The 58,693-nt window shown below is 41.8% G+C and overlaps 1 protein-coding gene and 1 non-coding gene across 4 annotated transcripts; one reads left to right on the forward strand and one right to left on the reverse strand.

Annotated features, from left to right (window-relative positions):
• The first annotated feature begins 13,702 nt into the window (after positions 1 to 13,702).
• trnai-aau (transfer RNA isoleucine (anticodon AAU)) lies at positions 13,703 to 13,776 on the forward strand. The gene has a single exon. It is a non-coding gene; the product is annotated as a tRNA-Ile (tRNA).
• A 5,249-nt stretch (positions 13,777 to 19,025) lies between these two features.
• nptx1l (neuronal pentraxin 1 like) lies at positions 19,026 to 24,286 on the reverse strand. 3 transcript variants are annotated; one of them, XM_043714961.2, is made up of 5 exons: positions 23,735 to 24,286; positions 23,096 to 23,306; positions 21,907 to 22,151; positions 20,998 to 21,177; positions 19,026 to 20,326 (listed from the first exon to the last, which is right to left on the reverse strand). In XM_043714961.2, exons 1-5 carry the CDS (start codon positions 24,179 to 24,181, stop codon positions 20,105 to 20,107), a joined length of 1,305 nt encoding a protein of 434 aa, XP_043570896.2. In that variant the 5' UTR covers positions 24,182 to 24,286; the 3' UTR covers positions 19,026 to 20,104. The 3 variants fall into 3 exon arrangements, with proteins under 3 accessions (XP_043570896.2, XP_043570898.2, XP_043570897.2); XM_043714963.2 differs by having other exon boundaries at positions 23,096 to 23,276; positions 23,885 to 24,282; XM_043714962.2 differs by having other exon boundaries at positions 23,885 to 24,273.
• Between the last annotated feature and the right edge of the window lie 34,407 nt (positions 24,287 to 58,693).

A 58,693-nucleotide genomic window follows, 5' to 3' on the forward strand; every position in this document is an offset into this window, starting at 1 on the left:
CTGGCTTCATTCCCCAGGATTAGGTCTAGCATTTCCCCAACTCTAGTACCACTATTACTACTACTAAAAGCTCTCCTGGGTTCACTTTAAAACTTCCACCCCTTCTAATTCTTTCACAGAAAGGTGATCCCAGTCATTGTTAGCAGAGTTGAAATCCTATAACTATAACCCTGTTCCTCTCACTCCTCGCTGTGATTGGCCTATATATCTGCTTCTCTATCTCCCTCTGATTGGGAGGCCTGTAGTATAATCCCAGAAAAGTGATTGGTCTTTATCTATTTCTAAGCTCTGTCCAGATGGTCACTTTCTAACTCATCTTCTCTCATATGGCAGTAGTGGTTTCTGTAATCAGCAAATTTCATGGGCTCACCACTCTTCAGATGAAGAAATTGCTCCTCATCTCAGTCCTAAATGGTTTAACACATATCCTTAGACTGTGATCCCTGGTTCTGGACTCCCCTGCCATCAGGAATATCCTTCCTACATCTATCTTGTTTAAATCTGTTAGAATTTCATAGCTTTCTCTGAGACAATTCTCTTCAGAATATAATCTTAACTGATTCAACCTCTTCTCATATGTTAGTCCTGCCACTCCAGTAGTCAGTCTGATAAACTTTTGCTGCATTCTTCCTTGGCTAAGGAGAACAAAATTGCACACAATATTCCAGCTGTGGACTCACAAAAGCCTTGTATAATTGCAGCAAGACATCCCTGCTCTTGTACTGGATCCTCTTGCTGTGAAGGTCAATATAGAATTTGTTTTCTTTACTGCCTACTAGATCTGCATGCTTACCTTCAGCAACCGGTGTACAAGGGCACCTTAGTCTCATTGCACATTCCCCTCTCTTAATTTATAGCCATTCAGGTAACAGTCTGCCTTGCTAATTTTTCTCCCAAAGTGGGTAAGCTCACAGTTACCCACGTTATACTGTATCTGTCAGGTGTTAACCCACTCCCTCAACCTGCCCAAATTACTCTGAAGAATCCCTGCATTCTCCTCACATCTCCCCCCCCCCCACACCCAGCTTTGTGACATCTGCAAATTTGGAGATCTATGGTTAGTTCTGATTTGGAGATGCCGGTGTTGGACGGGGGTGTACAAAGTTAAAAATCACGCAACACTAGGTTATAGTCCAACAGGTATAATTGGAAGCACTAGCTTTCTGAGCGTTGCTCCTTCATCAGGTGGTTGTGGAGTACACAATTGTAAGACACAGAAATTCTGTGTACTCCACAACCACCTGATGAATGAGCAGCGTTCCGAAAGCTAGTGCTTCCAATTAAACCTGTTGGACTATAACCTGGTATTATGTGATTTTTAACTATGTTTAGTTCCATCATCTGAATCAGCAACATATATTCTGAATTCTGAGAATGTGGCACTGATCTCTATGATATCCTGTTATCCACTGACTGCCATCTGGAAAAAAGACCTAGTTAATCTTACTCTGTTTCTTTTTTGCCAACCAATTTTCTATCCATCTCAGTATACCACCCCTAATCCCAAACACTTTAATTTTATACATTAATCTCTGATGTGGGGCTTTGTCGAAAACCTTATGAAAGTCCAAATAAACCACATCCACTGGCTCCCCCGATCAACTCTACTAGTTAGATCTCCAAAGAATTCCAATACAATTGTCAAGTATGATCCTGCCACAAGTGTTATAATATGGAAAGTGCCACAACATAAACCACTTGGGAACAGATGATCGATCTCACTACAAAGAAATACCAAGACCTATGGATTATGCCATTTGAACATTTGGAACATATTGAATTGTAATACCCAAACCATCACTTATTCCGTTAAAAACTGCTAAAGCACCATTCCAATTTGAATAAATCTTCGATCCTAAGATTAGTACAGCTAATCATTGGGAGTAATTTAATATAAAAACAACATGCTCTGCAGATTTGAAACTATTTGCCTACAGAATGTAAAGTGAATTTTAAAATTGATGGCTTAATGATAGAGGATGACCCGTAAAAGCTCTTGCAGATTCAATATAAAATATAAATAAGAAACCCAGATTTACATGACCGTGGATGCTTTCAAACCAAGTAAACTTATGACACAATCTCTCACCTACAAAGAGACTGTCAACGTAAAGCATTCTAACGCAGAACACATACACAGGGGAATCTTAACTAGATTGCTTAAAATTTAACATCACATCAAGCTCAGCAGAGTATGAGGCAAGCAATGATATCAATGGTGTCACAAGTAATAGTGTGCAAATGTCAAGTCTGCAGATCACACATTACTGGGAGGGTGTTGGAGCTCAATTCTGTTGATAAGTCTAGCAAATGCAAAATAACAAAAAAATCCACCTGGTGGCATCCTGTTCCAGGACCAAAATAATTACAGCTGACATTAAAGTCAGAATTTGAGTGTTTCTGGAGGTCATTCTGGTGAATATTTTCAATGCTGTGCCCATTAGAGTAATGATAGAAATTGAAAGCACTGGGAATGGAGCAGACATTCCAGATACACTAAATATATTGAATACATTTTCTGAGTTATTGTATTAATTTCAGATAAAGGTGGATAAATGGAGAAGTGACCTTGAATAGAATTCCCAACCTTTGCATTCAACAGCAACAAGAAATACATCACTTTATTTCTACAAAGTTCAAAGTTCTTGGCAATATTTTGAAAGGCAATTGAAGAATAATCAAGTTGCCATTTGGGTTGTTAATGCATTGTTATCCAGGTTAGTACCTTCATTAATAAATCATGCTTCCAGGAATTATAATCCATTTTTTTCTTCATCTCAAATCTCAGGCCCAGTATCACTGGATCATTGCCACTATGAATCATTGAAAAGGTAAAAGTCCTGAGCAGTGATTTCTGCAAATATCAATATCCAAATTAAACCTGATAGGATTCAGAATTGAACAAGCTTTTAGCTGTGCCAGCAGCATGCCTTGACCACATAATCTAACTTGACAAACCACTGAAGCTCTGAGCAAACGATGCACTGAAGCTCCATCTGTGTTTTTGGCTGTGTGTTGGTGGGTGGCACGGTGGCACAGTGGTTAGCACTGCTGCCTCGCAGCGCCAGAGACCCGGGTTCAATTCCCGACTCAGGTGACTGACTGTGTGGAGTTTGCACGTTCTCCCCGTGTCTGCGTGGGTTTCCTCCGGGTGCTCTGGTTTCCTCCCACAGTCCAAAGATGTGCAGGTTAGGTGAATTGGCCATACTAAATTGCCCGTAGTGTTAGGTAAGGGATAAATGTAGGGGTATGGGTGGGTTTCGCTTCGGCGGGTCGATGTGGACTTGTTGGGCCGAAGGGCCTGTTTCCACACTGTAATCTAATCTAATCTAAAAATCTAATCTAAGGTTATACACCAAGGCTATGTTTACCCCCTAAGATGGATGTAAAAGATTACACGGCACTTTTTCAAGAGAGAGATGTTCACCCTGAATTCTGGCCAAAACCTATCCCTCAACTAGTATCACTAAAATTATCTGGTCATTATCACCTTGCTGTTTGTGGAGCCTTGATTTGCATGAATTGGCTGCTGTATTAGAATAGTAAATGCACTTCAAGATGTTACTTCATTGGTTGTGGGAAGCTTTAGGATGTTTTACGGTTGTGAAAAGCATTACGCAAAGGCAAATTATTTACTTTTTCTTCATTGGTCTAATGATACTTTTCGAAGCGAGTTTTGCCTTTTTTAAATTAATAGGTATAAATGATGTTTTATTTTCTGTTGCACAGCAGGTTCATGAAAGGGCTATATCAATTTATGGTGTATGTTAATAAGTCTTTTCATAAGCTGAGTTTTAATTTACTGCTACTCCACCCTGTTATGTCGTGTTAATCAGTTGGAGGCACTGGGAATTCAGATGGAGAACCATTCGAGCAGACCTCTGCCCATTTTGGCAGCTGCCTTGATTTCTGACAGCACGCAGGTGGATACATACAAATAAAATAGCATAGATATGCTGAGCTGTCACACCCACTGCTTCCTTCCTTCTCTCATTAAAGAGACACTGAAACAATCTTTACATTTGGAAACATGATTTCCCTGAACCTATGCACAAAGTAATAAGAAGGGCAACATTAAGTGATATTTTAAATAATTTAATTACAAAGGTATTTCAGCACAATTCCTTGCCAACACCTTTAAGGTACCACCATGGATACCACATCAAACATGTATCTTGCATCACCCTTTAAGTAAGAACAGTACTCATTCATAATTGATTGAAAGTCTGCCCTCAGAGCAAAGCACTGGAATATCAGATAGTAACAGTTCAGATTTAGGCATTACGTGCCTGTCAGAGTTCGAGCTAAAATCAAAAATATTTGTTGCGATTCTGAGGAAGAAACAAAAAGCAGAGTTAACTCTGTACGGTTCAGCACTTCAACGAGCTAGGAGTTTGAAAAATCTGAAATGATCACATTTATGAAATACACAAGAGTTAGACCATTGCAGTCTCCAATCAGGAGCGTCAATGAAATGGTGATTCGAATGGGTGTCATGTTAATGCCAATGGGTACCAATCTTCATAAGGTGGCTAGAACTAGACAGAATTCAGCAGTGCTAAACAGTGGCCTTTGTTGGAAAGGAAGTTGAGTGTACAAATGGTTAAGCATGTCTATGATACTTCTGGAGCTGAACATCCTGTTGACACTCTTCAGGGGTTGATTCATGAAACTATCCATGTTGAAGAGTTTTACGAAGATATTTTACTAACTCAGGAACATCTGAGAGTAGAAACATTGCATGAGCACCTGTTAAAGGTCATATACAATCTTCAGTTCAATTGAAGTGACTGGAATGGAGTATTCAGAGGGATCATAGAATCATACAATCCCTACCTTGTGGATGTATAAAAGTGGTCAGTTAATTCAGTTGACAATGTCCAAGTGATGCTAGCAGTGTGAGTTCAAATCCTGTACCAGCTGGGGTCACTGTGAAGGCCCTGTCTTCTCAACCTTGCCCATCATCTGAGGCACGGTGACCCTCAAGTTAAACTCAGTGCTTCTTGTCTCTCTCGAATGGGAAATCAGGTTCCAGAACCATGGTGACTTCCACTTCACTTGTATAACAGCAACCAAACCTTGAATTTGTCCATTCTGTCACCTCAATAGATTTATGTAAATCTAAAAGAACCCACAAAAGCAAAGACAACTTGACTGTTCTTCCTCTATTTGACAGGTTTGCACGTTTCTTCAATGCAGGGAGGTGCTGCAGCTTTGAACTGAACCACATACCCAGCTTACACTGAGCTCTCAATTAAATCCATCATAATGTGGATATGTCAGCTTGCAACAAGAACATGGAAAATAGGAGTATAATTTTAGCAAGTGCTGGATTTATTCTAGTGTCAAGAAAGAGTGCAAATGAGCAATAGATTTCTGGAGGCTCTTTGTGGACAGAACTGAAAGAGAGAAGAATAATAGAATGAAAGAAGAATTAACTATCAAATCTAACTCTCCAGTAGATTGAACAACATCTATACAGAAAGGAAGATAGAGCTAATGTTTTAGGTCATTGGCCTTTTGTTAAGCTACTGGGAAGTGAATTTAACTTTTCCCATCCCATAAAGCCATACAGAACAAAAAAGATCCTGATTCAATCAATACTGACCTTCGCCACTTAACCATGAAGGAGGATAGATTAGACAACTGTGCTCAGTACCACTGGGTCAGGGACGGTGAAATATATCAACCAGGCATCCCACTCATAAATTCTTTTCAGTGATCCTGGGATCCGATTTACATGATTAGATGTCAAGTGAAGGATCTCCCATAGTTTGAATAACGTACTAAAGTTCACTTTCAGGACTCACCTTGTATCTGGGTAGGTAGTTGCATGATGTGTTAGAGGATTGCAACAATCCATTAAGCTATGGATGTGTAATTGGCTGAGTGACAGGATACAGAATAGTGGTTAATGGATGCTTTCATATTGGAAGGAAGGTGTACAGTGGGGTTCTCGAGTGGAGCCATTGTTTTCCTGATATATATCAACAGCAGAGACATTGGTGTTTGGGTCACATTTGCAAAGTTTGCAGGAGATACTAAATTCAGAAGCATTGTAAGTTCTGAAGAGGATGGAATAAAGCTCCAGAAAGACATAGACAAGTTGGTGGATGGATGGACAGATGGTCCAAACTGGAGAAAAGTGAAGTTATTCACTCCAGTAGAAAGTTATTTACTCCAGTAGAAAGAACATGGAGAAACAATATAAAAATGAAAGATACAATTCTAGATGGGCTGCAGGGGGAGAGGACCCTGGGTATGCATCTATATTAGTCATTAGAAGTGGCAGGAGAGATTGACAGACACTGGTCTTCAGCCAATTTGATTCACTCAATGTGATATCAATAAATAAATGGAGGCACAGGATAGTGCAAATTGGCCCTGACAATAGTACTGAAGACTTGCTTGAGCGACTGTCTGTGTGGAGTTTGCACACATTCTCTCTGTGTCTGCATGGGTTTCCTCCAGGTGCTCTGGTTTTTCTCCCACAGTCCAAAGAGGTGCTGGTTAGGTAAATTGCCCATAGTGTTCAAGGATGTGTAGGTTAGGTGCATTAGTCAGGGGTAAATATGGAGTAATAGACTAGGAGAATGGGTGTGGGCGGGTCCCTCTTTGGAAGGTAGGTGTGGATGTGTTGGGCCAAATGGCCTATTCCCACACTGTAGGGATTCTATGATTCTACGATTGTTGGCACATTGGAAGATGGTGTGGTTGCTGGAGGTCAGTCATCTCAGCTCCAGGACATGTCCGCAGGAGTCCCTCAGGGTTGTGTCCTAGGTCCATCCATTATCAACTGTTTCATCAATAACCTTCCCTCCATCGTAAGATCAGAAATGGGGATCTTTGCCAATGGTTACACAATATTCAGTGCCATTCGCAACTCCTCAGATACTGAAGCAGTCCATGTTCAAATGCAACACTAGGGTGGCACTATGGATCAGTGGTTAACACTGCTACCTTACAGTGCCAAGAACCCGAGTTTGATTCCAGTCTTGGATGATTGTCTGCGTGGGGTTTGCGTATTCTTCCTGTGTCTATATCGCTTTCCTCTGGGTGTGCCGGTTTCCTTCCACATTCCAAAGATGTGCAGGTTAGGTGGATTGACTTTGCCAAATTGCTGTCAAGATTAGAGTGGTGTTGGAAAAGCACACCAGGTCAAGCAGCATCTGAGGAGCAGGAAAATCGATGTTTCGGGCAGAATGAGCTAAATTGCCACATAGCATCCAGGGATATGCAGGCTAGGTGGATTAGCCATGGGAAATGCAAGATTACAAGGATGAGATGCCTTTAGGACAGTTAATGTGGACCTGATGGGACAAATGGCCTGCTTCCATACTTTAGGAATTCTATAATCTGGACATTATCCAGACTTGGACTGATAAGTGGCATATTTGCGCCATATAAATGGCAGACAATGACCATCTCCAATAAGACATAATCTAACCCCCATATTGAATCCCCCACTTTCAACATTCTTGGGACGATCATTGACCAGAAACTCAATTGGATTTACCACATGAACACAATAACTACAAGAGCAGGTCAGAGATTTGGAATACTGCGGCAAGTAACTAATCTCCGTCTTCCCAAAGCCTGTCCATCATCTACAAGGCACAAGTCAGGAGTGTAACGGAATACCTCCCACTTGCCTTGATGGGTGCAGCTCCAATAACACCATCCAGGACAAAGCAGCCCGCTTGGTTGGCACTACGTCTGTAAGTATCCACTCTGTTCATCACCAATGCTCAGTGGCAGCTGAGTGTACTATCTACAAATGTACAGTAGAAATTCACCAAAGATCCATGGGCAGCACCTTCCAAACCCGCAATCACTTCCATCTAGAAGAACAAGGAAGGCAACTACATAGGAACACCACCACCTGCAAGATCCACGCCAAGTCACTCACCGTCCTGATTTGGAAATACATCGCCAAACCTTGTGCTATGATCCAATTCATGAAGGACTCTGGGAATCTTTTTTGGTGCATTTCTCAGGAATAAGAGAAAAGCCAATTCCTCGTTAGCACCTGCCCACAAGTAAAACCGTGTGGTATCACCACACCTTGCTAATAATATGCAATCCCTAATATGCCATTTTCTCCATACTTAATTCCAGCTGTGTAGTCGCAGAATCACAGAATCATTACAGTGCTGAAAGAGACCATTTAAATCATCATTGCTGCACTAGGTCTCTCTTGGAATTCTCTCCCTCAGGGCATTGTGAGTCTATCTACAGCATGTGGACTGCAGCAGTTCAAGAAGGCAGCTCACCACCACCTATTCCAGGGCAATGAGGGATAGGGAATAAATGCTGGCCCAGCCCATGAAGCCCACATTCCATAAATAAATTTTAAAAAGATCAATTGATGAAGTTAGGGCAATGTTATGGAGAAAAGGCTGAAAGGGGACTTTATAGGCAAATTCAAAACCACAAAGGGCCTCAGCAGAGTAAACACTTGTGAAAGGATTGACAATAAAAGAGCAGAAATCTAAAAAAATGGTCCCAAAAAGCAAAAGCACTATGAGAAAATGTTTCTCCCCCAGTGAGTGGGTAAGATTTGGAATACACTGCAGAAGAATGTGATGCAGAGACAGAAAAACTGCAGATACTGGAATCCGAAGTTGACAGGCAGGAGGCTGGGAGAACACAGCAAGCCAGGCAGTGTCAGGAGCTGGGAGAACACAGCAAGGCAGGCAGCATCAGGGGACTGGGAGAACACAGCAAGGCAGGCAACATCAGAAGGCTGGGGGAACACAGCAAGGCAGGCAGCATCAGGAGGCTGGGGGAACACAGCAAGGCAGGCAGCATCAGGAGGTGCAGGAGTCGATATTTCAGGTGTAACCCTTCTTCAGGACACAAGAATGTGATGCAGGCAGATTCAACAGAAATATCCAAATTTAAATGAGGCTTTCATCTGAAAGGATTAATGTACAGGATGTCAGAGTGAAGGCAGGGGAATGGAACTAAATGAATTGCTCGTTCAGAGACCTAGTGCAGCAATGATGATTTAAATGGTCTCTTTCAGCACTGTAATGATTCTGTGAATCTGCGACTACACAGCTGGAATTAAGTATGGAGAAAATGGCATATTAGGGTTTGCATATTATTAGCAAGGTGTGGTGATATCCACACGGTTTTACTTGTGGGCAGGTGCTAACGAGGAATTGGCTTTTCTCCTATTCCTGAGAAATGCACCAAAAAGGATTCCCAGTTTCCTTCATGAATTGGATCATAGCACAAGAGCACTTCATAAAGGGAAAAAAAAACAGACCTTGCAATCTACTAAAAACCCAGTCTGATAGACTGGCTGATATAATGCTCCATCATAGTTGGATTAGTTCCTGGATATTGTGCTCAGGGAGTGGGTCTTGTTTCTTCTGCCCATGTACATTGTAAAATTGGACAAGGGGTTCCTCCCAATTCCCTAACATAAAGAAGTGTGCCTGCACTAAATCTGCACAATGGAAATTATGTGAACCAGGCTGCAAAAAACTCCTTTTGTTCTAAAAAACTACACACTCATAGAAAACAGGCCTTTCCTAGCTTCCCAGATAGTAGCTCAGTGGTTAGTGCTGCTGCATCACAGCACTAGGGACCTGGGTTCAAATCCAGCCTCAGATGACTGCCTGTGTGGAGTTTGCATATTCTCCCTGGGTCTACGTAGGTTTCCTCCTATGCTCCAAAGATGTGCATGTTAGATGATTAGCCAAGCTCAATTGCCCATAGTGTTTAGGGTAAGTGCAGTGGTCTGGGTGGGATACTCTTTGGAGGGTAAGAGTGGACTTGTTGGGCTGAAGGGCCTGTTTCCACACTGTAGAAATTCTAACTCTGGATGTAGGTTTGTTTTCAGAGATTCCTTCACCATACTACCTCCGGAGGCTCACTGGTGATGTTATCTAGTATGGTGACGAAACATCTGAAAACAAACCTTCCAGCTCAGCGAGCAAATCTACATTCAGAACCTCAACCTGAGCTACAAAATTTGCTAAATTCTAACCGTACTCATTTCAGAACCTGGATTCATTCATTTGGACCGTTTTTGGCATTTTTGATTTTTGATGCAATGCTTGATGTTTCTGATGACTTTTGCGGGTTTTTCCTGTTGCTTGTAACTGAATTCTGGCAGCCTAATCTGCCCCTTTCCACAGAGCTATAAATAAAGCATTATTCCAGCAGTCACCCAATGTAAACCCGAATACTAACCACACAGCTCAGCACAACTCTCTGACCCTGCCAGATGCTATCACTGATTGGGAAAAGAAGTCCAGAGGAGATGAGGCAGTTGATCTGGTACTTCAGGCATCTTCTGTTTTTAATTCAGCATCTATTCATGCTCACATGCACATGTCTAATGATATCGCCTGTCACCATCTTCACTCGGCTGTCTACTCATCTCTCATTTATACAGTCCTTTCAGTTGCTTTGAACATCACCACAGCATCAAGCTTTTATTTAACTGGATCATTCCAAGCTAGTGGTGGTATTTGCAGACTTAGCTGATGTTTTGTGCAGCTGTGCTTCAAGCAGCTTACACAAAATGTTGTTTTCCAGGGCAACCACCATTACTGCATGGAATAAGGCAACAGCATGAAAGGGGCCAGATGGTAAATGTTTGCCTAAAAATCAAATGGCCGCTGTGTAACAATGCAGGCCCTCATTAATTTTATGGCAGTGTCAGTGCTAGGAAAGATTTCCAATCAATTGAATTGTAGTTCAGGGTCTATCCACAGGAATACAATAACACAGATGTATGCACAGTAGCCACAATACTTCAGTTTGAACCTTGCTGACTGTGTGGTCATTAATTTGAGAAACAGGATCCCATGAAAGGGTAAAGACAAATTGGACAGATCGTTGGTTGAGGATCATGGCTGTCGTTCTGAAAACTCTGCATGGAGGTTCCTCACTATAGTCAAAGGCTGTAAGGAATACAGTGAGGCTCTTTTACATTGACCTGAATTCTGATGAAACAACAGTGTGCCTGTTGAGAAAGCATTTGCTATCTGAATACTTGAGGTAGCAAGAACTTTACAGACTTATAGAGTATTGTATGCAGTTCTGGTTAACACCCTGTAGGAAGGATGTGATTACACTGAAGTGGATGCAAAGATGGTTCTCCAAGATGTTGGCTGGTTTGGAGCATTTTATCTGTGAAGAGAGGCCAGATAGGCTTGGGTTGTTTTCTTTAGAGCAGAGAAGGTTGAAGGGGAAACTAATTGAATTGTATCAGACTATGAATCTGAAATGCCCTGCCTGGGAGGGTAATGGAGCTGGGAAACCTCACAATATTTAAAAAGTGAGCACTTGAAACATCATAACATTCAAGGCAATGTGCCAAGTGCTGAAAAGTGGGATTAGTGTAGATAGGTCAGTGCAGAGTCACTTCTGTGCTGTGTGACTATATAACCATGACCTGAGATATCTAGTATACAATTAGACCATTCAAAAGATATTTATTTGGCTGATTCCTGAGATTAAGTTGCTTTGTTTTATCCACTCGTGGGATGTGAACATCGCAGATTGGCCAGCATTTATAGCCCATCCCTAATTGCTCTTGAGAAAGTAGAGGTGAGCTGACTTCCTGAACAGTCACCGTCCATATGCTGTAGGTTGCCCTATAATGCTGTTTGGAACAAATTCCAGGAACTTGACCGAGCAACTCTGAAGGAACAACGATATATTTCCAAGTCAGGATGGTGAGTGGCTTGAAGTGGAACTTACAGATGGTGGTGGTGTTCCCATGTCTCTGCTGCCCTTGTCCTTCTAGATGGAAGTGGTTGTGGGTTTGGAACGTGTTGTCTAAGGATCTTTGGCAAATTTCTGCGGAGCATCTTGTGGATAGTACACACTGCTGCTACTGAGCATCGGTGGCAGAGGAAGTGTGTGTTTGTGGAAATAAAGAATGGCTAAACAGTTTAGGCCTTTACTCATTAGACTTTACAACAATAAGGTCTGATCTTATCGAATGCACAAGATTTGAGGAAACTTGACAGGGTAGATGTTGAGAAGATGATTCCAGTCATGGGAGAATCTTGAACTAGAGGATTCAGTTAAGTTATAAAATAAGGAGACATTCATTTAAAACCAGGATGCAAAGTTTATTCTCCCAGAGGGTAGTGAATGTTGAAAGTCTCTATCCCAGAGGAGTTCTGAAGGCTGGATCACTGAAAGAAGAGGAGGTAGATAGATGTTTGAAATATCCAGGAGATGAGGGCGATGTGGAGCTGGCAGGGAAGAGGAGTCATTGAGCCATGGAGTCATACAGCATAGAGACAGAACCTTCAGCCCACCTTGTCTATGCTGACCAACGAACACCAACTACAGTACACTAATTCCATTTACTTACACTACTGAGCCCTACCATTTTAAGTGCTCACCCAGTTGAAGTCTGGGACAGATCAGCCATCTTCTTAAAAATTGGGGAGCAGGCTTGAGGGGCTGAATGACCTACAATAGACAATAGACAATAGGTGCAGGAGTAGGCCATTCAGCCCTTTGAGCCTGCACCGCCATTTAACATGATCATGGCTGATCATTCCTAATCGGTATCCTCTTCCATAACCCTTGATTCCACTATCTTTGAGAGCCCTATCCAACTCTTTCTTAAATGAATCCAGAGACTGGGCACAATCCTGATGGCAAGGGCTTTTGCCCGAAACGTCGATTTCCTGACCTGCTGTGCTTTTCCAGCACCACTCTAATCTTGATTCTAACCTCCAGCATCTGCAGTACCCACTTCAGCCTGGCCTACAATCATCCCTAACTCTTGTGTTGTTTTAATTGAAGTATCTGTTGAATCCTGTCATTCAGAGAAGGAAACCGAGGAGGCAGTGAGGACTGCAGATGCTAGAGATCAGAGTCGAGAGTGTGGTGCTGGAAAAGCACAGCAGGTCAGGCAGCATCCGAGGAGCAGGAAAATCGACGTTTTGGGCAAGAGCCCTTTATCAGGAATGAGGCTTGTTGCCCTGGGGAGGGATGGAGAAATCAATAGGGATGTGGGGAGTGGGGCTGGGGGGAAGGTAGCTGAGAGTAAGTAGATGAATCTTGTGGTAAAGGAAAGGAGGGTGGGGTAGATAGGTGGGAAGGAAGATGGACGGGGGACAGGTCAAGAGGGCAGTGCTGAGTTGGAAGTTGGATAAGGTGGGGGGAGGGGAAATGAGGAAACTGGTGAAATCCACATTGATCCCATGTTGTTTGGGGAGAAAACCGTTTAGCCAATGAGTGAAGAGTAACAGGACTGTCTGACCGTGTGCAAGGTTTAATTTCTCTAATTAATCCCCACTCCAAGGCCCTCCTTGTAATCATTGAGCCATACCGTACCTCCGCAGGTCGGGGAATATCCTGAACAACTTTGGGTTCACCAACTTTAAACCTCAACTCTCCTGCAGAGAGTGGGGCGCCAGGTTGAGCTGCTGCTGGTTCGGAGCAGACAAAATGGGCCGAATGGTCACCTTCCGTGCTGTAGCACTGACATACACTCTGCTGCCTTACACAAACGCTGACCAGCCTCTCGGGCCCCCTTACTGGTGGTGAGACTGAGAGGTTTTTTTGGGGGGAGGGAGGGTCTGGCCACATTTCCTTCCCTTTTCCGTTTACTGCAGAGTCAAGTAGCGACGAGTTATCCTGGAATGAGGAACTTTCGTTTTGTTTTGCGCTGACAACTCTGGTGAGTTGTTACTCACTAATGTTGTATAAGTGTGGCCGGTTAGCTCAGTTGGTTAGAGCGTGGTGCTAATAACGCCAAGGTCGCGGGTTCGATCCCCGTACGGGCCAAAGCGAAGTTTTGCAACTTCAACATAACCCATCGTAATATTATAATACTATTTACCAATCAGACATTACCGCAGTGTCTGTATTTCAAAAGTTCTTCATAGTTTTAACATGCTTTGCGGCTTCCCGAACGTAAATGCCGCTGAATTAAAAGCTAGCCTTTGTTACTCATGACTAACATTGTTAATAATTGACAAAACAGACCGAAGACACTCATCAGCAGTTTAATTGCAATCTCTGAAGATAGTAAACAGAACACATACCACGGCAAGATCAGAAACTCTAGATCAGTTCATTATCGGGAATCACAGTCCAGCCCTATTGAAACTGGGTATGGTGAAATTTAAAGTGTTTCCTTCTCTATTTAACTTCTGTACATGTGCCAAACACATGCACGTAACAGCCGTTTTGAGTTTGGTATTCCAGAACATTAAGATTTGCCTAAAAAAAAAACTTAATTGTGAAGTTTTGATCCTAGCATCGGGTGATTTCTTATTAACAACAGAAACATCTGCGGACGCTGTGAATCAGAGAATAAATAAAAATTGTTGGAAAAGCTCAGCAGGTCTGGCAGCGGCTGAGGAGACAAATCAAAGTGAAGAGGGGGTCACTCGACCCGAAACGTCAACTCTGATTTCTCTAACCAGGGATGCTGCCAGACCTGCTGAGCTTTGGCAGCAATTTTTACTTTTGTCTCAAATGATTTCAGAGTAGGTCTTGCAGCGTTTTGATGTTTGATGTTTGGGTATGTGTGAAAAGACTCCAGCACTCAACGAGTTTGAATAATGTTGCTGTGAATGTGATTCCTCGGGCGATTTATAACATTTCATGCATTGTCGTCCAGGCTGCTTGTTTCACATCTTTAATGAATTCTCTTGTTCTAAAGTTCCTTGTTCAAGACCCATCATTTGAAGTTCCCATCACCTTAATTTCCTGATTTGAGGTAAGATTAACATTTTTGCTAAGCAAACCAATTAAGGGATATGGGCTACAGATTAGCCATGGTCGCATTGAATGGCAGAACAGGCTGGAGATTCATAGAGTCTTAAAGATGTACATCATAGAAACAGACTCTTTGGTCCAACTCCCATGCCGACCAGATATCCTAACCTAATCTAGTCCCATTTGCCAGCATTTGGCCCATATCCCTCTAAACCCTTCCTATTCATGTCCAGATGCACCTAGATGCCTTTGGAATGATGTAATTGTACCAGCCTTCACCACATCCTCTGGCAGCTTGTTCCATACACGCACCACCCTCTGCATGAAAAAGTTGCCCATTTGGTCCCTTTTAAATCTTTCCCCTCTTACCCTAAACCTATGCCCTCTAGTTCTGGACTCCCCTACGGCAGGGAAAAGACCTTGTCTATTTACCCTATCCATGCCCCTCATGATTTTATAAACCTCTATGAGGTCACCCCTCAGCCTCCAGTGCTCCAGGGAAAACAGCCCCAGCCTATTCAACATCTTCCTGTAGCTCAAACCCTCCAACCCTGACAACATCCTTGTAAATCTTTTCCAAACCCTTTCAAGTTTCACAACATCCTTTCGATAGGTTGAATGAGCTCCTCCAATTCCTATATTCCCAGCTGATCCCCACATGATCTAACAGTGAGGATTAGCATCGGGTCATGTTTGTGACTGGAACAATCTGATGGACAGGTGAGGATGAATCACTGGAGCATTAAATATTAAATCTGATTTCTCTCCACAGATGCTGCCAGACCTGCTGAGCTTGTCCAGCAATTTCTGTTTTTGTTTCTGATTTCCAACACCACCAATTTGTTTGGTGTTTATTCGTCGGCCAAAAGTTCTGGTATGTGCTTTGCATGAACTATAAATTGCAGTGGATATTATTCAAACTGAGTTTGGTGGTACATAAATTGGAACATATTTCACAAATATTTCAGTGCAGTAATGCTGGCTGTAATGCTACCTTCACTTGTTCTAAAATATGAATGTTAGTTTAATTTGAGTGTCTGTCTCTGATATGAATAAAATAAGCTTCCAGATAGATTGTTCACTTAACAGATATTAATACAATGCATGTGTAACATAGAAACAGGCAAGATTTTGACTGATATTTGCAATATTCCTCCTATGTAGGTCAGAACGTCAGTGGTTACACCCTTTAGTTGCAGCACATTAGACACTAAACTGTAAACAAATCAATTTGATATAAGAGTAATACAATATTTTGGGTACCGTAGGGAGCATCTGATTGTTCTGCAATTCCCTCTGCAAATTGTAGAGTCTATTGTAAAATGTAAACAAGGGGCCTCATAGAAACTTATAAAATTCTGACAGGACTTGGCAGGATCAGTGTACAAAGGATGTTCCCAATAACCCGGGAGTCCAGAACCAGGGGTCACAATTTAAGCATAAAAGGATTTAGGATTGAAATAAGGAAAAATGTCTTCACCCACAGAGTGATGAGCCTGAGGAATTCTCTCTCCTAAAAGGTGGTTGAGGCCAAAACATTGAATGTTTTCAAGAAGGAGTTAGATATGGTTCTTCTAGCTAAGCAGTTCAAGGGGTATGGGGTGAAAGCAGGAACAGGCGTCTAAGGTAAGTGATCAGCTATGATCATATTCAATAGAGGCAAAAAAAACTACTGATGCTACAATCCAAAATAGACAGGCAGGAGGCTGGAAGAACACAACAAGCCAGGCAGCATCAGGAGGAGGAGAATTGGATGTTTCGGGTGTAATCCTTCTTCAGGACTTGAGCCCTGAAGAAAAATGATCATACTGAATGGCAGAGCAATTTCTTGCTGATAAATTTTTTTTTCAGGGGGCGTTCTAAGTGAATTTTAGAAATTATGAGCTAAAATCATTGTCTTCTCTTGATGATCATTCACAAATTATGTAACTGCTATCAGCTAGCTTTATGATGGTTTTTACAACACAATGCAATGTAATGGATCCTGAAACCAGTTGCTAGTGTTTCATTAATGTTGAATTTACAATTCCATTCTAACAAGAATGAGTCAAACTTAGATAAGTATGTATTGACTGAATGACCTGCTTCCATATTCTATAAAGGGATTCTATAAAGAGATCATTTGGCCCATTGAGCCTGTACTGGCTCTTTCCAAAGCATTCCAATTTGTTGCTTCCTCAATCATTCCCTTAAATGCCTTCAACCCAGTTTTCCTGCTGTATTCACATAACAGCAAGCCCTCATCCCTGGAATTATTCCAGGAAATTTCATCTGTATCCTTTCAAAGCCTTTACCTCCTTTCCTGAGTTGGACTCAAATAGCATACCTACTCTATCAATAAAGCATGGAGTCCCATTTATTTTATTAACTTGTATCAATCCATCCTGCCGTTTTGAAGATGTTTCTAATCAATCAGTTCAGAGATGTTATGGCACACCTCTGGTCTTCTGGTTCAGAGGTAGGGACAGTACCACTACACAATTTGAACCCCTATCTACCACATTCAAGTTTAATACTTAATGATGATTAAGCACATACAACACAAGTGCTGTGACACAATTTGCCACAAATGGAGAAGATAGATATTTTCTCATCAATCTGTTCAGATTTGTTATTAAACACCTCTGGGGCAGGTGGGATTTGAACTTAGGCTTCCTTACTCAGAGGAAAGGACACTACCACATGAGGGTCCACCTACTATATTCAATTTTTTATTGTTTTTTTATTTAATCTATTTTCTCATCAAGCTGTTCAGAGATGTTATTGCACACCTTTGGAGCAGATGGGACTTGAATCCAGTCCAGGAGTAGGGACACTACCACGAGAGGGCCGACCTACCAGATTAAAAGATTTGTACACCAGCATCTTTTAGGTGCTCTTTCTTGCCCAATTTTAAAGTTGTGCCAATCAGCTTATCCTTTTTCATTCTGCGTATGAAAATTTATCACCTCACAATTCTCCGCACTTATTTTCATCTGTCATGTGTCCACCTATTTCACTATCCCATTTCTATCCACGAGAAGTCCATTTTTATCTTTCTCACTGTTTATACCTTTGGTGTAATCTACAAATCTAAAAAACTTGCCCTGCATCCCCCGATCAGGCTCATAAATGAACACAGAAATGACAGTAGGCCTAGTACTGGCCTTTGTGGAATTAATGTTTAATTTAGTTTTGAGGGACTATCTTTCAAAAAAAAACTCAGGAACTGATTAGCACTTGGTGGCTCACTTATTGCCATATACCTGGACTAAATGATCACCTCTCAGTCTCCCATTGGATGGAGTATCATGTTGCAAATAAGGTGGTGCAGATATTTCTAAATGAACCTGTTCAGAGGTGTTATTACACACACTTGGAATTAAGTCAAACTTCAACCTAGCCTCCTAGCTGAAAGGTGGGGATATTACTATTATCACCATAAGGGCCTACATCTAGTTGCTGTGTCATGTACCAATTGATGAATGTAATGAGCTTCTAACCAATTATCAATCTGTATTTTTTGGAAACCTTGGCTGCTAAATTATACCCACATTTTAATTATTAAGACAGGTCAGAGCAAAACTAATTGTGAGATATGATGAAGCATATGTACTTTTACATGTACATGTTTACATATACACTTTACATATCAAGTTTGTCCAAAATAATTCCAGTAAGGGTAAAGGTTTGACTTATTCTCCAGAGGTTGCTGTTCTAGGTCAATGGCTGTCTAACCCCATGGTTAACATTGAAGACTTGGCTTTTTGGACATGTAATAAACAGTTAACTCCTACTAATGTTCTGAGTTCATGTGTTTGTCATCAGCAGAACTATAATCAAGTTCTTCTATCGATATACTTTTTAAAAGCTTGTGTTTAGAGGAACTTTTCTTTTGCCCGAAGTCAACATGATTATCATTCCTGTTCAAGGCTCACAACATCATGGTGAATAATAAGGGTTGTCATTGAAACGAGCCTTTGTTTTGAATTGGTCCAGGACAATTGGCTATTATTCCAGCTTCCTGGGAAAGTGTGAACAATGCATGGTACAGGTCATAGATGGTTGTGCATGAGATTGTGTAGCACTTCATAGGGTTCTTGTGATGCAGTGGTAGTATCCCCACCTCTGAGTCAGAAGGCCCAGATTTGGGTGCCAGAAGTGTATCACAAAATCTCTGAACAGGTTCATGAGAAAATAACTAGATGTTCTTCACTCAGGGCTAAAATACAGCAGTTCAATCTGCCTGACGTTCTTATAATCCTGCAGCACAGGAAAACATATTGGTGATTACTTTGTCACAGAATAAAAACGAGCCTGATTGATGCCAGTGATCTTTCTGTTTCTTTATTGTGTAAAAATAAAATTGACAGTACATGTCACATTTGCATTAAATGAAAAAGCATTCATGACATAAAAACATAGCGCTTTTTTTAAGAAATGGTTGTCTAATGTAGTGTCTAATCATTACATTATCCAGAAATGAGATTTACTGACTGTATGGGGATCTTGAGTCGGAATATTTACAACTTTGGTTTGAACGTGAAAGTGTATGGTACATATAACTTCCTCATATTGTACAATATTTACATCTATAAATAATTCATTTTACTCGCCAGTGTCTGGCCAAAAACAATATTTTATATCTTTTAAATAATTTGGGGGAAAAATCCTCACTCAGGCATCAAATTTAATAAAAATGTTCGTACGTTTGCAAAATTTCCTTTTTTAATAGAAAAAATAATCCTTTTTCACTAGAGGGCGCGAAGTTACAATTACTTTTCTCAGTCTGGCAGTCTCCAGTTGGATTAACTGCCGATCAGAATAGATTACAAAATAAACACACATAAATCGCCATGCCGTAAGCCTGTGATGTGATAAAATGGACTTTTTAAAAAGCACCCACGTTATTCTACACCTTCAGTTTACCAGAATGTGTTCAGCATTTTTGTTGCTGTACCTTAGTTAGTACTTGAGTGTAATTTGCAATAGAGCGCACAGTCATAGCAATATTGTTTTAACAAGACATGTTCCAACAACGCAATTATCTCAAATAATAATGTGTTTATTCTGTTTTTTTAAGAATATGCAAATGGAAAGGAGAAAAGACTACTTGTTGCATTTTGCACCTGCCAAAGGCACTCAGGCTAATTGGCATCAAGTAAACACACCATCAGACACTTAAAGCATATGGCTTTCCCAGGGACTGTTGGCTGTCAGTTGAAGGTCGGGAAGAGAGCCCTTTCTTGCTCCCTCGTTATTACGCCTGAGAAGCATGATCCAGTTGTCATGACAAGATATTGTAAATACTTTTTACGAACTTAAGTAACTTTTTTTTTGCAGAAGATTCTTGTATTCCTGAAAAAAGAAATTTGATTTTGGAGCCGTAAAAGATAGTCCCGCTGGAGGATTAATTAATCTGGCGGCACGCTTCAAATGTCCACTTGGTGGCGCCACCGTAGATGTCAACATTGGCTTCAGTCCATGCAATGACATTGCCCACCAAGGTCTTCGAGCTGCAGTTAGCCAGGCTGTAGACCTCTCCTGGAGTTAGGACTCTATCCCACATGTGAAAGTGGGACATCTCACCCACAAAGGCCTGTGTGGCATCAAAACCACCTCCTAAAGTGTCCTAATTCAGAAGCAGATAAAATAAAAATGTCAGTAAGTGGAAGCTTACCTCCGCATTTTCTGTACACTTTTGTATTCCTTGCAAGAAGCAAGTTGCTGTCCCAGGCCGAGGGTAGTGCTCCCAACCCCAGGTGACAGGTTTCGTTGACCTCTTTACTGACCCCAACACTCTCTTCCATCACCCATTCCACGCCCCCAAACCACATCTCCCTTCAGTTTGTGTTTGTCAGACCCTCAAATGTCTGATAGTGTCTTACAGCGCCTCAGGTGGTTCAAAGGTGTGATGCAGGCAATCTCACCTCTGACCCACCTGGGGTGCTGCAAGTCCCTTGCGAGGGGCCCCGGCCCCCACGAGTTGAACTCGTTGCTGTTGAATTAAAGCACTACTGATCCCTGTCCATCCTTCCCACAGACAGTGATGGTGTTTGATACATGTTTGCCAGCGTAGCTAATTTATTCGCTAGTCTCCTGTTTCTTGGAATTCTGCTAACCGCCCTCTGCCATTGGGTTTGCCTTCAAGTTGAATGGCTACTTGGGATAAATTTTCATCAAACGGTGGCGATATGCAGAAACCCAGCTGGATGGTCGCTCAGTTTAACCGTTCTGATTCGATGTCTGATTGCATTTTACAGCGCTGTTCTTAAACTGTTATTTTACAAGTAGGACAACTACCTGTTCTTGGCCCAAAACCATGATTCCACCCGGTTTAATGGGATGCCACGGTGCTAGGTTTTCACCATTTCCCCTTTTCAGTCCGTCCTGATAGGCTTCCCAAACGCCATCTCTTGTAGACCAAGTCACACAGATGTGATGCCATTTCCCATCATTAATAAGGAAAGGGAGTTTAGCCACCTGAAAGAAAAGGGGGAATTTTAAAGACGTTAGCACTCCCATGTCTGCTGCCAGTCGGAAATCGCCCCCCCCCAAAAAAAACTGATTATTCAGGTGGAATATTATTACCCTGTCCCTTTACATTGGAGGTACACTGCAACAGGGAATAGTTACAATGAACTGAATCAAGTTTCATTAGGAGAGCCTTGGATTCGAAGACTTGCTGCAAAAAAAAGTTATCTGTTGATGCTCCATCTAAGAACACGGTACAAATTATTAGAAATGAAGATGATCAGGTCTGCGTGCAACAACCAAGCATTAATAATCCTACTGTGATGATGAACAAAAACAAATTGCTGGAAAAACTCAGTTCTAAGGAAGGGTCATTGGACCTGAAAGGTCAACCCTGCTTTCTCTCTAGAGATGTGGCCAGACTGGTTGAGTTCTTCCAGCAATTGCTGATTACCATCATGTATCGGGATTTTTTTTTGGACGCTGTATTAACGCTTCACCAACTATTCTGGACACTTATGTGAGGCGGATGACCACAGGTTGATAGGACCAACCAAGATTCCTTGGAATGGCAGAACAGAGTCGCGGGACCAAACGGCCGACCTCTCACTTACTGAGGAAGATAAGCCCCTCCACTAAATCACATACCCAAACTCAGAGGAGTTTGCAGGTAGTTCCCATTCCTCAGGAGATTTTTTTTTGCATTTCTCCTCATGGATGCGGAGGGCATGAGTTTACCTTGTCATTGATCAGAATCTCCATCGGGTTATTGCCCCACTCGATGAGAACCAGCTCGTTAGATTGTCCCGGGACAGCGTAGGAGAAGGGGGTGCCGACCCCGGGAGAAGCGTTGGATTTCAGCCACATACAGACAGTCATGGCATACATCTCAGGCAAACTTGTCTTCACCTTGGCGTACATGTAGTTGGTCCTCAAAGGGAATGTGATCTGGAATTTATCTGTCGGTCTTGAATTTCTCTGTCCTGTAAAAGGTCAAGAGAAAGAGAGAGAGGGGGGTATTGACTGCAAGATGCACGGTTTCACTGGGGCTGCCTTAATGTGAGTGATCTGGAATGGATCGCGTTGTGAAAAACGAGCTATCAGAAGCTGTGCGGTGTGGTTCGAGTGCATTGCTCTGATGCTGAATCACCATCAGGTCTTATATAACAGCCAGCCCGGATTAATCCCCATCAATACATCCCGCAGTATAATCCCAGTCATGTGAGCGGCGTCCTGGGACATCTTTGATTCCATTCCATTGGAGATCGCTGCGCAATCCATAATGCAGCAGCACACACACAGGGAGAGAGGGGGAGAGAGAGGCGGTCTCTGCTCCCGGTCATCCGGATGAAGTTTTATGAACCAGATTGCTTACTGTGCCAGAATACTGCCGTAATGCGCCTGTGGTTCAGTCAAGAGCCGGCACTGAAAGCTGCTGTGCGCCTTCCGCCAGCTCATTTCTCCCCATTAAACCGACTGCGGCCAACCGGCTAAATATATTCAGGACCGGGGGGTTTCGGAGGAGGGGGGGAGGGGTAATTGCTGATTTTTTTTTGTTTGCACAGCCATTACCCACGGGCTACATTTTATGAAGCTTTAATCTTTATACAATTGGACCGCATTCTAACTGACTTGGAGGATTGAATGGATATTCCCAGGGTTAGGATTTCACTCATTGGATACAATACATTGCCATGTTCCCCACTTGCCCCATATGTTCAGCTACCTGAGCCGTGTCCTCCAACCAATCATCCGGATTCATTTCCCCAACCCAGCCTAAAGCACGTCAAATCTCACAGTGCCATCGATTCTAAAATATCATAGAATTCAAACTTAGTTTTATTGTTCAGTCCAAGAGGTAACTCCGTTCGTTGTATCGAGGGACGGGTTAGTATATGAGCCCAGAGTTTTCTGAAGAGTAACCTACCTTTCTCCAAATCACTGATCCTCTGGTGGAGAGAGTTCAGGGCATTTTCAATCTTGCCCCTGTTTTCCGTCGTGTCGTTTCGCACCGCGGTTTTGGTCTCCTCCAAGCTGTTGACTCTGGACAGAACCTGTTTCTCCAGATGGTCTATTTTGTTCTGCAGGAGATCTTTCAAGCTATTTGTCTGAACGGAAACATTGGCTCGGTTGTACTGCTGTAGCCGTTACCGGGAAGCACACACACACACCCCAACAAAACAGAGAAACAGAGGCACACACAAAGCTGTGAGGAGTTGGTCAGGAAGAGAACCCGAACGCGAATCACACTGTAGGTAGGGTGAGCACAGCGCCGACCCTCAACTCGACAACACAGCCACGACGGGCCGAGTGTCCTAATTCTAGCCTCGCTCATGTTACCGAGGGCCGACAGACCCTGTTAAAATCAGCTCGAACTTCCTTTGCCTGTAACTTGGACAAACATTGAATCTATTTACTACGGGGGGTGGGGGGGGGGGGGGGGGGGTCTCGAATCGATTCCAATCGGTCATTGTATCAATGGCCGATTGTGTCGTCTCAATATATTTTAAAAAAATCTAATCTAGATTAGACGACATTGAGAAGTTTAACTTCTCTTCATATTTACCTCCAAATTCTCCAGGCGTGTTTTGAGTGATTGTAAAGTTTGTCCAAGTTGATTTAATGTATCCGCTTGAGCTATAGAGAGATCTCCCATGGGATTTCTACTCTTTCCTGACTGCTTAATGCGGAATGCCTGTCCGGGCAGTTCACTCACCGAGGGCTCAGACACACTCTGACTCTCGCATCTGCTTAGCTTGGCGGTCAGTTCCCTGATGGTCTCCTTCTGATTCATAATCGTCTCTTTCTGTTGCAGTATCGTCTCCCGGAGCTGGAGGATAGTGCCCTTGATATCTTCCACCGGTCCACTGTTCTGCATGGGAGCAGAGCACATGGGGTCCATGTCCAACGGGATGGAGGTGCAGATGAACCGCGTCTGGGCGAAATCTTGAGCCGCCGCTTGAGCCAGTAGGAAGGAGAGGGCGAAAAGCCTGCCGAGGGCTCCGCGGGACATGGTTTCGGAGAGAGGTGTGCGGGGGCCGTGGGATGCAGAAGCGGTTTCAGCACCGCGGAGCTGTCCAGGCAGACTGAGGCTCTGCACAGCGCGCAACGCACCTTTTATACCCACTCACATGGCCACGTCAGGAAGGGGTGGAATCCCAGTTTAATTGCTCCATTTCTTGCCTTGTGACCACGTCAAATCGAGCTGACATTTAACATCCCTTAACGTTGCCTGGATCCCAGTGTGCGGGAAGAGAAAGCGAGAGAGAGAGTGTGTGTGTGTAAGGGGATGGTTCTGCGTGCGAGTCTTCAGGGAGAGGAACGCGGTAATCCCCGAACATTTTGAAGTGGAGCTGTTTAAATATTTTATACACAGGCCGCCTTCACTTGGCGGTGGGCTTCGAAGTTTTTCCACATTTAAGTGCGTCAGGATTACTGGTTTACGTCAACATCGAATTCTTAAGGAGGAAGCTGTTGCATTTTTAAAGATCTGCACATATTAATAACACCGTTCCATTACCAACCCTGCCCAGCCAGGCTCTCGGCAGGCTGAAGGAATATCGGTAATCTCTTTCAAAAATTGCCCCCATCAAACTGCCCTGTCACCGAGCTTGCTTAGAGGAAAACTTTTAGACAGCTCTCATCTACTACTTTATTACTCTGCCCTTTTCCGCTCAAAGGACCCCAGTGTCGAATTGAAGGTCACTTTATAGTTTAAAAAATAATTCGGAGACCAGATCTAAACAAATAAGATAAACTGATTAAAAGGTTGATTTGGAATAAGCTGCAACCTTTCAATAACGACAGACAGCGTACATAGAAAACATTGAATTTCTTTACTATTCATTGTGGTTTAGAAATAAATGTCTGAAAATATTAAGCCAAGCATCAAATGTTCACCAGTTTAAATAATGTATACTGAAGTGGTTGTATGGCTCTATACACACCCAACCCTACCCCGCCAGTCCAAACCCTAGCAAGGATTCCCACTTCCCCAGACTGAAAACGCCGCGAGACAAAAGACTGTGCCTAATGGATTTGCGGTGCTCTGCTTCCAACATACAGAATTTATGTGTTGTCATTTCCCCTTCTCCTCATGAATATTTATAACAACTGCCAGGGGGCGGAACGGGGGGGTGCCCAACGAAGTCATCACGTGCCTTCTGTTGACTGTAGTTGCTTCCCGGAACACAATCACACACCATCACATGGACACATCCTCCCCGGTTAAAAATCACACAACACCAGGTTATAGTCCAATAGGTTTGGGAGCAGCCTTCCTAAAGTTAGTGCTTCCAAATAAACCTGTTGGACTATAACCTGGGGTTGTGTGATTTTTAACTTTGTCCACCCCAATCCACCACTGGCACCTCCACATCATGGATACCCTACACAGGCACACAATCACACAGTTACAGAGTACACTCATCCTGTACAGTACACAGATATACAGACACAATTACATATATACAGAGTACATTCATCATGTACAATACACAGATATACACACAGGCACACAATCACACAGTTACAGAGTACATTCATCCTGTACAGCACACAAATATATACACAGACACACAATCACACATAAACAGAGTACACTCATCCTGTTCAGTACACAGATACATACACAGACACATACACATAGTACACTCATTCTGTATTGTACACAGGTATACACACAGGCACACACTCATCCAGTACAGTACACAGATACACACACAACACACAATCATACATATATATACAGTACACTTATCCAGTAAAGTGCACAGACATATATGCAGACACACAAACACACGCACATACAGTATATCCACTCGGCCCTTGATGTTGTGCTAACCTGTGAAACCAATCAGACGCGCATCTAACCTATGCTATTCCGTTTTCTTCCATATGTCTATCCAATGGCCATTTAAATGCCCTCAAAATTGATGAATCTACTACTGTTGCAGGTGTATATTCCACGCCCCACTACTCTCTGAGTAAAGAAACTACCTCTGACATCTGTCATATATCTATCACCCCTCAAATTAAAGCTATCACCATCACCATCCAAGTAAAAAGGCTCTCACTGTCCACCCGTCTAACCCTCTATCGTATATGTTCCAATTAAGTCACCTCTCAAGCTTCTTCTCTCTAACATGTACACACAATACACAGATATGCACAGTCATATGTACATACAGTACACACACACACACACAGACACATTCAAACACATAGAGGTACATACATAAACATATATACAGATAGGTAAAGTCGCCATAGTCCCAGAGATTATAAGTGTGCTGTCTCAAAGAGATTCAACTGCTGGTGAGTTTAACCTGACGGTCCTCACACCTCAGGTGAGGGGGTGAGGTTGAAAAGGGGAGTCCGTCATGGTAACCTCAACCAGTGCAGGAATTGAACCCGAGCTGTTGGCATGACTCTGTACTGCAAACCAACCACCCTAGCTAACCGATACACACACCGTTTTCAATGGCAAACTCTCATCGCCACTTCGTGATGTGTTCACCACTCAGCTCAAAGGGACTAGTTCAATTCGTCCACAGATTTACAGTCACCCCTTCCTCCATATGACTCTGCACCCCACTCTGCAACTCCCAGCCTTGAGTGAGATCTGCTTACATAATATTAAAACTGAAAAGGAATTTTAATTTTTCAGTTGCTACAAGTGGCTTGGATTTCCATGACTGAGGACACTCTATAAAATTGGGTCTAGGCCCATTGAGAATAGAAAGAAGAGAAATAATAACTGTCCCAGAATGTGTGTACTCACCAACAAGAGCACCTAAATTATTACAGCCACTTGACACCACTTAACAGCTGGGGAGGAAGATCCGAGTGACTTCCTAATGGACCAAGGCCTGGGCAGATAGGGCTTTTGCCCAAAACGTCGATTTTACTGCTCCTCGGATGCTGCCTGAACTGCTGTGCTTTTCCAGCACCACGAATCTAGAATTTGGCTTCCAGCATCTGCAGTCATTGTTTTTACCCTGCTACACTTAGTGGCAATTGCACAAAAATGTGAACCAGGTCAAACCCATTGGATACCCCAGTGACAACAGATAAACAGATGCCAGATACTGGGAAAGCCTGTTTGAACATTGAGTGTGTAAACAAACAACAATTCCTTTGTTCAGATGACAAATTACTTATTTAAACAAGGAGGGTGGCAGGCGTGTTAGAAAATTATAATAAGGCTTTAGGTTCCTTCTGGAGAATTGGGACTTTTATCAACATGACCTAGTCAATAGGTTTGACAAGTCAACAATGTGATCAATTGTGTAGAAGTGTGTACATGAGCACCTGGGAGAAAGCTGCATGACAAAGAAAAGCATCAGTATCCCCCTGGTCCTGAATATTAATAACTTAACAACAACAGCTAATCATTCATTTGAATCTAGATTATCTTTCACCTGGAGATGTCAACAGAGGAAAACGTCGAAGGGAAAATGTGTATTCCTTGTGGCCAGGTCAAGTCGTGCCCAATGCCCTGCTCATTCTGGGTTCTGCATCAACTTCCCAATCTTCAGAGGGATTCTACACCTGAAGCTAACTTTCCAGCTTTTACCATCCACATCTCGCAATTTCCTTCAATGTTCGTTCACCGCTTGGATCTAGTTCTTCCTTCATTTGGCATTCTACCCACATCTTTCTATTTTCTTCTGTAAAAGTTTCAGTCACTAAGTAGTTTAGAAAGTGGGACATCCTCTTATAAGATGTGACTTGAATTGTACCAAAAAGTGATTAATCTTTTTTGAAACGCTTCACTGAATTAATTTAATCAGAAATCTATTTATAATGAACTATGATTCACTGAGTGCTATTATTAATATTAAAATCTCTTCCTTAGCAGCAAACCTTTCCAATAGAGGAGGTGTATTTGCAAAGCATCCTTGAAAATCGTCCAAGTCCTTGTACTCTTGGCTGACCCCAGGTGTGAAGCTTAGACAACGTTTGATGACTTAGTGTTGATTTGCTTTCCATGATTCATTGCTGAAAAACATTTCTCTTTGCAGCATCCATGAGGGTGCCCTTTCTTGTGTGCACGTGTTGAGTTTGAATGGGGTGGAGTATGGGTATAGGCCTCAATGAGACAGAGAGAAGACCATAACGCTGTTCTCTCATTAGAGAGAGAGAGACACGAGTGGTGGTGGTTCAACCACAAAGTCACTTTGGGGAGAGGTCCAAAAGGTGGATCCATCATGGTGACCTCACCCAGTGAGGGAATTGAACCCACACTGTTGGCATCACTCACCAGCAGTACAGCTAACTAAACCAACAATCTCATATAAATAGAACACAGATCTTAAGATACCTTCATTGTTTTCATTCCCACTCACTGTGGATAAGTGCATGAGTTTCTGTGAAATGTCCTTATCAATGTTTCAACAGCTTCTAATAAGGAAGTTAAATGTTGGACGCTATTGTTAAAAAACACATTTTAGCTTTGGAATAAGACTGCATGGTTTTAAACATGCTCATCAATGTACTCACACCTGCTTTTTTTACGAACAGAAAGAAGCACACAGAACCATACACGATGGACTATGGTTAAATTGTACATTGGAGTTTTCCACATCCTTGCTGTAAGAGTTCAAATATATCTCAGCAGAGTTCCTCCGCAAGAAGACTTCTGCTTGAGGAAGGGTATTGAGTGCTATGGGAAGAACGGGGTTGAATGGCACAAGATAATTTGCTTCTTCAGAAAGCCACAAACTCCTCTGCTGTAACTAACCATTGTGTGAAGTTTCCTGTTTGATCTTCAGTTCAGATGCCTGAGAGAAAAAAAAGATAGAAAGAGAGAGAGAGAGAGAGAAAAGGCAACTTGCTGACCTGTATCTCTAAACAAAACCATATGGGTATTTTTCTATAAAGAATTTGTGTTTCTTCTGATTTGTTCTGCACCTACCCTGAAGACAGTGACTCATGCTGGAATATGGTTCCACAGCTGTTAGCAGCTTTCTGATATATCTCTACTGTGGAGGTTGGCAGGCTGTTTAACCACGGGAGGAGGAATTAAAGTGGAGCCATGTCTTCATTCGCATCCAACACCCACACACAAATTTTCCAACAGGGATTACCATGTAGAGCTCAGATGCTGAAGCCCTGGGTGATTTTTTTTCCCTTTCTTTCTATGCCATGGATGTTGAGGTCAGCTGCAGCCATTGCCCAAGATCAAATGACTCAGTGGAGGTCAATGATTGAATTAAAAAATCTACATATTTCAACATCTTAACACTTACTTTGTTTTATTCATTCATGGGATGTGTGCATCAAAGTCATTCATTGCCCATTTCTAATTATCCCTTTCTAAATATTCTTGAGAAGGTGGCAATGAGTCACTTTCTTGAACAATTGCAGCCAATATGGTGTGGCTGCATCCTGAGTGATGTTAGAGTGGGACTTTCAGGATTTTGACCCATCAGTAGTACAGGAATGACAATAATTCCAGGTCAGGATGGTCAGTGACTTGGCAAAGTACTTACAACAATGGTGGTCCCTTGCATTTTCTTGTACCTTGTACTTCTAGACGGTACAGGTTGCAGACTTAGAAAGTGCTGTCAAGGGAATATTGGTATGTTGCTGCAGTGCAGCTTGTGGATGGTACAAACTATGGCCACTGTTTAAGTCAGCTGCTTCATCCTTGCTGGTGGCAAGTTTCTGCATTCATCCAAGCAAGTGGAGAGTATTCCATCATATTTCTGACTTGCGCCTTGTAGAAGATGATTAGGTTTTGGGAGTTCAGTATTTATATGGCTGGTCCAGTTATATTTCTGGTCCATGATAACTGCAGGACATTAATGATAGGGGGAAATCAGTAATGGCAGTATCCAAGGAACAGGAAAATCGATGTTTCAGGCAAAAGCCCTTCATCAGACATCAGGAATCGGGCTTTTGCCCGAAATGTCGATGTTCCTGCTCCTCGGATTCTGCTTCACCAGCTGTGCTTTTCCAGCATTACTCCAATCTTGACTCTAAACTCCATCATCTGCAGTACTCACTTTTGCTTAGGAATTCAGTAACGGTCATTCCATTGGACATCAAGGGGAGATTAGATTCTCTCTTGTAGGAGATAATCATTCCGTGGCACCTCTGTGGTAGACATGTTATTTATTGCTTATCTAAATGTTGTCCAATCTTGCCATATGCAGGAATGGATTCCCTGAGTGCCCTAAGAACAATCATCAGTGAGCATCTTTACATCCCACCTTATGACAGGGGAAAGTAACTGCTGAAGCAGCTTGAAATGATTCACTCTACAACACTACTCTGAGGAATACTTGCAGTAATATGAGATATTGGTCTTCACTTATTCAGTCATTTGGAACGTCTACACATAAAATAGGAGCAGGAGTAGGCCAGTTGGCCCTTCAATATGATCATGGCTGATCATCCCACTCAGTATCTTTGCCCACTTTCTCCTCTTTGATCCTGTTAACCTAAGAACTATATCTAACACTTTCTGGAAAACATTTAATCTTTTGGTCTCAACTGGTTTCTGTCATAGAGAATTCCACAGGCTCACTACTCAATGGGTGAAGAAATTTCTCCACATCTCAATCCTAAATGGCCTATCCCATGGTGATCCCTGGCTCTGGACTTTCCAATCACCAGGAACACTCTTCCTGCATCTGCCCCTGTCAAGTCCTGTTAGAATTTTATAGGTTTCTGTGAAATCACCCTTCATTCTTGTAAATGTCAGTGAATGTAGGCCCAACTGATTCAGTGTCTCTTCAAATGTAAGTCCTTCTATTCCAGGAATCAGTCTAGTAAATCTTTATTGCACTCTCTCTCTATAACCAGAACATCCTTTCCCAGAAAAGGAGACCAAAACTGCTCACAGTACTCCAAGTGTAATCTTAACAATGTCCTGTACAGATACAACAAAACAACCCTGCTCCTATTCTTGAATTCCCTCACTATGAAGGTCAACATACCATTTGATTTCTTCACTGCCTCATGCATCTGCACTTTCAGTGACTGGTGTACAAGAACACAAAGGTCTTGCTACACCTCTCCCTTTCCCAACCTCTCACCATTCAGATATGAATCTGCCTGTTTTTGAGACTAAAGTGGATAATGTAACATTTATCATCATACTTCATCTGCCTTGCACTTGCCCACTTAGCCTGTCAAAACAACACTGAAGAATCTCTACAGCCTTCTCACAATTCACGCTCCCACCCAGCTTTGTGTTGTCTCCAAACATGAAGATATTCCATTTTGTTTGCTCATCGAAATCATTCATGTATATTGTGCATATCTGGGATCCAAACACTGATACCTGTGGTACTTACCAGTCACTGCTTGCCATATGGAAAATGACCCATTTATCCCTAGTCTTTTTTTCCTGTCTACCAAACAGTTCTTTATCCACATTAGTATGCTACCTAATCATAAATACTTTAATTTTAGAGCTAGTGTCTTACATGGAACCTTTCTGAAAGCTTTTTGAAGGTCAATACAATCACAACCATTGTTTTCCACTTATCAACTCTATTTGTTACATCCTCAAATTCCGATAGTTGAGCTGTCAAGCATGAGTTTCCTTGCATAAATCCATGCTGACCCTGTGTAATCCTGTCACTATTTTCCAAGTGCTCTCCTATAAATCTTTTCGAATGAACTCTAGCGTTTTGCCCAGAACTGATGTCAGGCTAATAGATCTACAATCCCTTGTTTTCTTTCTATCTCCTTTTTCTTTAAATAGTGGGGTTGCATGCAGCTACCATTCAATCCATTTGACCGTTCCAGATCTACAGAATTTTGAAAGATGACTATCAATGCATTCACTCTTTTGAGAGCTACTTCCTTAAGTTCTTGCAATGTAGATTATCAGGCCCTGAGGATTTATCAGGTTTTAATCCTATCATTTTCCCATTTCCCAACAAGTACTGATTTCCTTCAGTTCATCCCTCTCACCAGACCCTATGTTCCCCAATATTTTTAGGATGCTATTTCATTTCACCTTTGTGAAGTCAGAACCAGCCTCCAGCAACTGTCTGTGTGGGGTTTGCACATTCTCCCCGTGTCTGCGTGGGTTTCCTCCGGGTGCTCCGGTTTCCTTCCACAATCCAAAGATGTGCAGATCTGGTGAATTGGCCATGGTAATAGGCCAATAGGCCAACACTAATTGCCCATAGTGTCAGGTGCATTAGTTGGGGGGTATGGTTCTGGGTTGGTTACTCTTCGGAGGGTCGGTGTGGACTTGTTTGGGCTGAAGGGCCTGTTTCCATACTGCAGGGAATTTAATCTAATCTAATCAGATGATGTATTTAATTGGTCTACCTGCATCTCTTCTTTTCCCAGCATAACCTCCCTTGTTTCTGACTGTAAGGCTTGCCTTTTTAACATTCTTAGTTTAAAACAAAATGCGAAACCTTCTTCTCTTCTTCCATGGTGTATTTTCTGTGTTATTGCGAAAAGTCGTCTTTACGTACATCAACTGTCACCACTGAAATAATTCCACAGAAACTGGTAGCCCATCATGAAGTCACTCTTTGTTTACACATGGAGAATTCTCAACACTGATCCAGCTCCCTCAGAGTCAGCTCTCGGAGTGAACTGATGTTTGACGCTTCTGTTTATATCCATCAGCCAGGACTCTCTGATTGGACCAGAATAACAGCCCCAGTCAGGGATCTCATACTCTGTGAGGTCCAACTGGCTGACCTTGTAACAATCATTACATCCCTCCCCCAGTGAGTCCAAAAACGTAGGCCAGCTGTTTTTTTTTGTAGCTCCTCCTGGGACATTTCGGCACTGGGCCAGGTTCCTCAAACACTGTTTCTGATACGGGAAGCATGTAACACACAGTTGCTCAACTCATTCACCCGAAGTGTCTCAGAAGAAACTCATTCTCTTCTACAGTTGGTAAAGGCATGAGGCGGTGACATCCACAATGTCCATCTGAGATTCTGAGGTATCTTCAATGCTTGTTGGAAAGGAGAACACATGGGTTCTGGCACAGTCAGAAAGGCTGTCAAGGAACCAGGCATGTTTTGCTCTCACACCGTTTGCAAGTCTGCAGCTTTCATATGCTCCATGTGCTTGCTCAGGACTGTTGCACCAATCCAAACTTTATGTCTCACTGGACCTGACCTCGCATTGGCCATGCCACTTACCCAGGCAGGGCCATTCCCGTGATTCTTACCCCAAACTTTGTCCCCTGGATTAAACTGTCTCTCTCGCTTAGCAGAGCCTTGTGATATGGTATTGGTGTTCCTGATGCAGGTCCACCCTACTCCCCCAATCCGGAAAGATCCGATTTAACCCAGTGTGCAGTCTTCTCCCATTAGCAACTCTGCTGGAGCTACACCTGCAGTTGCAAAAGGGGTGGGCCTATAATCAAATAAGAACTGGGACTCTTTGATATCTAGTGAAGCTGTAGGCTGTTTCTTTGAGCCTGCCTTCAAAGTTTGGGCTGCTCTTTCTGCCAGACAATTGGACGAGAGATGGTATGGAGCTGTCCTTACATGCCTAAAGCCATTCAACTTTAGGAAATACTCAAAATCACTGCTGGTAAATGATGGCCTGTTATCTGTGATCAACGTTTCTGGGAGTCCATGTATTGCAAAAAAGATATGCAGTTTTCTATCATCATCTCCGTGCTTGATGAATGAAATCTATACATGTCCAGCCACTTTGAATGGGCATTCACAATGACTAAGAACATTGAACTCATTAAAGGACCTGCACAGTCGATGTGTAACCAAGTTCAGTGTTTACCGGCCATTCCCATTAATGTGGGGGAGCTACTGGAAGTAATTTATGTCCTTGTCGGTGCTCTGACCACCCCACTAATATAGCTATGTCTGCATCCAATCCTAGTCATCAGCTATAATGTCTCACCAACATCTTCATTTTGGAAGCCCCTGGGTGACTCTGGTTGAATTCAGCCAGTATCTGGTAGTGACCTTTGCTCAGGACAATCCTTTTGGCTTCCCATAATAATATGCCATCCTTTACAGTTATCTGGACTGTCTAGGTCCAGGAAGGCTTCAGTTCTGGCTGTGACAGCGTTTGGGTTTCCATATCACCACCAGCTGTTTCAGTTTTGCCAGAGCCGGATCTTTCTGTGTTCAAATTCTGATATTGTCAGCTAGTAACTGGACTGGAAGTGTGTTCAGAAAATTTAAAACCATTTTGGACTCTTCCAGTCGCGGTACCATCAGTGTTGTATCCACCAGTGGGAGGCAGCTGAACGCATCTGCGTTGACTACTTGGCTTCCCAGACAGTGTTCCAACCAGTATTTATAAGCACCTAGTATTAGAGCCTAATGCTGAATTTGGCCTGAACCTGTGGGCAGCACTGCCTTGTACTCTTCAACTAGACATGGCAGAGATTTGTCATTTGTTATTATTACAAAGTTATATCTGTAAAATAACTTCCTGACTCCAAATATGACTTCCTCCACCTTGCTTCTCTATCTGGGCATCTTGAGTGCATATGCTATTGGCGTTCCTTTCCACTGGGCCACCTATGAGTTAATACTACGGTGATACTACATTGGGGGGGCATCCCATATCAATACCAGATCCTGCTTGGGAGCATAGTGTGCCCACACCTTAGATGATGATAGTTGTTTTCATCACTTCCCTGAAAGCTATGCAACCATTTCCAAAGTTGACTATTTTTAAAGAGTTGATACAAAGGTGCCAGACGGAGAACAGGTTATATATGAATGTTCTATAATTCACCAGCCCAAGCAAGGACCTAAGCTCCAGTACAGACGTGGGAGCTGGGGCACCTTTGGTTGTCCTCATTTTATCTTCCAACTGGTGTAACCTGGTCTTGTGGATTCTGAAGCTCAAGTAAGTCACTTGGGGTGCCTGGGACACAGACTTTTCCTTTACAAGGCATAAGCCCAGCTGGGAGAAATGTCTAAGGACTATGTCCAAGTTCTCTAATTGCTCCTTATTGGTCTTCCCTGTTATTAGCATGTCATCCAGAGGGCAGCGGAGGCCCAGTCTCTGGATTCATTTAAGAAAGAGTTGGATAGAGCTCTCAAGATAGTGGAATCAAGGGTTATGGAGATAAGGCAGGAACAGGATACTGATTAAATGGCAACTGCAATAGACCTTGTAAATTGTTCCCCATCATCCGCTGAATAATACCAACGGCAGTCTGGTATGCTGGTTCCAATTCTAATGAGTATTAATTCTTCCAGAAATCCTCATCTAACTGAAATTGCAAGTATGCATGGCTCATGTCCAATTTTATGAAGAGCAGCCTCTCCCCTCCCCCCAACCCCCACCAGCTTTGTATATAAATCCTCTATGCGAGGGATTGGGTTTTTATCAGGCTGCGAAAAGTGGTTTACTATTTGTTTAAAATCCCCACAGAAGTGAACGGACCCATTGGGCTTCAAAATCAGTATGACTGGTGCTTCCCATTCCGCAAACTGGATTGGTTTGATGATTGCTTCACTTCCAGCCTCCGGATTTCTGCTTTTGCCTCTAAGGCAAATGGCACTGGGTGGGCCTTGCAGGATCATGGGATTGCTTCCTGGTCACCATGAAAGGTAGCCTTGACTCCTTTGATAGATCTTCCCGAAAAACCTCTGGGTGTTTAAGTAGGATTTTGTTCAGGAAACTTTTTTAATCGAAAACTACTGACTCAATCTAAGGGAATCTTTCTCAACCAATTTCACTCCATCAATTTGGGCCTGAGACTTTTACAACAATCAGTGGTAACTGAATCAACTGCTTCTCATAGGAGATTGGAACTGAAGTTGTATCCTTAGTAAAGGTTCTGCAGTATACCTTCTCAGCCTAGCTGAGGTCTTGTGCATACATGAGGATGGGAGTACAGAGTAAATTTTATTGAAGACTGGCTCACCCTCCACTAGAACCGGGAGACCATTTAACCAGATATTTATTTTGATTGGTTCTGATTTGGTTGTTATTAAGCAATTTACTGTGGACTTTCCGGGGTGTGCACTATGATACCGGTCTATGAGTTCTCTTACACAATCTTGGTCTTGTGGGACTCTTTCATTGTCTCGAGTCCATATACTGGTTGCAGCAGCAATGGCTTGCCAGACCTGATCCTGAAAAATGTTTTCACCATTTCGCCAAAGCTTGGCTTTGTTTGGGCGTTTTGCTGTGAGCTGACCTACAGCCCCTCTGTTCAGGATATGCCCTGAGTGAACATATGCAATTGCTTTCATTCAAGTGGTGTTCCCCAAGCTCAGTCGGTCTGGCGGATGTGTCCACTTCCATTGGAATACTCTACAACTCATACGCTCCACTTCCACGTTTCCCAATGACAAAGCCAGTTGTAGGGCCTGTCTGAAGTCCAGTTGGGCTTCAGCTAGTAGGTACTTTTGCATAGTTACATCATTAATCCCACATACCAAATGGTCTCTCAGCATCTCATTAAAGGTTAAATCAATGTCACATACCCCTTCCAGTCAGCCTAACCTAGTCAAACATCCGGATACAGATTCCTTTGGTTCTCGAATTGGCAAATAAAACCAATAGCGTCTGAGAACAAGAGGAGGGTGGGGTTTGTAATATTCCTGAACTAAATCTGTCATCCCTTGAAAGGTTTTGTATCTGGTGTCTCAGGTCAGGTTCCTAAAAACCAAAAAAGCTGCATATCCACACGCCGTCAGAAGTACATATTGCTTTTCATCTGCCTCAATGTCTGTCTGGATATATCACTGCCTGATATGGCAACTGTACCATTCAAGATCGGAGATGGTTACAGAGAGTGGCGAACTCGGCCCGGACAATCACAAAGACCAACCTCCCATCTATAGAATCCATCTACCAGGTCTGCTGTTAAGGAAAGGCCACCAGCATTCTTAAAGATCCATCCCAATCTGACAATGTTTTTCCTCCAACCACTATCATTGGGGAGAAGGTACAGAAACCTGAACACACGCACCAGCCAGTTTTGTCACAGGTTCTACCCTGCTGCTGTTAGAATACTGAATGGACTCACAAACTCTTAACATTCGCCTGTAGCCGTGTTTTTGTTTTTGCTGCTGTTTAACTATTATTTACTTATCTATGCTACTTAAGTATGTGATCTGCCTGTATTGCTCACAAGACAAAGCTTTTCACTGTGCCTCAGTACCCGTGACAATAAATTCAATTCAATTCAATTCAGTGTCATTTGCCCTGAAAAAATAACACATTCTTTCCACATATTAGGCCCAGTCTTTGATGGCAGGATCACACGGGTCAAGCTTCCCTAACCAATCAAAATAAACCTCTGGTTAAATGGTCACCCAGTCCTAATAGATGTCAATAAAGCACGGCCGTTTCAGTGAATGCAGAACTAGTCTTCAAGAAAATTTGCTCTGGATTCCAATCCCTATGTTTGTGCTAGACCTTAGCTAGACTGAGAACTTACACTGCAGAAGCTTTACAGATGATGCCAGAAATGCTTACCACCAGCTCAAAGATGACTGTTAGAGCAAATTTCTTTAGGAGTGTGCTTTTCTCTCATCGCCACTACAATAACTCCACTGAGACTGGTATCCTGTTACCAAGTCACCCTTTATTTACACATGGAGAACTCTTGACACTGATCCAGCTCAGAGCCAGCTCTCAGAGTGAGCAGGATGTCTGACACCCCTGTTTTTATCTGTTAGACAGGGCTCCCTGATTGGCCCAGATTAACAGCCCCAGTTAGGGAACGCATATTTTATGTGATCCACCTGGCTGACCATGTTACAATCACTGCAGCAACCTCTAACCGTGAATATTTGTAAAGCTGTGAGAAACCAATCTAAACAATCAATGTTTTATTTAAAAGAAAGAGCTTGTTGATTGTCAATAGTGAGAGAACTAAAGTAGCAACACTGAACTACATTTGAGTAAGCTGCGGCATATCCTTTACTGTGAATGGATTCACACATTTGAAACGTGATCTGTCCAGATTATGGTAATAAGCTGAATGATTTGTTCCTATGGGCTAACTGAAAAGGGAATACAGTACTGACTTCAACCCAATTGCTCCATAATTCTTAAAGGGACAGGCCAGCAGAGTAATTCTGTACCTGGTCTTGAGATAAATCATGCAGCATGAAAAAAAGCTGTTGGGAAGCAGAAAGTAAGAAAGATACATTTGAATGGATGGGAGGTGACAAATAGAATTCTGAGTGTTGATGCCTCATCATGTGTTTGATTCTGGAATCAAGGAGAGATATTTAAGTTTACAAATAATATTAAACTAAGAAGAATATTGAGGTTAAAGAAGAAAACAGAACATTGCAAATAGGTTTGATGAAATGATTGGGAATGAGTGGGTGGATTGCTGACAGATATAGTTTCCTCTAACAAGCTGTATGACAACATACTTTCAATGTATACATGATACGTGGGAATATAAGCATATGAGAAGCACTGGAGGAATATAGATGAATATAGAGGGTGTCTTAGTCATGAAGGGCAGCTTGCACATGTAGAAACATCAGAAGGACTAGCATGTGCAGAATCTCTTTGCAAGGGATATAAAGGCAGACTTTCTGAATGCACACTCCTAGGAAGTGCTTTTTCCCATCAGGATTAAATATTGAGGACTTAAATATGTGCTTCCTATGAATTTCCATCAACTATTTTTACTGGAAAATCATAGAACTGTAGAGCACAGAAAGAGGAGAATGAACCGTTTGTTAGAGTGCTTTGAAAGAGGTGTCTGATTAGTCCCACTACCCTTCTATTTTGGTAAGGCCTTCAAATCCATCCTATTGAATATTTCAAAAAAGCACAAAGTACAGTTTCTGCTTAACTGCTACTTGGAGTGTTGTGGTCAGCTTTGAGTGTCTTAACTGAGGGAGGATAAACTGGCCTTGGCATTAATTCAGTGACTATTCAGTGAAATTATACCTGGGCTGAAAGGAATGAATTATCCTGAGAGATTGAGTAAATTTTGTTAATATTTCCTGAACATGGCAAGGTTAGAGACTGATCAGACTATTGTGTTTAAAATAGTACAGATAATCAATAGTATAGTTAAAAAAAAACACTTTCCTTAGCACAAGAATCTCAGAACTGCTGACCACAACCCAAATATGGAAACAAGCCAGATGACTAAACATGGCTTAAACCATCAAATCTAGAAAACCTTTTGTCAGACAAAAAGTGTGGAATGCAGGTGCAAAAAGCGCTTAAAAATAGAATTGGGTGAGATATTTAGAAGTGAAGTTGTTATTTGTTCAGTGAAATTCTCAAGGACAACTCATTTGATTTCCCTTGACATTGCAGTCAGGGTCAATTTGAAATTTTTCAGATCAAGAAGGATTAGAGGGTGAGGGGAAAATGGTTGCAATTTAGACAAACAAGGAGGGGAGGAGAAGGGAAGCAAAAGATGCAAGAGAAGGTGGTGAAAGGAATTTTGATAGAGGGGAAGCAATAGAAGAGATGGAAGGGCAATGTAGAAGTTGCAAAAGGCTGCAAGAGGAGAGAGAAAAGGGCAGGAGAAAAGAGGACCATGAGGAGAAGAGATGTGAAGACACAGAGAAAAACATTGCTGTGGACAGGAAGTTCATATGGAGTTCAAATTAATTAGAGAGAGTTAATATGCCTTTCAGGTAGAGAAGTACAATGCTAAGGAACAAATGGGTACAGTAGTTCTCTTATAACATGGTAAATGTGTTCCTGTGTGACAATGTGTTATAGAATACCGCGCAATATAAATAATGAGGCCTATGGAAAAAAACAGGGTTGGGGCAAACCACCAAAAATATCAGTAAAGATCAAAACAAGAATACTAGCTAGCCGAACACTAACAGTAGCACAGTCCAAGTAAATTATATATTTTAATGAAATAATACTGTAAATTTAACACATCAACAGTGAACTCACTGACTACAGCTCTGTACCTTGCACAAAGCACTCCATCAGAAAGCGTGCAAGTCGACTGACTACGTGATGCCAATGTGGAAGTCCAATTCTCCTTAAGGTTCTCCCCCAGTTTGAAATAAAGTTTTTTCTAGACGTACGCTACAATTCCCAGTTTCAAGCAAAGTTTCAAGGCTGGCAGAGCTGATTGCATCCCTTTTTTAGCTGAACACACTGAATTTGCATTCTGCTGACAGAGGATCCTGAGGCTGGGTTTTGCTGTTCTGCTGGTGTTGGGGATGGAATCGTGTAACTGTGAACCAGGAGTTTGCATTATAAAAAAAATCCACACAAATCGCATTTCAACTAAACCCTGCTTAATAAATGCCCATTATAGAAGAACTACCCGTACTGTTAAAGGGAAACGCAGTTTGCTGAGGGGGATTGAGGCCCAATATCTCAGATAAAATATGAACAAGCTTTAGAAAAGAATCATAGAATCCCTACAGTGTGGAAACAGGGTATGTGGCCTAACAAGTCCAACCTACTCTCTAAAGAGTAACCCACCCAGACCCATTCCCCTATATTTGCCATGACTAATGCACTTACCCGAACACTATAGCTAACGTAGCATGGCTGATTCACCTAACCTGCACATCTTTGGACTGTGGGAGGAAACCAAAGCACCTGGAGGAAACCCATGCAGACACAGAGAGAATGTGCAAACTCCACACAGACAGTCACCCAAGACTGGAATCAAGACTAGGTCCCTGGCGCTGTGAGGCCACAGTGCTAACTACTTAGCCACCATGCTGCCCTGAACCATGTCATTTGGCCCAACAAGTCCACACCAGCCCTCCAAAGTGTATCCCAACCAGACCCATTCCCCTACATTTCCCATGAATAATGCATCTATCAGAATACTATGGGCGATTTAGCATGGCCAACCCATATAACCCACACATCTTTGGCATGTGGAAGGAAGCCGGAGCACCTGGAGGAAATCCATGCAGACACGCGGAGAATGTACAAACTCCATGCAGACAGTCGCCTAAGGCTGGAATCGAACCCAGGTCCCTGACACTGTAAAGCAGCAGTGCTAACCACTGAGTGACTGTGCCATCATAAGATGCTGATCATTGTGATTCCTGTGTATTGGGCTGAGGTCCAGTAGGTTCCACCCTTTTGTTGTCATTTGGTTACTTAAAGTTGTGTTTTCAGTGTAATATCATTAGAGTCTTAAGACCATTCAACATTATCAACATGAATTAGAGAGAAAAAGGTGGAGATTAGAAAGAAAATGCTAATCGACAACCGAGTTCCATTACTCACGTGTTCTGCCTGACTATAGGCCCTGAGTTCATTGTAGGCTGATGTTTCATTCTGAGCCATTTTTCCTGTTTAAGTCTGCAGTGGTTCACCATTGCCTTCCCCCCTTATGTAGAGGGTAAGAAGACAGAATCTATCCAATTTGGGCATGTACTGTTGGCACTAAATTGAATGGCATACTAGCCAACTGAGCTAACCAGCCCCCAAACTACAAACTATGGCTGAGAAAGTAACAAGAAAGTTTCAGTGGGTTGAATGATCAACTTCTGATTCAATGGTGCTTGTCCTTCACAAGTTTACACTGCAGAGTTGCTGGCTGGAAACAGCCTAGCAGCAGAATGCAACAGTTTGCATCGGAGAAACTTAAATGATTTGGTAACTTTGATTCAGCTATGATTGACTAACCTGTTGGTGTTCACAGACATGACTGAGATGGTAGGTAAAATGAATACATTGTACTCGTAAAATGATTTGAACAAGATTCAATTTTGCCAATTGATCTTAGAAGTTTTAGCATCTTATCAAATCAAAATGATATTGGTTTTTCAGAAACACCTCCAAGTTTATGGATGAACATAGCAAAATATAAGGCATAATTGATAATCATAATCATTGAATCAGTTGCAGAAACACTGAGACATTTTACAGAACTTGGCAATAGGTGGCAGATAGCATTCAGTGAGGTGAAATGTTAAATAATTTATGTGGGCACACGGACTTGAGAATGTGCGAATGTTTTAAATGGGGTTGGTTGATCATGCAAGAGGTTAAGAGTGATTCAAGCAAATTGCTTCCTATGGCAAATGGCTTAAATATTTGGAAGCATAAATTTTAAAAATATGACAGAGATCTTGGCGGATGTTTCATACACAAGATGTGAAATAGAATAGTTTAAAATGTACAATGTGAGACAGGTCAAGAATCAAATTTAAAGAGAACTTGAGGAGTATGATGAATAGGTAGAAATATAGTGATGTGTGTAATTGTGTCCCAATATGACATCAGGATGAGTCAATTCAATGATGTTCTGCATGGAGAGACAGAAGGTTGTGGGCAGCACTTCCCACATAGGGGGTCACATCATAGGGTACTGGTAATATTGTGAAGGGGAAATAAAGAGCTGAGTCCAGCCAAGTCCCCACTGATAGACAGGAGAAGTCAAAGGGCGAACCACTCAGCACTGCCCTCACATTCCTTTGAATAGTTGGCACAAGTAAGCCATTGGAAGAAACTAGCGAGCAGCTTGTCTGCCCCCACTGATCAGAGAATGGTCCAACAACACCTCAAGAGATCAGAAGTAAATAAAATAGGTCTAAAAACAGAAGGGAAACAAAATACCTTAATGTTGGCAACGTCTTTAGTCTAAGTGGAGAATCAACCACTAAATCTGAGATTCAGATATAGCATAGCACTTTCAATTATGATCTGTAATTTAAAAAATACTTTCTCAGAATTTACATTAACAAAACATATGCAAAGGTGTTAGACATTCAAACCTAATTCTAAATTAGAATTTAGTCTTGGCAATATTAATGAAGAAAGGCTTTATGGTTTTATATACTATTTCTCTGTCTGCTACTTTAATAATCAAAAACCTATTTATTTTAAATTGGTTAATGCCTCAGCTGAAGTGGGAGACAAAAACATGTGATATATTTTTCCATTAATACCGAATACAGTCATTCATCACCTGTAATCTGAATTGAATCTTTGAACGCAATCTGTATTGTACTAGATTGAATGTTCTATAATAGCCAAACATCAATACTGTAAAAACAAAACAAAACTGGGAAACAAGAGAAATGATTAAATAAATCACAGCCGGTTTGAATCAGAACTTTGACCTGGTATTCAAAGGCACCTGTCCTTTTTGGGTGAATTTCAGTAATCTCCATCCAGACTGACAGATGGAGCACAGAGTAGAAACAGAGTAATCCATGCCATTGTGAGCAAAGGAATGCAAAGAAATTGGCAAAAGCCATCCTTTGAAGTGCACCTCCTGTCATCAAATAGTGGAATAGCTTCAACAGCATCTGTGAAATAGCCTGTAGCTCAGAGTAGAGCAGACCTCCCTCTGGACTGAAGGCGGAAGATCTTTTTGGAGGGGAAACATACACATTTAAATCTGCTTAAAATATCTCACTCACTCTGTTGGTCTACTACCTACAAATGACATCATCTGTTTTAGCTAGATGGTTGCCTGCAGATTCTGAATTTGGTTTTCAATATCGTTAGCCAGCTTTGTTCCTAACTCTTAGGGATGATATTCCTTCCCGTGTTCAATGTATTTTATTGAAACATTCATAATATTTTCAAAAGTATTGTAAAAACAAAAACAGGGCAAATTATCAGACACAATAGCATAAGTCATTATCTGGGGAAGCTATAGTAAAGTGTCAGGAGGGTGAGGGAATAAAGGGTCAAGCTGCCCCAGTTAGATGAAGAAGGAATGGGAGGACACTTCAGGGGAGTATAAATGTTGGCATGCAGCGGTTGGGCCAAATGGTCAATTTTTCTCCAAAAACTCAGTTTCTCCAGCACTTTGTTTTTGTTTCGGACTTTCAGAATCTGATGTATTTTGTTTTACTATGTTGGACTGTTTTTGTATGTTGAATAGTCTATGTAATTCTATGTTACTGGACCAATGGTCCAGAGGCACGTGTTTGTTAAATAAATTGAGAATGAAAAGCCAATTTCAGTGATATGAACCATGAAAATAATGCATTGTTCTTAAATTGCATCTCATTCACAAATGCCTTTTAGGGGTAAGAGTTCTGACATCTTCTCTTGGCCTGTGGAATATTTTGATTCCAGACCCACGATTATGTATTTGAATGTTGACAGTCCTGTGAAATAGCCTGGATAGCCACACACTTCCACCTTCTCAAGAGCAATTATGGATGGATATGCCTGCATCACCTAAATTGATGAGTTAAGTGTATTTTTTATAAATTAGAACTGGAATATGAACTTCACAGAAAAACATAGAGGCAAACCTGCCTTGGAAGTCCACCTCCCAATGTACAAATTGCTATCTATTAAAAAGTTCTGGTTGGATACTGTTGACCTCTCTTCCTAAATTTCCAATGCACTCTCTGCAAATGTCAAGTTTGCCGGACCATTGCAAACTTGTAAAGTCTAACCTATTTATGTGTTTCAGAGCCGCATCTTACCACTAGCTAGTGCCTTTAATAAAGTGGGCAATTCACAGCAGGAAGAGTGAGCAGAAAACAGGACAGAGGTCAGGGGAGATTACCAAAAACAAACAAAGGTGTTGCAGATTCTGCTACCCATCAGAAAAGAAATATGAAATACAACCAAATACAGTGTACAGCCATTTGAAAATGATGCATTTGTGTTTGTGGCTGAATTTTATTTACTCGTTTTGTTCTGGTAAGTTTGTGCTGTTTGAGTTGAATTCCTGGAAAACTACATAAGTAGTAATTATTTACGTTGTGAGTCTGCACGTTAGTGGGGGAGCATTTTTCTCCTCACATGTTCACTTTCCACCAAGACCTTCTAGTTAGGAATTAGGAGTGGAAGTCTCAGTTGATATTTCTCCCTCCAACACTCCTCTACTTCTCTAACTGAAGGGGACTAAGATCAATTATCTTGCCCATTTTATTGCCCTGTTTGATATTAGTAAACTTGCCACTCAGACTCTCCTATTGTGAAGGTATCATGTCAGCAACTATACTATAAAATTGAACCACTGAAACAATAACCCCAGCTCTGTTTCCAACTCAGTCCATAAGAAACCTCTTTCTAGTCAGTCTGAGGCACGTTCTAACCAAGGTTCCTGGGTGGAAATGAATTGTACAATAAGACTAACACTTCTGGCCTTATATTACCAATATAATAATGTAATTATAATATAACACAATATTCATTGCTCAGACCTTTGAGGAGAGGGGTTGCGAAATTATTTTGAGATTGTACAAGGTATTGGTGAGCCCCCTTCTAAAGTACTGTGTCTAATTCTGGCCACCCTGTTTTCGGAAGGATATTATTAAGCTAGAGAGGGTTCCGAATAGATTTGCCAGGATGTTGCCAAGTATGCAGGGTTTGAGTTATAAGGAGACAGTGGATAGGCTGGGACTTCTTTCACTGGAGCATAGGAGGTTGAGATGTGACTTTGTAGACATTCATAAAATCATATGGTGCATAGATAAGGTGAGTGGTGGGTGTCGTTTCCCTAAGGTAAGGGACTTTAGGACTAGTGGGCATATTTTTAAGAAGAAGGGAATAAGATTTTAAAAAGACATGGGGGCAATGTTTTTACACAGACAGCAGTTCATGTGTGGAATGAACTTCCAGAGGAAGTGGTGGATGTGAGTACAGTTAGAATGTTTAGGAGTGAATTAGATAAGTACATGAATAAAAAATGTTTTGAGGAATAGGGGCCAAGCGTTGGCAGGTGGGATAGTTTAGTTTGTGATTATGATCGGCACGGAATGGTTGGACTGAAAGATCTGTTTTTTTTTTAGATTACATTACAGTGTGGAAACAGGCCCTTCGGCCCAACAAGTCCACACCGACCCGCCGAAGCGCAACCCACCCATACATTTACCCCTTACCTAACACTATGGGCAATTTAGCATGGCCAATTCACCTGACCTGCACATCTTTGGACTGTGGGAGGAAACCGGAGCACCCGGAGGAAACCCACACAGACACGGGGAGAACGTGCAAACTCCACACAGTTAGTCGCCTGAGGTGGGAATTGAACCCGGGTCTCCCGGGTCTGTGCTGTATTACTTCAACACACTTGGTATGTCTTTGTGAGAGAAATCAACATTATCTGACAATAAAATGCAAAGTTTTGAAATCATAAATGGACATTATCAGCTCATTTAAATGCTCTTCAGTCACCCCTCTGTGTTTACATCCTGGAATTAAAGTAACTATCTTTAACAGCATAATTTTGAGAGTCCTAATTTGTTGTTTTTTGTTTGCTAAGATGTGCAGCTGAAATATTATCTACATTTGAGCTTTAATTTTTTTGACTTTCCAATCACTTGCAGCTTTTATGTCAAATATGTTAATTTTCAGAGTGCTTAGAAGTGAGTGAAGATTATATGGCAATGGACGGACAGGGAGAAATGTAAAAGGGCAAAAGCACTGCCATATGGGAGAACAGTACAATATTACCAGATTTGCTTCTAATCGGTACCAGGTTTAGCAGTGGAAATGGAAAAGTTGATTGTCAATGAATAGAATATGTTTTGGTACAATAGGAATAAGACATCATTGAATTACAGCACTAAGAATAACCATTTTAAATTAATGAGGGTAAAAAGCAAAAGGATGTACTCAAAATTTGGAAAAAAAGGCTTCATTAGAACTCGTAAAAATTGATCTCCTTAATGTTCAGTGAGTATAGAGTGTAGCAGCGGCCCAAACAAGTTGGGAAACCTTGGACTGGACACCTGCTCTTCCAACCTTCATCAAAGTAGTGAGGGAAACACTACAATTGGCCTCATTGTCCTCTAGAACAGGCAGAGGCAAAGTTGCCCAGGGTTCCCATTCCTGATTGATTCTGAAATGCATCTGTTTGGAGGTCAGATAGGGATACACCCCCAGATTTCAAGGTATTGCTCAATTAATAGCACACTGGCCTCTGAGTGAGAATACTTTAGCACAAAAGTCAGGCTCACACTCCAGAACAGCACTAAGGGAGAGCTGTACTTTTTGTGCTGCTGTTTTTCAGATAAGATACTATCTTAGTTAGCTGAAAAACAGCAGGAATCTTCTAGATGGTATCTTGAGCAATGCTTATCCCTCAATGAAAATTACTAAAATATGCAGATTACCACCAAATTGTTATGTCATTGTTATTCGTAGGGTCTTACTGCAAGCAAATTGGTTGCTGTATTTCAATAACGACTACATTTCAGAATCACTTTGTTACCTTAAAGCTCTTTAGAACAACCTGAAGTCAAAAAAGTATTATATAAATTTGTAGGTCGAGATTGGCTATGATGTTGGCCTTCACAGTCAGATATGCTACCTTGGCTAGAAGGGGAAACTGAGAAAGCTGGAAGGTAAAATTCTGGACTATTGGGAAATTGGAAAGGCATTAAGATTAGGAAGAGATTGAAAGCATAAAGTGAAGGAAGTAAACATGACTGAAGTGTTCTAACCACAAACTATATTGATAACACAGGTTGCAACAAAAAATTGGAGGATAAATATTGCTCCAGCATGTTCTTATGAAGTACTGTATAGACCTTTTGGCTTAATACCTGTCAATAAAATATTACAAAATAACCACTCAAGTTAATTTAACAAATTAAAAACAAATCCAAATGTACATGAAGTTAGAAAAGCCAGGTAAGGTTATTGGAATTCTTTAAGTGTGTAATAGCATTCTCAGATGTCAGTAAAGTGCATAATGTTAACAATTCAAGAAACATGTTAAGATATTGCACAAGGAATTTGGATTGAAGAAAAAGCAGTTAATTCAGTAAGTAAGAGGGTACAATACATCATGATCAATGGCAGTAGTTTTAATTGGACAGCAGTAATCAACAAACTGCCTGGGAAACAGTCCTGGGATCATTGCTGTTAATGATGTTTACAAATTACCTTGATGAAGGTTTCATAAGCATTCGTTTCAATAAAATGAGAACCTTAACAGAGAAAAAGAAAAAAAATTAAAGTAAACCTTGGGTCCTCTTGTGTTGCAGTGATAGTATTCCTATCCCTGAACTCAGACACTGGGTTCAAGTCCAAACTGTTCCAGAGGTATGTAATAAGATCTCTGAACAGGTTGATTAGAAAGATAGGTTAACAATAAAATGTGAACGCAATGGTTCTTGTTGCACAGTGGCAGTGTCCTTACCTCTTAGCAAGGAGGTCCAGTTTCAATTCCCACCTGTTCCAGAGGTGTATAATAACAACTCTGAGCATGTCAGTTAGAAAACTAGGTTAAATAAAAAAATTTCAAAAATACAAAACATGAACCTAAGGCTGTTTGTTGCACAGTGGTATGTCTCCACCTCTAAGTCAGGAGGTCCAGTTTCAAGTCCCACCTGCTCCAGAGGTGTGTTATAGCATGTCTGAACAGGTTGATTAAAAATATCTATGCTGTGAACCTATGGTGCGGAATTTCAGAGGATAGGAATAACATTTATCAAGATCGGCAAAGTCTGAAAGTGGATTTTAATAGTGAGAAATGAGAGGTAATACAAATTGTAACTAAAAATAAATATAAGATTATAAACTTATGTGTACATTGGTTAAAAAAGACTGAAAGGAAGATTTAACTGCTTTAGTTTACCAAAGATAAAGGGTAGCTTAATCATGGTTATACTGAATTCTCATTCTCACATGGCCAAAATTTAGATGAGGGGCTCTGTTTGCAGATGATTAGCTAGAATGAACAGAAATGTCATCACTTGTTCTTCAGTGAATCAGTGTACACTGTATGCCCACCTTTTCAAACCAATATTTACAAAGGAAGTCTGAGAAAAATAACCTTTGCTCAAGTGATGGGGCTGTAAAACTCAATTGCACAATGGTAGGTGAGCAAAATATGCTTCACCTCAAAATTATGCTGTTAAAACCAAAATTGAATAAGATGTTGTGGATGTAGGAAGTAGGAGTAATGGGTCATTTGGCCCATCCAGTTGTGTTAGTGTGTGTTATCCAGGAGTGGTGCTGGAAATGTGTTGCTGGAAAAGCGCAGCAGGTCAGGCAGCATCCAGGGAACAGGAGAATCGACGTTTCGGGCATAAGCCCTTCTTCATTCCTGAAGAAGGTCTTATGCCCGAAACGTCAATTCTCCTGTTCCCTGGATGCTGCCTGACCTGCTGCGCTTGTCCAGCAACACATTTCCAGCTCTGATCTCCAGCATCTGCAGACCTCACTTTCTCCTGTGTTATCCAGGAATAATGCTTTCACAAATCATAGCTGTGTAACAGTGTATAAGGAGTCCACTTCGCCCATCGTGTCTGCACTAGCTCTTCAAATGAGAGCATCATTACCTACCGCCAATTTCCTGCTCTTTTCCCATTCCCTTGCACATTATTTCTATCCAAATAATCATTGAATACTCTCTTGAATGCCTCAATTGCACCTGCCTTTGTCACTTTTCTAGGCAGCACATTCCTAACTGAGAAAATGGTTTTTCTTGCAAATCACTTTCAATCTGTGCCCTCTGGTTCTCGATCCTTTTATGAGAGGGGAAAATTCCTCTCTATCTACTCTATCCAACTCCTTCATGATTTGAAAATCTGTCAGATCTCCACTTGGCCTTCTTCTCTCCAGGGATAAAAGTCTCAACTTTATCAATCTATCCTCCCTAACTGAAATTTCTCATCACTGGACTTGTAAGTTGCTTCTGCAGTCTCATACTACTATCTTGTTTCCCTATGGAAAGAGAAAATTGACCTTTTACAGTGCCCTTCGTGTCCTCAAAACATCCAATTAATTGATTTTATGGTGTAGTCATTGTTCAATAGATCATGTGACAGCTAATTTGCATGTACAAGCTCTCACAAACAGGAAGAACAAAAATAGTCAGTAATATATTTTGGTTCTGGCTAAAGGATAAACCTTGCTCATGTTGGAGACTAGTCCGAACATATAATCTTTATCTGGGCAGATGCTTTGCTGGAAACCTGTGAGCTTCAGTTTGCCAGAAAATATATACAGAGTAGGGTAGTTTCTCAGATAAGAGAGGAAGAAAGCATTGCTGAAATCATGACAGAATAAGGCCATTTCTCCTCTGCCTTACATCTTCAATAATCCTGTAACTATCCAATGTTCAATTTAAAGGCTTTCACTCCTTTCAAATTTCCTTAACTTGTACTTTGCTTTTACCAGATTCACATCGTTTCCAAATCAAAACAAAATAAGGTTTTCTGCTGGGCCATTTATATGTGGGTGATAAGTGATCATACCCAACAATTTTTGTAAAGCTGAGAGCTTTGAATTTGGTCCAAATGCAAAGTAAGATCCATTAAAATAAAACGCTTTAATTGTACAAATTCTGCAACTCTGGATGCCATGGGATGCTGCTTCTATTTGCAACTATAAACTATCAGAGAAAAAATTATTAACACCCACATGTACTGAAGTTCTCCATTCCTACTTTGTCTTCCAGCTCTCTCCCAGAGGCAGGAGTTGAGAGCTTATTTCCCTATTCTTAAGCTCTGAAGTCCATTGGCCAAAAAAGAATTCACAATAAATCTCAGCTTCCATAAATCACAGAGATTTTCAGGTGCATGGTGAAATCCACTTGCAAGATTTGCTCTGACTAAAAGAAGCTTTACTAGTTTGGACCAGTTCATTCATGCACTCCCTTTAAAACTGCATCCTTTAGCTTGCTACAAGGATATATTAACTCACACTTGCCTGTGTTTCTTGGCAAAATGAACCTCAGGACAGTTTTCATACAAATGTATGGAAAAGACTTGAGTGAGTTCTTCATCTGCATCCATGTTATGATATTGCATTCTGAAGAAACAGTGCATAGAGCAGGGGTGGAGGGACACTCACAATAATGTCATAGGTAATTCCTAATTTGAGAACTGAAGATAGTCTTGGGAAGATGCATAGTCTATGTACCCATGCTCAATGCATTAGCAGTGCTTAAGCTTCTTGATTATCATCAAAGTCCAGCATTAAATCAGATATTCTGTTGCTGCTCTTGATCTGTTGCTGATTTCATCCCAACCGCTCTGAATATTCTGAATCACTCCTGAGCATAGAAACCCAAAAGGCCAAGCTTTGCAATGATTGAAGTACTAACTAGGGTGTGATTTCTCTCTATTTTTCTTTACTTCAAATAAATGAGGGAGTCTATTTTATTCTGAAAATACTGCCTCAAACATACTTCCTTCTGTAAAGATTGTAATGAGGTCAGCCAGCTGCACCTCATAGAATGAGTTCACTGATTGGTGCTGTTAATCTGGTCCAATCCGGGAGCCCTAGCTGACATATAAAAAGGGTGTTTGTCAGAGATATTGACGCTCTGGTACCTGACTCTGAATGAGGCAGTGCTAACGCAAGGACTGTTCATGTGCAAATAAAGGGTGATGGGATACCAGCCTCTGTGGAGTTATTTCACTTCTTAAAATAAGAAAAAATAAAAAGAAGGAGGATGGTAAAAAAAGGAAAGAAATGGGACATTACCAAGACTATATCAGAAAATTCACATAGCAATTTTTATAGTCAAAGGTTCATGAGTCTAGATCAATCTTTCATATATTCTAGAGATGTATTGGTTTGATTAAAGTGTAAATGAATTGCCTTTGTCTTGACATTTTCCTGTGGATCAGTAATCACAACTGAAAAGATAAATTTCTTACACGTTATGACTGCCAAATGTAAATGTTTCAGGGTTGTAGCTTTGTCTCAAAGAATTTGTTGCAAATGTACTGAACCTTTCTTTGTGAAGCTTGTGGGCAGTGATAAATTTGTAGATAACTATTTCTTCTTTTAATGACTGGTTGCTGTGATAGAGCAGTAGGCTATTCGCTGTTTAAAATCAGAAAACGTAATTGCTAAGTTAATTGCTTTCACTTGCCAAGAGTTAAAAATGCCTACTTGCTCTAATGTTATTGACAATTAGCAGCTCACAAGACAAATACTGATGAGGAAACTGTACTGTCCATCCAGCAAGAAAAAAATAATACTCTCCATCACAGCATCCAATCATTTCTTCAGATTTCAAAGTTCTTGCTTCCATTATACTCCCACATCTTTCGCTCATGAACCAAAGTACAATTAATCATTCTGTGTGAAGAACTGCAATTGCCAAGTTGCACTTGTTCCTCCTTGTCCTACTGTCAGGGTTTAGTTCATACAAATGATTCTGTTTACTGTTTCATATGTCCATAGTAGTCTGTCTTAATCAAGGCTCTGTTCAAGCTGTTAAGCATAGACTTATCTTCACAGTTGACCCTTTCGATAATGCTTCTTCTTTGCACTCTCTGGGGGGGGGGGAATGGATCCAAATGCAATATTTCTAAATTTGATAATGACACAAACAAGATGGGATTGTAACTTGTATGGCAGGAGCAAATAAACTTCAAAGGAATTTGGAAAGGCTGCTATGAATGGGCAAGTAAATGCCAGATGGAATGGAATGTGAATAAGTGTGAAGCTATTTACTTTGGTAGAAAAACAGAAAGAAAGAGTATTTGTTTTAAATGATGAGGGCTTGGAAAATTTTCATGTCCAAAGAAACCTGATGTACTTGTTCGTGAGTTAGTAAAAGGTAGAGTGCAGGTGTAGCAAGCAATTGTAACTTTGGTAATATTTAAGCAATATCTAGATATTCACTTATGTTGCCATTATCTTTGTGATTTTGGGCCAAATGCTGGAAAATAGCTTTAATGCTGTCAGGCCTTTGTTGACCCATGTAGACATGATGGGGTGAATGGCCTCCTTCTGAGCTGGAACCATCCATGAGTATATGAGTTAACTAGAAAGCAAATGGTATGATAGCCTTCATCGTAAGAAGACCTGGGCACAGGAGAAAAAGATGTTGCTGTAAATGTATACAGCCTTGGTGTAACAGTGCCTGGAGTATTCTGTACAGTTTATGCTTCCTTATTTAAGGAGAGGTGTACTTTCCAAAGAGAGAGTGCACAGGCTATTCACCAGACTAATCCTTAGGATGTGGGATTGTTTTATTAAGAGACAATGAGAAATCTGGGTACCCAATATAATATCGAAGAATGAGAGATGTTCTTACTAAAACTCATAGAATTCTGACAGGGTTTGACAGGGTGGATATGGGTGGGAGGTTTCCTCTGGCTGGTGAGTCTAGACTATGGAACAAACTCACAGAATAATAATCAATTAGGACTGCGATGATAAAGAAGTTCTTAGGAATTCTTTTCCTCAGAGGATTGTGGAAATTCAATCTTTGAACACACTCAAGTCCGAAATCAATACATTTCTGGAGACTATGAACATCAAAGGATATGAGGATAGTGTGGGAAAGCCGTGTTGAGGTAGATGAATAGCCATGATCAAATTGAATGTTGGATTAGGGTTAGTATTAGGGTAAAAAAAACTCAGTGGGCTAATACTCTATTTGTGCTCCTATGTTCCCAAGAAAGAAGAGGATAGGAAAAGAGGTCAAAGATGAAGGAACAAAGTTAAGACGTTGAGGATATATTAGCACTACTTAGCCATCTCCTGGGGATTGATGCAATTAATGTACACAGCTTCCTGTTTTAGCTGATTTTATTCTTTTGGTAGAGCTGAATGCCTCAGAGCTGTGCCTCGTGATTGAAAATATCTAACTTTGATAGCACTAAATGTGAAAAAAAATGGGTCACATTGTTAAATCTTTACCAGTGTTTTTCATCTTAAAGCAAGTTGGTCTTCAAAAAGTTAAGTGGAGACAATGACTGTCAGTTGGTTCTAGCTAATTCTCACTAATTTTTCAAAACAATCATAGTCCATCCAGCATGACATCTGAATGTCTCTTGAATAATTCCCAATGTTTGGTTTTATTACCTTACTCTTAAAATGATGCTGAGTATTGACCATTCTGTATGTAGAAATGCTTCCTAATGTCAATCCCGAAGATCTTTTTTCTTAGTTTACATTGTATCTCCAAGTCACACATTATAGCTTATGTTAAAGGCTTAGTTTCATTTTTTTTTGTCTTCTGCTTTTTATTTTATTATCACATATCTCAATTCGGTCCTCAATAGTATGAGCAGCTCTGATCAACCCAACTTGTTATGGATGGATGAGCTGCTATTATGTTATTACTAAAGGGACAGAAATAATAAAATTCCAAGCCGGTTTGACTTGCCCATCTGATTTTACACAAATCAAACGATAAGAAAACTAAGATGTAAAATCAAATTAAAATAGTACAGCATGGAACATTAAGCAAAGGTATTTCAAAAGTCATATTACAGATGAGAAGTGTGAAAGGTCATCCTTATTTCTGTGGGTACGTTCTCACCTCTGAGTTGTGGGCATTAAGTTTAGCTCCTGAGACTGGAGCACATAACCTAGGCTGACAATCTAAATGCTGCACCGAGCTTGCACTGAGGATGTTGGACGTACCATCTTGTGATGTGAAGCTAATGTTAGCTGCCGTAGCATTATTCAAAAAGGAGTGGGGCAGTTAAAGAGTCAGAGTCCTAGAGATGTACAACATGGAAACAGACCCTTCAGTCCAACCCGTCCATGCCAACCAGATATCCCAACCCAATCTAGTCCCACCTGCCAGCACCTGGCCCATATCCCTCCACACCCTTCCTATTCATATACCCATCCAAATGCCTTTTAAATGTTGCAATTGCTCTTCTGGTTTCCTGGCCAATATTTATCCTTCAAGCTACACCACCAAAACAGCTTATTTGACAATTACTATTTGATGGGATGATGTTGTATGCAACTGGTCCTTCATGTTTTTGACAATATAATGTAATATCAACTGCTGCAGTGAGTCTTATGGCTGAGGTGATTGAATTCTATCAACTGCAGACATTAACCTTGAATAAAGTATGCCATCAGTCAGCATAGAGCTTCTCTCTTGTTTCTAATTGACTCCAACTTTGGTATACCCGCTCAATGTCACACGTGGCCAACTGCTGACTTGATGTCAGGGTCTTACCTCATCTCTGGAGTTCAGATCTGGCCTGGATGAATGAAATGTTTAAACACGTTTTTGAATAAGTATTATTTTTCACAGGCTTAGAAAAAATATGTGAGGTATAGAAGAGAAGAAATATAATAATTTAAAATACCGTCAGGCTGAAGGATTTGGAACACAATCAGGCTGAAGGATTGAGAAAAGATTCAATTTGAAGGATGAGAACACAGTCAGGTTGAAAGATTGAAAATACAGTTAGTTTGAAGGTTTTGAGAATAGAATTAGTGTAAAAGATTGAGAATATTGTCAGGGTGAAGGGTTGTGAACACAATCAGGGCGAAGAATTCAGAACACAGTCAGCCTGAAGGATTGAGAACACAATCAACGGGAACGATTTAGGACACAGTCCATTTCAAGGATTTCGTACACAGTCAGTTTGAAGGATGGAGAATACAGTCAGGTTAAAGGATTCAGAACACAGCCAAGATTAGAGTGGTGCAGGTCAGGCAACATCCGAGTAGTAGGAAAATCAACATTTCGGGCAGGAGCCCTTCATCAGGAATCAGGTTTCGCCAATCAAGATTCAGGAACAGAGTCAGGTTAAAGAATTAAGAATACAGTCAGGGTGAAGGGTAATTAACACAGTCAGGATGAAGGGTTGAGAACACAGTCAGGGTGAAGGTCGGGAACACAGTCAGGGTGAAGGGTTGGGAACACAGTCAGGGTGAAGGGTTGGGAACACAGTCAGGGTGAAGTATTGAGAACACAGTCAGGGTGAAGGGTTGGGAACACAGTCAGGGTGAAGGGTTGGGAACACAGTCAGGGTGAAGTATTGAGAACACAGTCAGGGTGAAGGGTTGGGAACACAGTCAGGGTGAAGGGTTGGGAACACAGTCAGGGTGAAGTATTGAGAACACAGTCAGGGAGAAGGGTTGGGAACACAGTCAGGGTGAAGGGTTGGGAACACAGTCAGGGTGAAGTATTGAGAACACAGTCAGGGTGAAGGGTTCGGAACACAGTCAGGGTGAAGGGTTGGGAACACAGTCAGGGTGAAGTATTGAGAACACAGTCAGGGAGAAGGGTTGGGAACACAGTCAGGGTGAAGGGTTGGGAACACAGTCAGGGTGAAGGATTGGGAACACAGTCACAGTGAAGGATTTAGAACACAGTCAGGGTGAAGGATTGGGAACACAGTCAGGGCGAAGGATTGGGAACACAATCAGGGTGAAGGATTGGAAACACAGTCACGGTGAAAGATTTAGAACACAGTCAGGGTGAAAGATTGGGAACACAGTCACGGTGAAGGATTGAGAACACAGTCAGGGTGATGGATTGAGAACACAGTCAGTGTGAAGGGTTGGGAACATAGTCAGGTTGATGGATTGAGAACACAGTCAATGGAAAGGATTGAGAACACGTTTAGGGTGAGGGTTGGGAACACAGTCAGGTTGAAGGATTGAGAACACAGTCAGGGTGAAGGATTGAGAACACAGTCAGGGTGAAGGATTGAGAACACAGTCAGGGTGCAGGATTGGGAACACAGTCAGGTTGAAGGGTTGAGAACATAGTCAGGGTGATGGTTTGAGAACACAGTCAGGGTGATGGATTGAGAACACAGTCACAGTAGAGGGTTGAGAACACTGTTGGGGTGAAGGATGGGGAACACAGTCAAGGCGAAGGATTTGGAACACAATCAGGGTGAAGGGTTGAGAACACAATCAGGGTGAAGGATTGGGAACACAGTCGCAGTGAAGGATTGAGAACACAGTCAGGGTGAATGGTTTGAGAACACAGTCAGGGTGAAGGGTTGAGAACACAATCAGGGTGAAGGGTTGAGAACACAGTCAGGGTGATGGATTGAGAACACAGTCAGGGTGAATGGTTTGAGAACACAGTCAGGGTGAAGGGTTGAGAACACAATCAGACTGAAAGGTTGAGAACACAGTCAGGGTGATGGATTGTGAACACAGTCACGGTGGAGAATTTAGAACACAGTCACGGTGAAGGATTGGGAACATAGTCACGGTGGAGGATTTAGAACACAGTCAGGGTGAAGGATTGAGAACACAGTCAGGGTGAAGGATTGGGAACACAGTCTGAATGAAGGGTTGGGAACACAGTCAGGGTGAAGGGTTTGAGAACACAGTCAGGGTGAAGGATGGAGAACAGAGTCAGGATGATGGGTTGAGAACACAGTCAGGGTGAAGGGTTGAGAACACAGTCAAGGTGAAGGGTTGAGAACACATTTAAGGTGAAGGATTGAGATCTCAGTCAGAGTGAAGGGTTGAGAACACAGTCACGGAGAAGGGTTGAGAACACAGTCAGGGTGAAGGATTGAGAACACAGTCAGGGTGAAGGATTGAGAACACAGTCAGGATGATGGGTTGAGAACACAGTCAGGGTGAAGGGTTGAGAACACATTTAAGGTGAAGGGTTGCGAACACAGTCAGGGTGAAGGGTTGAGAACACATTCAGGATGAAGGATTGAGATCACAGACAGAGTGAAGGGTTGAGAACACAGTCACGGAGAAGGGTTGAGAACACAGTCAGAATGAAGGGTTGAGATCACAGTCAGGGTGAAGGGTTTGAGAACACAGTTAGGGTGAAGGGTTGAGAACACAGTCAGGGTGAAGGGTTGAGAACACAGTCAGGGTGAAGGGATTGAGAACACAGTCAGGGTGAAGTATTGAGAACACAGTCAGGGTGAAGGGTTGAGAACACATTCAGGATGAAGGATTGAGATCACAGACAGGGTGAAGTATTGAGAACACAGTCAGGGTGAAGGGTATAGAACACAGTCAGGGTGAAGTATTGAGAACATAGTCAGGCTGAAGAGTTGAGAACACAGTCAGGGTGAAGTATTGAGAACACAGTCAGTGTGAAGGGTTGGGAACATAGTCAGGTTGATGGATTGAGAAGACAGTCAATGGAAAGGATTGAGAACACGTTTAGGGTGAGGGTTGGGAACACAGTCAGGTTGAAGGATTGAGAACACAGTCAGGGTGAAGGATTGAGAACACAGTCAGGGTGAAGGATTGAGAACACAGTCAGGGTGCAGGATTGGGAACACAGTCAGGTTGAAGGGTTGAGAACATAGTCAGGGTGATGGTTTGAGAACACAGTCAGGGTGATGGATTGAGAACACAGTCACAGTAGAGGGTTGAGAACACTGTTGGGGTGAAGGATGGGGAACACAGTCAAGGTGAAGGATTTGGAACACAATCAGGGTGAAGGGTTGAGAACACAATCAGGGTGAAGGATTGGGAACACAGTCGCAGTGAAGGATTGAGAACACAGTTAGGGTGAATGGTTTGAGAACACAGTCAGGGTGAAGGGTTGAGAACACAATCAGGGTGAAGGGTTGAGAACACAGTCAGGGTGATGGATTGAGAACACAGTCAGGGTGAATGGTTTGAGAACACAGTCAGGGTGAAGGGTTGAGAACACAATCAGGGTGAAGGGTTGAGAACACAGTCAGGGTGATGGATTGTGAACACAGTCACGGTGGAGGATTTAGAACACAGTCACGGTGAAGGATTGGGAACATAGTCACGGTGGAGGATTTAGAACACAGTCAGGGTGAAGGATTGAGAACACAGTCAGGGTGAAGGATTGGGAACACAGTCTGAATGAAGGGTTGGGACACAGTCAGGGTGAAGGGTTTGAGAACACAGTCAGGGTGAAGGATTGAGAACAGAGTCAGGATGATGGGTTGAGAACACAGTCAGGGTGAAGGGTTGAGAACACAGTCAGGGTGAAGGGTTGAGAACACATTTAAGGTGAAGGATTGAGATCTCAGTCAGAGTGAAGGGT

This window comes from Chiloscyllium plagiosum, unplaced genomic scaffold, assembly GCF_037043375.1.
Source record: "Chiloscyllium plagiosum isolate Xiang-an unplaced genomic scaffold, Cpla_swu_hap1 HiC_scaffold_25, whole genome shotgun sequence".
Taxonomy (NCBI): domain Eukaryota; kingdom Metazoa; phylum Chordata; class Chondrichthyes; order Orectolobiformes; family Hemiscylliidae; genus Chiloscyllium; species Chiloscyllium plagiosum.

Coding starts and splice junctions, on each gene's coding strand:
- nptx1l (XM_043714961.2), bottom strand. CDS start 24,181: ATGTCCCGCGGAGCCCTCGGCAGGCTTTTCGCCCTCTCCTTCCTACTG. Junction 23,307..23,734: donor CACGCCTGGAGAATTTGGAG/GTAAATATGAAG, acceptor TAACGGCTACAG/CAGTACAACCGAGCCAATGT. Junction 21,178..21,906: donor AGATTCTGATCAATGACAAG/GTAAACTCATGC, acceptor CTTTTCTTTCAG/GTGGCTAAACTCCCTTTCCT.